The sequence below is a fragment of the Lates calcarifer genome, linkage group LG21, assembly GCF_001640805.2.
Source record: "Lates calcarifer isolate ASB-BC8 linkage group LG21, TLL_Latcal_v3, whole genome shotgun sequence".
NCBI lineage: Eukaryota > Metazoa > Chordata > Actinopteri > Centropomidae > Lates > Lates calcarifer.
Window position 1 is genome coordinate 20,202,438 of NC_066853.1, and position 60,948 is coordinate 20,263,385.

Sequence of the window (60,948 nt, forward strand, 5' to 3'; positions counted from 1 at the left end):
ATCCAATTAGTAAAGCAGCCAAAAATGCAAAAAGAGGATTAAGAAAAAGAGGGACTAGCTTTCTGAATAACATGTACTAAAAACATTAACTGCCAGCTAACAACTAACACACAACTAACACAAACACATGCAGGCATATGTCATTAAAGTACTGACTGCATACGTGGCCTGGCAGCAGAGACGCACCTTTTCACCATCTGGCTAATGCAACTGAACAGCAATCCATCTCTGATATCAAAAGCCAAACGTAACCAAGAAGCAACAGATAGTTATTCAGTCTGCCCAACATCCAATAAAAGGCTTGCTTTTAAAACTCACACATCAGTCTACTGACTGACAGGACTTGTTTATAGCTAATAAATGTTACTAATTTGCATTCACCCCAATAAAAGCAACGTTTGTGCAGGTTTTGCTTGACATTTTGCATGAGGTTCTTATATTATTGTGTCTACATCTTGTATTTAGGTACTGTCTCAGAAAGTTTTCTCTCTCTTTCTGACTCATGCTCTGGCTTAGCACTGATGAGCAAGTTCCAAAATCACACTAGTCATCTTCCTCAGAGACAGAGATTTACAGTCCTCAAGAAGCCACCTAACTTTTTAGTATCACCAGATTCTGAAAATTCTTCAGTGGACTAAAAAACAGAGCTCAATGATTTGACACTAGGCATAATCAAATTTTAACACATATATATATATATATATATATATATATATATATTTCCCACCTTGCAAAACATAGCTCATCTATTCTAGCATAATGGAAATGTAACTTGATACTTCAGAAGAAACAAAGGGATGACAACTATTGCACTTTGAAATCTCTTTCATATTAGTGTAATGATGCGATGTGAGAAATCCTCACCTTGGATTGGCAGTTTTCCCCAGTTATTGAAAATATTTACTATATTGACAGTTTTGCTTTTGCATGCAATCACTGATTCACCACTAGGATTGAAAAATCTCAGCAATGACAATCTTATTAAACAAGTTTAGATTTTGAGTTTATACTTCTCCTCTTTCACATTTACTCAAATCTGTCTGCCCCCTCTTATGAAACTGATTACTTTGTTGTTATTTTGTGACTGTCAGAAGACAAAAGGTGTTGCTTTTAACATCTATTTGAACAGCAGCAGAGCACTGAGCGAGACAGAGACTCCCTGACACTGTGTAAATTAGCAGAGTCTGTGATCAGCTCTTCCCTCTTGCCCTCGTTGGTAAATGCAGCAACGTGACCTGAGGAGCATGCGGCTGCTCATTGCCTGCCATTTTTTCCCCGGTTTCTCCCGCTGAGCTGTGTAGGCGTGACTCAACTGAACGTCCCCCTGCTAGGCAGAGAACAGCCATGAGGCCCCGCAGCTATACCCCTGCTGGAATATCAGAGCATCTGTCCCCCCTGCGGCTTGCCTTTCAAACAGCGCAAGGCCATCTTCTCACAGCACCAGCATTTTTCAAAGGCAGAGCTAACGCTTGGGGAATATATTATCATCACATCCCAAGCCCATCTGGTGGCACAAACACCTGGGAGGGCGTTTTAACTGATTTTCAAGCTCACACCAAGAGGGGAAATCTTGCCCAGCAACACTAATAAGAATCCCTCTGTCATCATAAGTTGTTAATTATTAAAATTCATTTTCATGCACCCCCTTTTCACTGTCTTCCACAGGTAAAGAGTAAAAGTGACATCTGATAAGAAAATGGCTTTTTTTTTTTTTTTTTTGTTCCTTTTATCTGAGTTTTGATATCAGATATTAAAGTGGATGAATGGAACCAAGAGCTATTTCCTTGTGGCCAATGCAAAAATCACAAAGGTGCAGCAATGAATAGCATGCGGGGTTATAATATGTCAGAAGATCCAGCAAATTTTCATTTAGAATAGATGACAATCAAAGGCAATGGAAGCTCTAATATTTCCTTAAAATGAAACCCCCCTTTCTTTCCTCCTGAAGGATATTTTGGCAGGATTTGCTGATTACATGGTTCACATAACGTTGACAAAAGAGGAAATTGGTTTTTTCATCATTCTATTCTAACAGGTCTCACGTGGACAAAGATGGTATTGACTTGACCTTCGTAAATATTCAGATGTTGTGCATTTCTAATGAGAGATGTGAAACAAAGAGGAAGAGTGACAGACATCACCTCAGCACATCCTTTCTTTCTGAAAAGATAATCAATTAGCTTCCTCATCAAGTACACCTTTTCCCATCCTGTTGAGTCTTTGTGTTCTCGTTAATCACTCTCTTCCAATCAGGTTTTGCCAAGTCTGTTGTCAACTAACACCACTCTCAGACTTTAAAAATGTTCCTTTTCTGCTGTTTCTAGGTGTCCGCTCCAGGCTACAGTTACGTGACTCACCTCCACCACCTCCTGTGTTCATCATGAGCCAAAGTGGAATAGAGCTTCGGGTGCTGTTCAGCATGCTTGTCAGGAAGTCCTGCTCCAGGTCTATGCAGCTTTTCAACTGAAGATCAACACTAGGAGGAGCGTCTTCGGTCACCACAGGTCCATCAATGTTTTCTCAAGGTTCTTTGTTCCCACAGCACACTCACCCAACAGAATGTTAATATTGGAATATTCTGCACACCCATGCTGCATTCTTTGACAATGTTTTGATAAAAAATAAGAAAATGAATTATCCCCACAATATACACTATTCAAGTACGTTTACAGGAAAATGCTTATTTTTATAACATTGCTCTCAGTTTAATTGCTGAGATCTCAAAGGCATCACTGCCAACACTACTGGCAATGGTTTTTGTTGTCTTTTGTTGTTACTGTTCAGAGACTGATTTGGTTCTTAGCTTTTTATTCTTTCAGTTATATTAGTTTGTTTTTCAAAGCAAATTAGCAAAAGTAGTGCAATTATTTCAGTGGCTTCCCATCATTTTCCACTGTTTTGAAAAATCTGGACAACAGAAATGGACTGGATCTACAGCTTAAGTGTCTAGCTTGCAAGAAATCTAGACACTTAAGTATCAAATAGTGTTGCTGGATTGTAGGATAGGTGGTGTTTGAAGTGTAGTCCTTTCGGTTTTGAGCAGTAGTAGGTCTGTGGATTTGTGCCAGTTGAAAGAGACTATGGAGGTGTCAAATTTTTCTCTTGTGAAAGAGTTTTGAGAGCATTGCAAATAAAGTAGCACATCATCTGCATAGAGACTTATTTTGTGATCTATATTTGTAGTCTGTGCTCCAGTTATGTGATTACCATAGCATTAAGCCAAAGCAAGGGGTTTCATTAAAATATTAAAGTGGGATGGAAAAAGTGGGAATCCCTATCTCATCTCCCAATGCAAAAGAGTCAGAGGTGTCAAACTGTGCACTGTGGTAACTGATGAGTTATACAGTAGCTTTAAACCATTAATAAATGACTTCCACATGTCTGCATTGTGGCAAACAGAAAGACAAAACAGTAAAATGCTTTTTTCTGCATCTAATAAGTAAATAGTTTGCAGGTGTTGTTATTGGTTATCATGTATCACAATGGTGTAATGGTGTCAACTCTATCAGCGAGAGCTGCAATAATTATTTCATTGTAATGTAACAGTAATGGACAATAGATGGAGGGGAGGATGGTATCTCTATCAGGTTTTCGTAGTGATTTAATACTGGTACCTTTCGGGTGTGATGGGGTCTTAGAACTGTGCATGATTTTTTGTTTTATTCTGGTCAAATGAGGTGAAATGTTTTGCCTAAATGTTTCATCATCACCTGTGCTATATTTGATATGACTTTTTCAGTAAATGCACAAACTACTAACAAAGATTTTCAGATACACTTGATCAATGAATGTTAAAGCATTGCTATTGTGCAACATAACTGTGTTTGGAAGCATCTTGTACATAAAATTCAAATATTATTTGCATAATACCTATTATGATCATTATGCATTTTTGAAATACTATATACCAGACATACAGTATGTACATTATTATCTTTTGTACCTGTTAAAAAAAGCAAAAAACAAAAAAACTTGCACTGAGGGAATACAGGGCCCTGCGAATCATAGAGTACGTACACCCCTAAAAGCCAAGTTTTTTCACCACCAGTGTGCAGCTTCCAGTGGGATGAGATCATTAATTCTCGATGGAGCCCACTCACTGAAGAGTATCTGTTTATGTCTCTGCATTATTGTCAAAAACACAGTCACACATCACTGTAAACCACAGCCAACAGCACTCCTCTTTCCTGTTTGAAATGTAATTCTGATCTGAATCTAACCTGCATCTGAATGTTAAAATAAAAAAAATAAAAAAAACTAGAACCATGTTGATAATAAACATGTTACTTAAATCTAAAGAGAGTACTATAAAGAGTACTATGAAGCTTCAGTGTAGGTTCAGGCTGCCCTTTTAAATACAAGAGAGAAATGTCTTCTTCTTATTACCTCTGCATTTATCACTGGTAGACAGACTGAATGAATATTGACTATGCCTGGAATAATAGCTTACAAAGCACAAACTCTGGGCTATTCAAATATTGCTCCCCTGCAAACGTAGACTCATGAGCTCCACTGAATCCTCCTCCCAATAATTTAATTTCCCTCCTCCTTTTCCTCTGCTCCTCCTTGTGCGTCCACACTACTCCGACCCTCTCTCGTCTGTGTTGTGAACCCGGCGTTCTTTCCCTGAGGATCTCCCACCATATGCCGCTCTATCCTTCCTACCTTTAGCATCCCACTTCTCTGCAATGGAATTAATATTTCACAGGCAGCTCCTCAGCCATTTTTCTTGCTGACGAATTGGAGGCGGAAAGAAAGTTTCCAACCAGCCACAGAACAATAAATATTAAAGTGTTTCCCTTGGAAGTTCTCCAATCCAGAGTTCCTTATGTACACTGTCAAACACGTGCTCTCATGCCATTTCTCTCTTTCCCTGTCTTACTCTCACTCCTTATCTATCCATCTATCCCTCCCATCTCATCTGCTGCACCATCTGTGCAGCTGTAATAAGCAGGACTCCTCATGTGCTCTCTTTCACTCCCTTGCTTTCTCTTCCCTCCTGATTCTGGCTCATCCACCTCTCCAGGCATGGCCTCCCCCGCCTGGCTGTTTGACTGACTTGTTTGCGTCCCACGATGGAAGCTACCATGCCGTCAGACTCGCTATGTGCAAAAAATGACTCAGATGCTTTTGTCACACACTATGTTCCTCCCATTGTGCAGCAAGTCCTGCCAGTTAACACAACGCTGCTTTCATCTTTCAGTGAAAGAATGCTGCAAGCGTAAATGCAATAACCTTACATGTGCTCTCTCTGTGGTATGTACAAGATGCCCAATCACTCTCAATTACTCCGACAAAACAAAACCATCTCCCTCTCATAGAGTATATAGCCCAATCTAACAATTCAAGTCTTCACCACCAACACATTATTGATCTGAGTCAGTCATCATACTGACATCCCACTCAGCCAGATAATGGAAAAATCAGTGTGACATATTGTGTGTGATTCTCTTGACTTATGGTTCAAGCACAACAAAACTGTCTTTGAAGACAAACTCAGAGTATATGATTAGTCTTTCCTTTAACAATGTTAAGTGTCTGGTAAAAGCCTGCCCCATAAGCAGGCAAACACACTGTGCCACACTGCAAATGCTGATAGGCTTTTGTGGTGTCCATACTGATTGTATGCCCACCAGAGTGAAATAGCATGACTGGGAAAACAAAGCATATTATCCAATACAACAAAGAGCTCTACTGCCTCACAGTGGCACATTTGGGCAACAGTGCTAAATAATTTGAATGAAAGGAAGGACATTTTAAGTGTTTATCCATTAGAGATGTCTGAGAAATGGGCTTGTCTAGCAGCTGTGCAATAAAAGTTTGTTGATGCCTTCCATTAATTTATTGAGACTTTCTATATTTTTCTGTAAAGCCCTGCCCAATTTAATTTTCTTATTTTAAGGTATATCCACTTGATTTCCAAATAAAATAGGATTCGAAGAAAATATGTTTTCAGGCGCTTTGGGGTATGTGAAAATGGCTTTTCTTTCTTATCAGCCTCTTACTTTGAGCGATATGATACAGCAAGTACACACTGCTTTCTGCCACAGTTAGAAAGTTTTGTTTATTTTTTGCTTTAATTGTGTTTTTGTCTGTCCTTCTCTCATTGGTTTGACGTGGCAGAGGCTCAGTCGGAAAAAAATGCAATACTACATACATCTGTTCACCAGTCAGGTTAGTTACATTTAGCGGTGGAGTTTTTGACTGATGAAGTCTTAATTAGTAAAGATATTCTTATGAATTTGTTGCATATTTTGTCATAAATACTAATAGAAAAATACTTAAGATTTAAACCCAAGTTTCCAGGGTCAACTATAACTTTAAATACAGACTGACGGACAGACTGACGTTTAGCCATTTATTCAAAACATGAAGACAGAACGTATCCAAAGCTGCACTTGGCAATACCATACAACAATAGGTAAGAGCCAACTTAAATCCTCACAAAAGGATATAAAACTTGTGAAGTGTATAAGCAAGGTGAACTGCCTTTCATGCAGTTTTTTCCCCTCTCAGTCTCAAGTTCAAAGGTGCAGATCAGCTGAGACAATATTATATTTTCTCTCACTGAGAACTCTTACTTCCATTAGATTGGATTTTAAAGTCTCCTCTTAAGCAGGAGAAATTCTATAGGAATGATTCCTCAGGAGTTATTGATTATAAAAAGCCTGATATCTCCGGACAGTGCAGAATCAATATTGCTAAGCTATCTCATATCTATCCATATAATGCCTCCAGTTAGCCAATCCTTCCAGTATAGAGGTTAAGGAGTTGGCCTAATCTCCAAACAATTTAACTGCTAGGCCAGGGACAAACCATTTTTTTTTTAGGAGGCCATGGTCATAATTAGTGAAATACATTACACAGGAAGGCAGGCGTGATCCCTCGTTATTGATCAGAGCATATTGAATGGGAGTCAGTGGTAGCTGAGGAACCATCTCTGGCTCTGTGATTCACCATCAGAGGACAGACAGAAAGACAGCCAGCCTCCCCTGCACGTCCCCACCGTGGTTCTTCACAGACTGCAGGGATGTGGGTGGGTGGGGAGGGGGATTATCCTGGCAGTGCGGAGCAGGGTTCCTGCAGCACCGCGCAGGACTCAGCGGCACCACGAGGACTCAGTGGATAATGAGCAGTCTTTGTGATGTGTGCTGCAGGGGCTAGTGAAGGCTGAGCCAGGGAACAGTAATGAAGCACAGGCCTCCATCTAAAGCCACACAGACATTCAGAGATATGAATTCTCCTCTATTATCCTCCATGCCTCCGTTTTTTTTCCTAATTTAACTGCTGTTTCACAACATCTCACATATTTCTGCTCATCATTCTGCATCTAATTCTCATTATGGAAATCAGGGAAAGCGTTGGACAGAATAGTATGTCTTTAACATGTGTAAGGCCAGAGGTGCATAAGGTAAAGACAACTTGTAGAGATACATCTAGAATCTTAAAGAGACAGATCAATTAAATAGTTTTTTTAAAAAATGAAAGAACTCCCCTGTCTTTAAAAACATTACTTCTAACATATTTTCTTGTCTATATAATAAATCTTGAGATTCTGGGTTTGATTAAAAATGTGAAGGACTCTAGACTAAAAAACAAGTTTGTATGTGCATGTTAGTTTGTATGCAGTGGCAGTTACTGGATGACTGGTGAGGACAAGACACCCTGACCTTTGCTTCCACAACAACATGTAATGCACTTGTCACTGCCGCTTTACAAGTCATGGGCCGCCCATGGAACGTGCTCCTCGAAATAACGTCCTCAGATTTACGTAATTAAATGCACACGCACGCCCACACACAAACACATCGCAGTTTCACCTCATCGCCACTTAAATGCTGGACAACTTCTTCCACACTTTCCGGCTCAATCTCATTAACTGAACACAATGCATTCCTGTTAGAACTGCATGGTAATGTGTGAGTTATCAAAAGGAGCAGGTTCTAGCTGAGTTACTGCTGTCAGCGAGGGATGAAAACATAATGATTGCTGCCTGCTGCCTAAACCTCTCCAAACACAGTACAACACACCCAGCTGCTACTGTATAGGTGTCACAGTTAAATGCGGGGAGTGAAAAAAAAATCAAAATGCCAGCGATATGACTTGTAGATGGAGGCTCACAATAGCACATTACTAGTGTGATCCGCAGGGTTGCATGGACTGCTGCACCTATTGGCCTTATGCCCATTTAAGTTGCACAGTCAATCTGTTGTGTGCACTCATGCTAAGGAGAGAGATGCAGTGAAATCCCTGCTTGTGTCTCGTATCTTCACCGCCAAGAGCCATCCAATTTCTTCTTTAAAGAATCAAATTTCTCATCACTGTTTTTTTTTTTTCTTCAACCATTTGAATATCTATATGGACTTAATTTCATGCTTGACCTGCATACCACCATAGATGTAAGCAGAAATGGCAGACAGAATGACCTCCTCGGGACAATCAGAAATGGCAAAAAATGTTGACTTGGCTTTGTTTCTTTTTAAATTAACAGTCCATTTGTTTGAGTTACAATGGTTTACAATACCTTCATAAAGCCCTGAGGATTTTTCCGCTCTGTGTGTTGTTAGAGTCTGAATTCAAATTGTAATAAATTCAAGTTATTGGTCATTTAAACACATGAACTTATCATCTCAAACATTTAATGTCAGAGGGGTTTAACTCTATAGCGCAACACTTCACAAAATTCAAAAAATTAGGTACAATAGTAAAATGTAACATTCACTAACTACCCCTCTGTATGGTATTTTTCATTGTCAGTGGCAGAGTCCCGCCAATCTCACACTGGATTCACATTTAGATTCACTAACAAATGCAAACAGGGATTCACACAAAACAATACATGCAATGCAATGCAGTGTCATTTCATCTCACTGATATCAGTCTCGCTGTTGTTCACTCTCTTTACACCATGTCAGAGGTGTATTAAGTTACCACTAATGCAAACCGAACATCCTACTGCTACTGCGTAAGATTAAAAGCTTACAACTGGAAGAAAATAGAATGGCTTTAAATTAGAAGCAGCTACAAGAAACACAATGTATTTTCCACCACAGAAATATTGTGCTTTCTGTTTTGTTGCTGTGTTTTGCAAATGGTCACCACTTAATAATATGTGTATTAATAAAAAGGAACAGAGATATTTTTAACATGCAATGTTTATTGAAAATGAGACTTTATGCCTGAAGAAGGACCATAACCAAAACATTGCATGTTAAATTAACGGTATGCAGGAACTCATTAATACACAGTATTTACCATGTGATGTTGTAGCACCAATGCCCTCTAAAATTCTTTGATTGACTTGTAAAAATTTGATAACAGTGTCTTGCAGACTTACATATAATAAAGACTGCTATATTTTTAACATCATTAATGCATTTCATTTCACATCTTATTTCTCACATGAGCTCATTGACAGTCCAACTCTACTTGCATGCAAATAGAGTGCATCACTGGGTATAGTACTGCTGTACAGTACAGTACAGAACAGCAATAAACTTTATAATTGAATTAGGTGAATAACTTTTTGTAATGTCGGTTCAATATCTGAGACAATTTAATGTTGTGATCCAAGCAGCAGCAGCGAGCACTAACAGCCTGCATGAATAGAGAGAGTCCAGAAGTGCCTAAATGATCTGCATCTTCTAATAACGCCAGAAATCACGTATCGCTAAGGATAAATACTAAATTATTAATCATAAGAATCAGTTATGCTCCTTCTGCAAATAAAAGCGATTCATATCATAAAGGATGTAGTAAAATATCAGATTTTTAGTATCATGTAGTGCTTGCCTGAAGTCTGTCAGTGGACAGGAGAGATGTAGTGCAGTGAAAGCACAAATAATAAAATCCAACCTCCCGTCAGGCTCTGTTGTCACCTCTGATTCACTGGAGCATGAGGGTGGCTGAGATGACCAGAGGCAGCAGGAGACCAGAAGACACACGTCCGCTTCTCGCTGTGAGGGTCTCCCCAAACTGATCCAGGAGCTGCAAGGCCACGCCATTGGTCCAACCAAAACCCAGCTACAGAAAGGGCGACACAGCAGAGCATAAGGGATGTTTTTAATTTTATTTAGAACATTAGAAAGGCAGCAAAACACAGCAATACTATCCAGCAATTAAAAATGTATATAAAAATAAAATTAGTGATTGATTAGTGCAGATGGAAACAGTAAGAAAGTGAAGAGCACATACCAAAAAAAAAAAAAGAAAAAAAAATGGCAACAAAGTGAGGAGGAGTGAGAATATGCGCATGAGCATGCAAATGTGTTCATGTTAAGAAGCAGAATTGAGGCAGGAAGAATTGACAGGGCTTTGCATGAAATTAGAGGGACTAGTGTGACTATAAGAACATTAGTTTTACACCATCAATGCATGAAAGGAAATACCTGAACTTCATATTCTCCTCCACCGCCAGGTTTGCCATCTCCGTTCACATCATACTGTCAGGAGGAAGAAAATTACAGATTCTGAGCCAGCTGTGTTATCACTGCGCAACACAAGCTCTGAAACGCTAAAACCCTGAAAGACTCACCTTTTCAAACATGGCATCATACTTCATGTACGCCAACCAGTTTGTCTTGATCCAACGCTGGGCCAAATCAAATGCTAGCTGTTTAGCATCCTCTGAAGGCAGTTTGGATAAACCTGGAAAAAAAAAAATAAGATTTCAATAATTAGACAATCCCAGGAAAGTCTTCTTAAATGTGAGGCTGCCCAAAGGGAAAGTATTAGAAGCAAGTCATTTTTGATTATGTTGGGTCTCTACTCCTGTAGATTGGATTCTGGATATTTGGTGAAGTCACGGCGCTGTGTGATTCCTGGTAATACACACATACAGTACACAATGATCACACAGGCCCAGAAAATAAGGAGTTTTCAGGGACAAAAATCACTGATCTCTCTGATCATGTGTCACACTTGCTAAAGACCAGACTAAAGGCAAAACGAGAGGCTGGCTACAATACAGACCTAGCAGAGCATCACGAGGGAGGATACTGAGTGTCTGTTGATGTCTGTGGGCAGTAGGATTTGAAGTCAAATACTAAATATGATGTCTTATGTAACTTGTCCTATTACCTTCTTTACTTTAGGGCACCCTGTGGAGCTTTTGACCACTTATTGCACTATGGAGCAATGTTTTTTATGGGTGGGCTTTGTGGGTGTTTGTACTGAGCACACACACAAGAAAAGGCAAGGGAGAAACAAAAAAGGATAACAATCCTGGTTTACAACACCAGGAAAGTTTTGCTTTTCATATGAGAAGGGAAATACATCTGTTAGACCTCAAAAATACACACAATGCATTTTGGTGAGAAATCACTGAATGTAAACATAGCTTTTGATTATTTAAAATGAAACTCAACTGGGCACCTTCAAGGATCTGGATGTAAACACCCTCAAACTAAACCTGAATGTCAATCATTTTTAAACTGTTTTGTTTCATTCAAATCCAATATGCTGGAGGACAAAAAAACAAAGCACTAACCTACACTACTGTGTTTTTCCAGTAAATATTATTCAAAGACAACCAAGGAATATGTTTAACAGTTGGTGAATCATCACTATGGGTTTCAGGAAATTCTCATGGTGGCATATAATTAATGGCTGCCTACCACTGATGAGCATGTGTTGTGAAGGAGGCCATGCGTTAGGATAGTCCCACTGCTGCCCAGACTCTCTCAGTGACGTCGGAACTCCGTTAGGGAACTGTAGAGCACCACTCCCCTGTACAGAGCAAGAGCAACCAGAGGAATATGCATGGATGAAACCTGTGTAGTCTGTGTGTGCCATCTGCTGGAGCAGATGAGCACTGTTCACAAAGCAAACTTGACATCCTGCTTAGAGTGGGCCAGGGAGGGTTCTTAGCTCAAAATACCGGTGGGGAAATAAAATGAGCAACAATCTCTCCTCCCTCAACAACTGTCAAGAAGCACTCCAGCGCAAAAATTTAAAGCCTAAACTGTTAGAGTGGAGCTGCAGTGGCCAGCAGAGGAGGTGACTCGTCATGTTGGGCAGCTGTGTGCAGGGGTGGATGTGTGCAGCTGTGTTGATATTTGTGGGGGGGAAATCATCCATCCTCACTCAACCATATCTGGATAAATGCAGGTTAAAGGGTTCTTTCATACAAATGGCATGAATACATAATTTCTGACTTAACCCTAATGATATCTAGCCCAACACTTCTTGGTAGTGAGGCATTTTGCTGCTGCCCTATTGCAAATTTTTTTTCACTGAAACCGCTTTCCACCGAAGACATAACCTGATGAAAACTATTCACATTCTGCTTTGTTATTCATCCAGAGACAGTAGAGCATTGTTTACGTAAAAAAACAAGGCACTGGTAAATTTTTTGACATGCAGTTTTCAGTGCGTGGATGTACCACAAAAAAATTCTATAAACTTCCAGTGTATTGGGGCGGAGGCAGAAATCTCAGACACAAATATCTCTCAAGATGTAGAAATGAAACTGAATCTGCTGTATGGTATCTGCATAGTTAGATACCATTAGAGGTAAGTGTGAAATAATTCCAATAACGTTCTTCCACATTTACCTAAGAATCAAGACCACAATGAAGCCTACACTGTCCACAAACCTTCAGATACTGCACTGCCTTCTCTGCCATCTCAGGCCGAGAATAGCACTGTGCCCAAACAGGTGCCAGGTTGGAGGGGTAAAACTCAGAGTGTTTCGAGTGCGTCATCATGTTGTAGTCAAACCAGGCTCCTCTCTCAGCATCCCACATCACAGACTCCATCGCCCCCTGTCTGCGGGCTGCAGCCTGGTCGTACGATGCAGCTGAGTCACCATCACCTGTCAGGGAACAGCACATCACAGTTACGTAACACCAGTTAGGAGCTAAATGCAGTGTGCAGACCAAAGTTATTTCCAAGGTCAAAGGCTGCTCGCTCACTCACCCAGTATCCTGTGAAACGAAGCAAGAGTCTTCTCGTTGAGGCACAGCAGAGCGTTGAGGTCAGTGGGCAGGATTTGACTGGTGCGGGTGTCTCTGAGGGTGCCGTTGTTGCGGCCGTCACCATCGATATACCAGCGGGATGTGAAGTCCCAGCCAGACTCTGCACCCGCTTTCAGATCCATCCACACTTGCTCTTTACGGTCTGAGGACAAGAGAAAACATGAAATCATTGGTAGAGACACACAAAAAAAACTGCATGTGACATTTTGTACATTCATTCATGTGTGTCTTGTTTCTTCAGTAGGTGTGGAAAAGTAAAATATGGAGCCTCTGAAGAACATGTTTATTTCAATTTTCTAACATCTTTCAAAATCTTTAGAGACAGAAAGTAAGTATCTCTTTGACAGTGGAGGAAATAACTTGATGACCTTGGCTATTTGTTATTAATAAAAAATGCATTCTCAAATAAAAGAGAACAACTATCAGAACTGAAAAAAAACATGTTTTAGTGTAAGAAAAATGTAACATTTTAGAGAACAAAAATAGAGCAAATCTGCTTTATACAGATGATCCTTGAATCCAGGAGAACATGTTCCACTTTCCTGCTGAGGAGCAATTATAAAATACAGCACATTCATTCCAGGACTGAGCACCCCATAGAGTTATCCTCTTTTTTTTTTCTTTTTTTTTTTTCCATGGAATGAAATAACCATAGCAGCATAATATTTCTTATGCTCATACACGGGGATTCTTTCAGCCAAGAATATGAGTACTAATAAGCCATTACCTTCAGTGAGTCCTTCAACTAATTCCAGATCATCTGTGTAGGATTCAGGTCTAAAAAGAACCAGAGATGTTAGTGTTAGTGCAGGTGGAGGCTTACCTGTGTTCTTCAGTCTGTTTTTATTATTCAGTAAATTTCTTTGAGACATACCTGGGCAAGCCCACCTGCACATGATACCGATTCAGTACATGCTTCGTCCCATTAATCGTCACAGCCATAGAGCGGTTCTGCATCCAAAAGCGGTACTCCTTCTCCAGAGCTGGTAAAGCTGCTCTAAACCATGAGAGTTTGCACAGACAGCAGGAAGCGATGTTTCAGTTCAGACTGGTTTTCACTCTTTAATATCATTATGCACAAAAGTCGGGGTAAAACAAAACACTAGAAGCACAAAGAGACATGGGCACTGTGGTTTTGATCTTCAATATGCCTTTTTTTCTAATCTGGGAGAGATATGAGGCAGCTGAAGAATGATAATGTGTCTGGCAGGACATCAGCTCAGGCCTAAATATCACCTGAGGAAATCTTTATCCTTGGTTACTTGATAGTAGCTCTCCACCATTTGAGTGAGGAATGGAGGCTGACTGCGCCTCTCATAGTAAATCCGCCCACCATTTGGAATGAAGCCATATCTGCAGGAGAGTGATAGAAAAAGATCATTTATTCGCAAAATCTTGAAATCCCCCCAAGTGCTCCATTTCCAGAGTGTACAGCTTGGGTTGCTAAATGACTTATTATTCAAAATGAGTGTGCTGAACTACCTGCAGCAAACTGGATGTTTTAATTTTTCTTTTTTTTTTTGGTACTATAAAAGATGAAAGGTGCTTTAAGTCTCACCTGTTGACAAGGTAGAGGAAGTTTTGAATCATCCCGTAGGCCGTGTCTGTCATCTCTGACAGCAGGAGCCCGTTGATGACCCAGTAGGAGTCCCTGTTGGGCACAGAGCAGTTCGCTGTCACTGTCTGCAGATGGCACCTAGGTGGGCTCTGAGCAGAGACCCCTTGCTGGGACTGGCTGTGATCTCTCCTCACTCTGACCTGGTGAGACTCTCTGACTGTCAGACAGCTCAGTCTGAGCGACAGGTTTCATCTCTCTACTCACCAGTAGTAGAGTTCCCTGAAGCGCCCCCCTGGCACAACAAAAGGATGCGGAGTGTATATCTGCGAGTAGAGCTCTGGGTGATCTTTAACACTGGCACGGATCTGGAAGAGAGAAGGTATTTAATTTAAACCCCTTGGACTCACTATGCATTTAAATGGGAAGATGCTGCAACAGGGACATGAATTTGAAAGTTCTGCAAAAAACAATTACATTTACTAAAGCCCAGGATGACATATTCAAATTGCTTGTCATGTCTAACCAACAGCCCCAAACTCAAAGATATTCAGTTTGCTGTACTTTTGTTTTAAAGTGACTTGGTGAGCTCTACTCATTATCACCACCTTTCTGCCGAGAGGCTTCCACAGGTTATGTATCTTTCCAGCCCAGTCACGTAGCTTTTGGTCTGCTATTCGTCCCAGGAACTTTGGCCTGCATGTAGGAGTCAACTCATGTCAGCCATGCAAAATTTAAAAATACACCATGATCTGAGTGCAAGTCCTCAAAATAACTGGATCTCACTTGTCATGCCAATCTGGTGGTGTCCATGTGTCAAACTCTGTCCCTGGCTTCTCAAAGTACGCATCGAGAAACTCCCGCAGCTTGGCAGGTGGGACGATGAAGTGTGGACTTTTACTTGAAAGGTTGTGAAAAGCCAACAAAACATCATCTGTGAGGACAAGACACAGAAGAGTTACAGAGGCAACATAATGATGGACTTATAAAATAAATAAATAAATCATTGGCTTACCTGGCTTTGCCTTCAGCTTCATGTCAACAAAGTACTTATCATCATCAAACAGTTTAGCTGTCTGTACCTGATGCAAGATGGATCCATTACAGTATATTTCACTGAAAGTAAGAGTTGTGAATTATTAAACAAGTATCATAAATGCCATATTCCTATTAGTGCACTGCATCTGCAGGGAAGCAATAAAACCATATCAACTGTCTAAAAATATGCAGGTGAGGGCAAAGGTCTGCTGACAACTTAATATCTGCTAAGGGAGAGAATCATACAAGTATTATGAAAAACTTCTGTTCTCTGGCTACAGTGGGTGGTGGATTCAATATAAAAAAAAAAAAAATCCCCTTTTATGGGTTCCGCAGCAGTATAAGCCTGATGTTATCCCACAAACGTTTTGCTAAACGAGAGCAGAGCAACAGAAAGCTACCAAGACAACAGTCTTGCATTTCAGTACAACTTCCTGTTTTTTAGCACTTTCAAACACACTACGTATGTAGGAAACTCATGAGTCATATGGCAAACAGTGAACATTCACTATTGCAGCAGTTAAAAACTAAACAAAGCAAAGTTAACACTAAACAGATGGTGCTATATTGAAAAATACAGACAAAAAGAGAGAGACAAAGAGATGTGTTTTTGATGAGCTGGTCAGTTTTACAGCTATAAATTAACAGGGAACATTCTCATGGAATCCACAGAGGATCAAAATCAGGAAGCTGTCTCAGTTCAGGTTGTCCTCAACAGAGAAACCTTTTATGGAAAAAAACACTTTAAATTGTTTATCTTACCTGTCACATGGTGGTGGAAACACACTCTTTACACTGGCCAAAAGTGCAAATGAAAAGCAAAATACGATCAATCTATGCATTTTCAGCTATAAACTGAAGTGACACAAGAGCACAAGTAAAACCACAATCTTAGAACGTGGTCCGAGAACTGCCTCCAGGTCATGGTTTATATTAAGACATGAGTGAAACAGCAGGGACATACTGACACCTAGCTTTGAAGGAACTAACAAGACACTGCAGTGGAAGGCAAAGAAAACATAACAGTTGAGACAGAATAAATTTCAGTGAGCTTTATTTTCAACAAAACGTCCCCAATAATATTCATGACATTCTTAAACTTAAGTCAGTTGTAAAATTAGCTTCACTGAAAAATCTGCCAATTAGGTAATGTCCAAATTTCCAACAAATAATAAAAAAAATGAACTCAGACTTTAAATTCTTCACTTAAATTTGGATACTTATTAAATAAGGTGTACTCCACTTGAACATTTCATTTGAAAAAAAAAAAAAGAAAAAGAATCCAAATCTAAGGGCAACTTTTTCAAACTTTTTTATACCCATCATCATAACTTTGGATCGTTACATCATGTCATCCTGTTTTTATATTAATGCCCAAAGGCTCCTCCCCATTTTACTGATGCATCTGTTTTGAGAGAAATTCCTTGAGGACTATCCTATCCTCCTCGACAGATTAGTGATGGCATGGCCAATTTGTACACAAATCTGTGTCATCGTAAATGTATCACAACTATCAAGAGAGGATGAACACATGCATCAGGGCAGCAAGTGCACTAATTTAACCACCCCACAATTTTAAAAAGACCTTGAAGAATGAGACAATTTGGTTACACAAACTATCCAATTAGTCACCCAATCTAGGGCAAGATGCTCTTGTCTCAGTCTTTAAGGTTCTCAATGACAGCCACTGGCAGTAAAGCAGCATCCAATCAAAGGCAGCTATGCACCGCATCTTGAAGGGCTGTTGATTTTAGCCTTGAAAGCATTTGCTGTGGTGCTTAGTGCCAGTGGGCTGACAAAAACAGACAGCTGCCAAGTGCCTGTACAATTAGATCCCTGTTCACTCAACTAATGCGTAATTAATTTGGATATTTTTAACAAACAGAGCCCTCCCACCCCAAAAAAATAACAATCATTCAAAACAGCCAAATTAGATGTGCAAGTATTTCGAGGGACTACGACAGAATTAAGAGAACAGGGATCACAGTCCTAACCAATGAGAAATAAAAGGGTAATCTTTAACTAATCAACACTGTCACACTGTTTTCTTTTTAAAAGAGCTTAAAGTAAATGTGCAATTACATTCTCATTGATTAGAAAAGTCAAGAGAGCATCTCACCATGATAAAGGGAACCTCATTTGCAAAAAGGTTCTGGCTGAACACACAAATGATCAGAGTACCTTGATGCAAATTGAGGCTGTCATGTCACATAAAAATGCAAAAACAAAACCCAAAATATGTAACCCAAGCCCAAAATATCAAAGCAATACAGGGCAGGAAAAAAAAGCCAGAAACTCAGTCTGAGGTGCCCAGGTTTTTTTTCTTTTTTAAACAAGCAGTCCGACTAACAGTAATTTTGTAATCCTTCATGCCCATTCCCCCTCTGTGCCAATTTTTTTTTCCAAATGTTCTGCACCAATATACACTTCTCTCCCCTTTGGGCATCATGAGTGTACAAAAAGCAGTGCAGTCAGTGTTATTGCCTGAACCCATCTCTGTGCATTAAGTGCAGCCCAACCTGCTCAGGTTGTTTCTAAGCGAAGCGTCTTTTGTTAGCTGGTTTTAGGAAAGCCAGCTAACTTGCAAAGCACAGAGAATGAATTCCTGCTACATTTTAGGTCAGATGGTTCGTTTTGATGCATTTGGCCAACATTCTTCAAAAAGGGGGGGAAATAAAACCACTGCATCCTACCCAACATTTGTGAAGTGATGTAGCTGTGCTTAAAGAGCACAAATCAACGTAACAGCTAATACCTCCCCCAGAAAACTAATTCTCTGCCAATTCAGCTGCACTGCAGCGAGTAGTACTACTACTTGATAGGATAATATTTTCTCTTCCAATAACAACACTCACTATAACTGGAGATCTTACGAGTGTGTCTCAAGAGTCAGTTTCACAAGTTAAGGCTGGTGACAACAAAGAATTCATTACTCAAATGCACAAGCTTAACAAAGCCATCTGTCTAGACTGAACACTTGTTAACACTGGTAGCAGGAGAATGAGGGCAAAAGTTTAAACAATCTTTGTCTAAGTGCAGCCTTGAAGAATTGCACTAGCCATCAAATTTGGAGGGGCTAAAAGATTATCAGTGATGAACTCTGCCTCCAAAAACATTTCATGCACAAGGTCATTTAAATGTTTTAGGTTCTAATAAATTCTGCAATTTAAAATTATAAATAATGTCACAGGCCAATATTGCAGATCAAACAAACTGACAGTTAAGGAAACAGTCTCCAGTGCTAACAAGAGAAGGAGGGGGAAAAAGCTTTGCAGTTTGTCAGCCAGCCTTTTGAACTTGTTTAAAACAATCTTAAAATGAAGGTATATACACAAGGTGTGTGGTGCGCCCCACGTCTGCTGCGCATCTCGCAGAATTAAGTATGGCCATCCATAGGAAGGTGAAACACAGGTCAAAAAAGAAAAAAGCGTTCCCTCCAATTAAACTCCACCAAAACAGGAATCCTCATGACTCATGGTGTTGAGAGGCTGCTTATTCATTTTTAGTGTTCTGATGCTGAAGACAGAGGAAAGGGCCTGGGTCTTTTAGAAGCACAAGCTTCTTCACAAGCAACTAGACAGTCTGGCTGTCTCTTGGAAAAAATCCAGCATCTCTGTCCATGGAAAATCCAAGTTTGTCCTCATTTATCAGCCAGACTTAAGTGCAGCTAAGCCAGCAAAAAGACAATTCAGACAAGCCTCCCTCCTAATCATCTCCATTCCTTGCAAACGGATGACCCAAACAAAAACAGTTATGCATCCACCTGTGTGGTCAGACATTAAATTAGTGTAACAACTTTTCAATTAGGTGAATGTAAGTGTGTGGTATGAAGTGAGCAAGATGGAGGATAATGAAGGGTTATTACTTTAGAACGAGTTGAACTGCTTGTTAAGGCACTTTGATACAAATCGGTTAAAACTTCCAAAATAAAACATGGAGAATGGAGGGTGTCATACAGGGGTCTGTCGGTGCTGGCTTTGTGTCATTGGTGGATATGAATCGTCACAATGTGCATTAATATTCTCAACTTGGTCCCATGCTTTCCTCCCGGTGCTTATGTCTTCAGATGTGGTGGTGCAGCACAGAGCCCTATAAAAAGGCAAATGAGTTCTTCCGAAACGCGTCCGATCAAAATACACATTCCTTATGGTGGCATCCAAAAAAGGAAGACAGACAGAAACTGTACATAAAAAAAAAAATCCAAGATGGGGCAGGGGGGCAGGTGGGGGATGAAAAAAAAGGTACCTAGGGGAATGGAGGATGGACTGATCTGGGGAGAGAGAGAGAGAAGAGTAACATTAAGTTAGACCCAACTATTTAAGTAAGTTACTCAAGCCCCATTTTCATTACAATGCCTTATTTTTGTATCACAGATCAGTTTGAACGCAAGAAAAACTGAAGCCTTGTCACAGCACAGTGACAGTTTTAGAACAGATGGAGTTATTTTCTCAATTTCCTCATCTTTCCTGCCATCACTGTAGAGTGCCTTTGTCATTTTTAAAAAGGTAACACACCTTTCTCTAAGGGAATGTTTTTATTTGGCACAGGAGGAAAATGACTACCTACACTAATAATGACTTAATTACATTAAGTTGTGCCAATAAAGCGGGGGGGCATTACCAAAAGATAATCAGGCCGATTATCGAAATTCGAAATTCCCCCTCCCGATTAAAAGTCCGCAAAGGCCCGATTATTGGTTGGTTCTAATGATTATCTTGCCAGTGTGAGGTGTGTTAAGACGGATTTTACCCTCCCCAATCTGCTCCGTTTAATAAATATTTAACATGTTCCATATTTACGACCAAAAATCCTGTTGTGTGGAGTACACAGAGGAGAGCCGAACACACACTCAGTAGATTGTCACGTGGAACAGGGTATTAGCCAATCAGGAAGCAAGCCGTTTGAACGGAAGCACAAAAAAAAAAAGGGGGGGGGGGCATCATCGTCCGCCATGTTTATTTACTCTAAAGTCGCATTTGATCGTGCAAGATTTTGAGTTTTGAGAGTCCAGATTCTGGTTGTCTGTGAACAGAATCTGTTTGTGTGTGTGGTGTGCCATGTTGGTCTTCTCGTTGCACACCACACACACAATAAGCTATATATAACTATGAAATCTGACAATATTTGTCATCAAGTGTGTGGTCTCTCACATTTTCTAAATCGGGTAAGATTTTAAAAGTCTTTTAGTGTGTGCCGGGCTTAAGTTATACCAGTGACCCAGCATGCCCAGTAATGGAGCATTGGCACAGCAAAATGTAATGCTAACTATTTAGCAGTCTAATGACAAAAGCTTTTATTCTGGCCTGTGTGTCAAAATGGTTACACTGACATCAAAAGACAGGCGTGGGAAACAGAAAAGCACTTAAATCATCCTGGATTTATCCTGAAAAAGTAAGTACTTGTGTGTATTGCTACTCTGTGTGTCTATACTCACTGGCTCATGGCTTGACTTCTTCACCACTCTCACTGTGGTACTCCGCCACATATAGGCTCTTGTCAATGATACCAGGGATGGGCTTGATCTCTGTTCCAAGCTGCTCCTCAATCCCTTTCAGGTTGAAGCGGTCATCGTAGGTGATGAGGTTGATGGCTAGACCCAAGTGTCCAAAGCGGCCTGGATTTTAAAAAAGTAAGTTATTCTATCATTATTATTATTATTTTCTAATGAATAACCATTAATAAGAGCGAACAGCAACAAAACCGGTATGGGCTCTTACCAGATCTACCAATGCGATGAAGGTATGTTTCTCCCAGCTTGGGAAAGTCAAAATTGATCACAACATTCACAGCTTGAATGTCAATTCCTCTTGTGAAGAGGTCTAGGGAAAACAAAACAAGAACTCAAAACCTATGCCAACATATCATACAATTTGACCAAAATGTTAATTATCTGCAGAATAATAATTGTCAGAAGAAATGCAGTAGCTTATTACAACCCACATAAGTCACTACAAACAGAAATTAAAAAAAAAACAAACAATAAAACAGAGTTGTGTTGCCACAACAGCAAAGAACGTGGACACACTGGTGGAGCGAGTAAGTCTTTGTGTACATGTATTGTCACAATTATGCAGAGTATGAGTCTCACTTTCGTTTCACTTTCTTATAACTCTCATAATCCTGTAATGATACTAAAACCCTCCATTTACAAAAACCAAGGCCAATAGGACTCTAAACATACGGTGTGGTGTGCTCCCACAGGCAACACTGGCCTACTGTGAACATACTGGATTTGTGGCAACTAGATCTTGTTTAGATCTCTGTGCCATCTTCAGCCTCACATTTCATCATCTTTCTCCATGTCCTCCTTGAGTCTTGTTAATTTGTCTTTCGTCTCTGCCATTAAGTTTCAACAAGTATTTCTATTTTCTGCAGGCAATGAGCTGAGGAGGAGTCAATTCAGTGTCGTGTTTTATACTAAACAAATGCTACATTTGATAGTTCATACACATTGTGTTAAAGAATCTGAGTGAGCTGTAGTCTGATTGAAACAGGCTTGATATTCAAATCACTCTAAGCTCAAACTGTTAGTGAAGTTTCAAAATATGAGCAGTGAGAAACACCACTTTCTCCACATGAAAATAAAGGGTTTTGGTGGTGCAGCACAAATCTGGTGGTGATAATGAACAGACACTAACAATAACTGCCTGTTGTCCAGAATATTTCAGAATTCTTCTTGTAAAAGCAGATGTACATGTACATGACTACCACTTACCAGTGCAGACAAGATTCCGACACAGGCCATTTCTGAAGTCATGGAACACTCTGTTGCGATGTTCCTGAAGAGCAAAAAAGAGCAAGGTGCATTTAGCAGCCACTACATCTACTTCACATAAAGACATACAGCAGCATGTAATGTTATTGTAAAAGCTGCAAAACTAGGCCGTAAGGTGAATACATTTGTCTAAGATGCAATATGTAAGAGTAGATGAGAAATAACACAGGACAGTCCAAAAGCTCTTGTTTGTTCATGTTCAGTTACCCCAGAGTCAACACAGCTTTCTCATCAGGAAAAAAAAAAAAAAACCTGTTGGAATGGCACCAGTATTCCAAAAATAGAGCACTGGTGTGAACTGTAGCTGCAAATCAAATAAAGGCACACGTATGTCTACTCCATGCACCTCTTTACTGCACACTGAAAGTAATAGTAGCAGGTGCTCTGGCATGCATCCATTGCCACCTGTGTATTTTGGTCTTAAGCTGGTAAACAAGTATTTCTGAGGAAGTGCTTTGAGCTGACCTGTCTCATCTTGGCATGAATGTAGAAACATGAATAACCAAGCTGGGAGATCTTCTTGGCAAGGAGCTCCACTCTCTGAGAGGAGTTGCAGAAGATTATAGACTGGTTGATCTGGAGCTGAAAAAGAGAATATCAACAGTTGCAAATCACTGAAATCACTGCTTCACATGTGAGGGTTCCAGCTATTTGTTCCAAGTATCCTAATAATAAGCATTAATAATGCCAAATCTAATGTTACAGCTCAAAAATACTGTTCAGACCGCAGTATTGATGACATCATTCCTGCAGAGACTTTGCATTAAAAGCCTGCAATATGCTTGGCCTTTTACAGTGCTCTTTTCATGACACAGCTGACCTTAGTTAATTAAAACGGCATCACAAAGTGCACAATGGCAACACTTACCCTGGAAAACAAGGTGTTAAGGCAATGGACTTTTTGCCTTTCAGTTACATAAGCGTAATACTGAGTCACACCCTTCAGTGTAAGCTCCTCCATTAGGTTGATCTCGTAGGGTTTCTGCAAGTGGGCATTCTACAACGTAGGTAAAAAACAAGAGCTGTCATATTCTGGTTGTGTCACACATTATAAGAAGGTAATTTTGTTTATAGGCTAATGGAAAATAGTGACAAAAGTGATAAAATTAAAATAAGAGAAAAATGTACCATAAACTTCTGCACACTGAGAGGGAAGGTTGCAGAATAAAGCAGAATCTGCCTCTGTTTGGGCAGAAAGCCCAGTATCTCCTCCATCATGACCACAAAGTCCTGAGACAGGAGTTTGTCAGCCTGTTGACCAAAGGGACGGGGGGGGGCATATTAAGAGTTGTCTTAAGTGACTCCTTAAATTTTAATCACACTGGTTGATTTAGAGAAAGCAATACAAGTCAAACAGAACAAAAAAACTGAACAATTTAACTCACTTCATCCAGAACAATCATCTGCACTTGATTGACCTTGGCCACTCCTTTCTTGATGAGGTCTAAAATCCTCCCAGGAGTGGCAATGACCACATGTACTTTAAAAAAATAAAAACAGTGGTGAAAAAATAAACACACACAAGATTTGCATTAAAGAATAGCAGCGTTATTATCTTCAGTACAGCATTATGAATGTAAAGAACCATATCTATCATATTAGCAGTATTCAACCACTAAAAAAACAGTACAGTATAGAAAGCTTATTATTTACTTTACTTATTATTTGACAAATGTCACTCTACCAGAGAACATTGTGTTTTGATTGGCTGCCATATTCCAGTCATCAGCACCTCTTGCATGCCAAAAATTTAGCTGTGCAACCAGAGATATTAGAATAAAATAAAACTGTAGCATATGATAGACAGATATAAGGACACATCTCACCATGGCGTTTCCTGATACTCAAGAACAACAGTGTAGTCAGTTAGGCACTTATAAGAGCCTAGAACAAGAGGAAACTAACAGCTGCCTCATTGTGGTTTTTTTTAATATGACCATTAAGTTATAGTCAAGTCAAGTCAAATTTTATTTATATAGCGCCAATTCACAACAGAAGTTATCTAGAGGCACTGTACATATAGAGCAGGTCTAGACCATACTCTTTATCTTATAAAATATACAGAGAGAAACCCAACAGATCCCACCATGAGCAAGCACTAGGCGACTGTGGCAAGGAAAAACTTCCTTTTAAGAGGCAGAAACCTCGAGCAGAACCGGACTCAGGGTGGGCGGCCATCTGCCTCGACCAGTTGGGTTTAGACAGACAGAGGGGGGTGGGGGATGGGGTAATAATAATAATAGAATAAGCAATTGCTTCTTGAAAAATTGAGCCAGCAACTATCCAACCAAAAGGGAGCCCCTTCATTATCTGTGTTAGACACTGACAAGATCAGACACAGACTTTCCAGACTCTAGAGCTAATACAAGAGCCACACGAACACCTGGCCTCAAAATATATCTACTGTATGTGTATAACTGTAGTCTTCTGCACAGACCTCAGTGCAGGGCACAGATATGAAACAGAGAATTCTACTTCTGCCTTCATTTCACAGGAAGCACTAGGAATGTTTTTATTGAACAGAGCAGATGGGGATTTCCGTTTGTTTGCGCTGAATATTAATTAACAATCACGCAATGCAGACATGCATTTAGTCTGCCAAACAGGATGGTTTAGACTGAGCTTAAATACCAACATTAATATTTTGGTCTTTCAAGTCATTCAAGATAAATATCAACACAGTATTTAGTGTGAAGACAAACACAGCAATCATGTATTTCAACATAAGGGGGACAAAATTTCAGGAAAATGTGAGACTTACCCGTTTCATCAAGTCTCATGATGTCATCACGTAGGTTGGTTCCACCTGTGGTTGCCATCACCTTCACTCCACCCATGTGTTTGCTAACCTGGATACATATTTGGCTTACTTGTAGAGCCAGTTCTCTGGTGGGCACTATGACCACAGCTGGAAAGACAAACACACATCCTTGTCAGCATTCACACATTTATTAAACATGAGCCAGCTTAGTCTTAATCTTGACACATGAACAAAGCTTTTCCAAACCACTGGAAACAACAAAGCAGAAACTACACCTGATGCATCACACACAATTCTACAAAAGACACCCTGATCAGTGTTGTGCTTTTACTTAGATATTACATACAGTGCCAACTGTTTTACACAATAGATGATCATTCAATTGATGTTCAGATACTCTCTTTAGCCCTATTTGAATATAATCCTACAAACAGGGCTACAACCAACAGTTAACTTTCATTATGGATTGATCATAAAGCCATTCAGTCTATTATCACAGAAGGTTAAGAAATCTAGGTGAGTGTCATTTCTCAGACAATTGCTGTGAGTAAACTGTGGCAGAAAACTAGCTCTCTCACCTTGTATGCAGTCCTTCTTCAGGTCAATGCGTTCAAGTAAGGGAATGAGGTAGGCTCCACTCTTTCCCGTGCCATTCTTGGCTCTAGCCAAAATATCCCTTCCAGACAGTGCAATGGGAATGCTTTCCTCCTGTGCAAAAAGCAATAATAGATTAATACACAAGATGACTTTGTATGACTGGATGCACATTTTTGGCACCTACAAATTTATCTACTCTTACAATATATATTGAAAGATTTTATGAAAAGGTGTGGTCACTTAAATAACACGCAGATTGACTGCATGAAAACCATGTTATTTTAAAGTCACAGCTCTTTGGTTTGGGAATCGAGAGCAAGCGGATGTGGACAGACAGTATTTATTCTATGTAATTCAGAGTGACTCTCAGATTTATCAGAGAAGTGTGGGGAATTGAAGCTGTACTTAAGCACATGCTTACAATGATAAAGCTTGGATGTTGATCTTGTGCAGGTATAATGTTGACCATGCTCACCAACATTGTTTAACATTTGAACAGATACAGCTGTGGCTGATGGGAAATTCATTAGTTTTGCAGGCATTTGGTTATTATGGGGCAAAATATAATTTTACCTGATGATCGCTCTGCAGGCAAAGTTAGGTATCACCACAGTGACTACAATTATAATTTGTGCTGATCCAACTAGACACCGATTTATTTCACAGAAAAAGCAAACCTTAAACTAGACACAGGATCATCAATTCTATTTCATGAAATATTTCCGTAACACATCATATGCCATTTAATGTAGTGTTACAAATTGAGACAACCAAAAAGTGGTAGACTGCACTTATTTTGAGTGTTTTATTAATCTAAGTATTCATATGGTTTTAATTTAGCACCAAAAGACCAATTTGATTAAGTGTCAAAGTTTAGGCACTGGAATGGCTGCCAGGATGTTTCAAATACACCCAACCAATCATCAAACTATGCACTTCCTTAAGATCAAAGACAACTTTATGTTCAGCTTTCAAAGAGGATAAAATCTGAGCTGTATCTGAAACTACCTGAATTGGAGATGGCTTTTCCCAGCCCATCTCAAAGATTCCCATTAGCAGCTCCCTCTTTAGGCAATAATCTTCAAACTCATTGCCTTTTGTTGCAGTCACATCCTATAATGATCATAAAAATGACAGTAAATTAATCAACATTTAGTTCATAAGATGTAAACAGATCATGAGCTTATAAATTAATGACTGACTGATTGATAAATTATTCCTGCTATAAATGAAAAGGAAGGAACCTTTAAAAAAAAAAAGGTCCAAAGCTCCAATTTCATAAGTTTTAGTAGCTCAAGTCTCATATTTTGTGAGTCTCGGCCTAACAAAAAATATAGAAATAAAATGCTAAAAGCTAAAATCTGTATATTGCTCAGTAGATTAGCAAGTTTCTCTACAGCTTGAGCAGAGACAATGTTAACACTTGCCTGACCACTGCAACGATTCCAATATAGATAGAAACTTCTATTATAAAGTTTCTATTACCATGACTATGAGTATGTCAGTACTGGTATGACTATGCTTCAAAAATATGCCTTATAAAAAAGAACTCTGGAGCACAATAGCAAATATTTGGTTACCACATAATAGTTAACAGTGCAAGACATTCTTTAAAAACAAAAAAAGGCAAAGGTATTGTCATTCAACTTAAATGCTTAAAGAAATGCTTAAAGAACACTTAGTGTGAAAAAAGAATAACGGTAACATAACCAGCAGAAGAACCACTCAAAAGCACAAGTAAGAGAGGTATCTGCAGATGTATGAATTTCACACCAATAACAGGAGGACTGTTTTGTACAAACCGAAGTTTTCATCCTCATGTCCTTTGGGGGTAATTTCAAATTTTTCTTCCAGTCATCTCCAGGTCTGTGGAAAACAAAAATCTTGTAAGCAAAAGCATGAAGAGCAGACAATATTAATTGTGACAATGTGCAGAAATTAGCATGTCCAAATTCTTGGATTTCTAGTACCAGATAACTTACTTGATGACAGCGTTAGTTGTAGGGGCTGGCTGGGAATTACCATTGTTGATTGTGCCTTTCATCTGGTTAAGTTGCTGTTGCTGAGGGCCTCCTCCACCTCCACCTGGTGCTCCAGCAGGCTTCACCGAGCCTCTGAGCTGTCCATTCTGATTAGACAAGCCCAAAATCACTGGGTTCTCTGTCCTGGCGGTACTCATGTTTACGTAGCTTAACCTCTCTGTTCCAATAGCAATGAAACCTCTTTACAGTCTCTGAATGAAGTGAGTCCACTCTGCTAGGAGCCTTCAAACCTTAAGATTCTCCTTCCCTCTTTAGACTTTTACTTTTAAGACAATTATCTAAACGTTAAGTGTCCAAATCTTCTGCCTCAGCAGGTTCTTCAACGGTATGGTTTCTCAGACATCAAGTGTCAAGAAACAAATTCCTCTTTTCAATTTTTAGAAGACTGCTAAGCATAGATTCCTTTAGCAAATTAGGGCTTCGCATAGGTGTAATCTGCCAATGTTATCTGGAATAGAAGACACCAGGAGTGCTTCAGAAGCTTTCAAGAAGTGGCTGACTGTTCAGCTAGCCATCTTATTTAGCTTAACTGAGCCGCCGCGTCCTTACTCAGGTTTTCTCCAACCCTGAAACATGAAAGACAAAACATTAGAAACCCCATATCCGACGAAAAAATAACAACTGAATGAAGCTGTCAGGCACAAGGCATTATGCTGTATTTGGAGGGTAGGGAGACGTATTAAGTCAACACTTAGCTGATCAATAGCTGTAACAGTAGATAGCTGGCCTACGTCAAAAGTTAGCCGACACAGCGGTGGGTGTTAGTGTTATTTCGTTAACCTTTGCTAACAATGTGGGAACAGCGTCGATACACAAACATTCAAACATATCCGTCAATAACTATCCTATTACCCCATATCGTGCCATATGAGAAGTCTAGCACATAAATACCCAAATACCTGACTGACCAGGAGCTCATTATGTTCATTTAATCCAAACTAACTAGAAGGCAACTAAAGCTACCATTCCGCTAACGACCGACATCTGGCTAACTAGCACATGAAGCTTTAGCTTCATGCTAATGTTGTGCTGTGTCGGTAATCGACGCTACAATACCGGATTCCGACTATCTGAATTAGGTCGGTACGTTATGACGACAGTGCCAACAATACTTGACGCATTCTCCAAGGTTAATTTACAATCAAATTTAAATATTCTCCGCCAACTAATACCAGCTATCCCAGCCGCTTCGGCTGCCGTGTCAGGTCTGCTAGCAAGCTATGATGAACTGGCTAACGACGGCGAAATAACATTAACAGTTAACGCTAACTGAAAAAGTCACCATAAAATAATGGAATATTTGGTTAAGAACTAACTACAAGTAGAAATAGTTCACATGTGCATGCATTTACCTCGGATAACTGAGATAACCGGTTCCCTATGTGGTGTTTAAAAGGTGTAATCAATTTTAGCTGACTACGAGAGACTCTTGTCAACCAGCCGTTCAAGATGGCTTCCACTCGTATTTGAACCCGCCCCCCATCCAGCTAATCAGCTGATTTCATTTCAAATCAAGGTTTTACCTCAAATTATACTTTGAAGCTGTCTTAATTTACATTATCCACTACACTACATTTATCCAGCCCGAGTCTTTGTTAGCATTATGTACCATTAGTATTCTCGTTGACTCAAATCTATTCAGTTTTAAGTTGCTTGAATAGTTCAATTAGTAAGTGAATATAATATGGTAACCCGGAATAACTCCCTAAAATGTTGTGCTCTGTGGAAATGATGGCACACAAACTTTTTTTTTTTATTTATATTGCTACAAGCTTCAACAGAACCCTCTGCCCCCACCCCGTTATCTGTTGTTGAGTACACGGGATTTTAAATGCTCATGCTGTATTTGTCTGGATACAATCAGATACGTAAAATAGGAATAACTCTTATTTTGATATTAACGGAAGACCCACCCACACGGAAAAATCAAACAGTATTTTTTTTTTTTTTTAATTTCCTGACGGAAAATTTTATAGAAACGCTCTCATTTCCGTGGAAAATAGAATTTGACATAAAAATCAAATAGTAATAATAACAATAACAATAATAATAATAATAATAATAATAATAATAATAATAAGAGTATAATATAATATAACCATTATTATTATTATCACTATTATTCATATTATTATTGTTGTTGTTATTATTATACCACAACCACACCATAACCATAGTAAAACATTTAGTGCCTAGTACAGCCACAGTCTGACCTGCTGGCCATAGAGCAACTCTACTGGAGCAGTTGCAGGTTGAAGGCCTTGCTTAAGAGCATCTAAGTGGGTTTCTCCACCTATAGCTTTCTGGTGAACTAGCAACTGTTGCAAATTATTTTTTTTCTGGTGATAAGCCCACCTTTCTAACCAGCACCCCCCTCCCCATCCCAATTATCTACAAGATACTCATGTTAAATTATTATTAACCATAGGCTAAGTTTTACCTCCATTATGTTTTTGTGATAAGTTAATCAAAGATGATGAAGGCTGATGTTTAAGGTAATCTCCTACACATTCTTACCGTTAGAGCATGACTGGATGTTGTATTCAGATACGATTTGTAAGGGTGTGTGGGTGTTGCCTGAAATCCCCAAATAAATCAGAGTAGTTCAGTATAATTGCCTATTGTCTGTCAAAAGCTAGACTATACTGTAGGGTGCAGTCATTTGGACTTGCATTACTGTTCTTGCTCACTATCCAGAGCCTGCTATGAGGCTTTTGTCTGTTTTGACTTGTTTCTACACCCCCAGCAGCAGCAAACCCCTTGCAAAGCAAATACGTAAGAAACAGCGCTTACAGGAAGTAAAACACATTTCACTTTGGAAGTGTGAGATATACATTCAAGTGACCAAGATTTACCCACATGGCTCTAACACTCACTTTTACAACTACTCAGGTAAGACATAATGAAGAAATGTTTAAGAGAATGGTAAAATGTCTGTAGAACTATAGTCTCTTAAAGGGTTTTATTATATTAGTATATATAGCAAGTGACATTGTACTATAGATTTCATTTTATATATTTTGAAATATTGCGTGTGTGTATATTCAGTTTTCTAATTCCAATAATAATAAAAGGTGAGAAATAAAGAACAGGTTAAGTTGTACTGTGATTTAGTCAGTATCAAATGTTCTTTAACTGCTAGTAGTTATAATCTATAATTTTATTAAAAAATTTTAGTTATAAAATTTTAAGACAGTATGGTATAATGCTAACATTTCTAAGCCTCAGTGGAAACATCTGGAATTTTAAAGCAAGAAATTTAAGGTAATGAGGAATACGTAGCTGCATCCTATGATTAAGATTCAGCTGCAGGATTTTGAAAATGTTATATGTGCAAAAGATAATAATAACCCACAAACTACAGCAGCTTGAATTACTGAACCATGAAAAAAAAAAAAAAAAGAAACCACAGATGTGGGTTAGTTACATTATGTGTATACTGTTTCTTTCCCGTTGACTCATCAGGGAAATAAATGAGGAAAAATTTTTACTGTAATCGAGTCGTTTATTGCAGGAGGAATTAATATTATGTAATGTTATTAAAGCATTCTAATATAGGGATACATTACAATATAGCAGTCAAGAACTTTAGGCCCAGTAAAAACATTGGCGCTGACTGCAGCGGCAATATACTTTTAAAGTTTTAAATTTTGTTTATTGGAACAGAATATTTCTATTTTCCACTTTTAAGAAACTGGAAGAAACTGATTTCTAAGAAAAGCGTAATTAATATATATAAATATCAGAAAAATATTTACTCCTCCGTCTTATTGAAAGACATTTTTAGTTACATGGAAATGCTGTTTTAAATATGGCACAGAGTACGTGCTGCTGCTAATTTTACACTGGAATGCAATAAAATTCAAAAGGATGCATTCAGTGTTGTGTTGTGTAAATGGAGAAATGACAACAAAATTAGGAGCTTTTCAGTTACTAAAACTGTTATTTTTGTATCAGTTAGCTCTCATTTTTAGTGACATTTCAGGTTTTAATAGCTGTGATTTCTCCTCCAGATATAATATTACCTCCCCAGAAACCAGTTGACTGTATATATATATATATATATATATATACATATACATATATATAGTAGTTTTATTTGTAGTAGTAAGTAGGATGTTTTGTCACATTTGCCATTTTCTCTCTGTGACACTTTGAAGGGGAAGTGAAAAAAATCTGGCCTGTTCAGAGTTTCCTGAACTCTGAACAGTTTGACTATGAAAACTGCACAGATCAAAGAACACGATCAGGGTAGTGATTTTAAAGCTGTTCAGACACAATGACTCATTTTTCATTTCGTTATCAAAAACATGCTACTGGCATTTAGCCAAACTCAACCACATGCACAATTGTGCATCATTCCACAGCATACAAAGTGATTCTGAAAGTATGATGAGGTAATTACAACTAACACCCCCCCCCCACCCTCTTTATATTTTAAAGTGGTCATCTGAAGGGGAGAATGCCACAGCCTATGAAGACTACTACCAGAACGTGACAGATGGAATGGTCTTCATTTGTGAAGAAGATGGCCTAGGCCTGCAGACCTTTGACGCTGTGCTTTACAGTTTCATCTTTCTGCTGGGAGTGGTTGGGAACACGCTGATGATAACAGTCCTCCTGAGACGTCGGCGCCTCCTCCGCATCACAGAGATCTACCTGCTGCACCTTGCCTTGGCCGACCTCATGCTCCTGTTAACATTTCCTTTCAGTGTGGTTAACAGTGTCTCTGGCTGGCTGTTTGGGGAGTTTCTCTGCAAGCTGATGGGCCTGATGAAAAATCTTAACTTCCTCTGTGGGAGTTTCCTTCTAGCTTGCATTGGGTTTGATCGGTATTTGGCTATTGTTCATGCTATTCCTAGTATGCGAAGTCGACGTCCGAGAGCAGTGCATCTTACATGTATTTCACTATGGCTGGTCTGTTTGGGTTTATCAGTACCCAATGTTGTGTTTCTTACCGTGATGCAAGACTCATCTAGGCTGTCCTGTTACTATTATCTCCATTCTATCCATGGGCACAACTGGGTTTTGGCCAGAAGAGTCTTAGATCATGTTTGCTTTTTCCTACCTCTGGCTATCATGAGCTACTGCTACACAGCAGTGGTAGTTACTTTATGCAACAGTCAGAAAAGCCAAGCAAAACAAGGAGCCATTCGACTGGCTTTAGTTGTCACTCTCGTCTTTTGCTTCTGCTGGCTTCCATATAATATCACCTTATTGATAAAAACTATGGTAGACCTGGACGTTATCTCAATTGAAAGCTGTGAATCAGAAGACCTGCTGAAAGCAGCCCTTGATGTGACAGAGAGCCTGGGTTTCTCACACTGTTGCCTCAACCCTTTCCTGTATGCATTTGTTGGGGTGCAGTTTCGCAATGAGTTGTATCAGTTACTTTGTGAACTGGGCTGCAGCCCTGTTTGTCTACGTTTCATCAGAGCTCAGGGTCACAGTCGACCATCCATTTCTGAAGGAGCAACAACCATCAGCACAACAATGTAATACAATGAACGCTTACTCAATGTCAGCTGTAACTAAAATGCTTCTTTTCTACAGTATTTGTATTTCACTTGTAATGACGAAAAAATGTTGAGATTTTATCAGATGTTCTGACAATATAGTACCCATTGCTACTTTGATTGCATTTTAAAGATGTTTTATTTACCCAGTCAAGAAAAAAATGTTATTGTTGGTTGAAATCTGTTTTTGCTTGTATTTTAGCAACTGCTGAGTGAATTTAATAAAGATTCATATATTATACAACAACCATGTCCCCTTGTCAGTGTTATCAAACAACAGTAATTGACAACACAATAATCAAAACTAAAACCACCTTAGAGATCGGTATTATTCTATTTTTAGACTTCTATTAAAACACAGTTATACATAACAACTGCAAACAATCACAAATTGCATCTTATATACAGCAAGTATATATTATATATTATAACTCCTTTGCACAACAGTTTGGTAGTTGGAGAAAATAAATCAATGATATTAAAACAAATAGAAATTTGAGGCACTCCTCTCCTGTCTGCCACTCTGTTCCCACAACAAATACACACATCTTTGAAATATACATATTTTACAGTATTTTAGAAAATGGCTTCAGATTTGTTATTGAACCATGTTACAGTGCTTTTAAATGTTTAATTTTTTAATCAGTTGTAATCCAAAATTTGAAGATTATCACTGATACATTGTTCTTACATTCTTCTTTTCAAACAACCGCAAGAATAACATAAATTAAAAAATTTGGACACAATGGGAAGGTAACCTAGTGGACACTTTTTTGTACAGTTCATGTGGGTTGAATCAGAATGGCATATTGGCCATACCTCCAGGGCCATAGCCAATGGGACTGTCCAGAGACATTCCCCGCTGTCTGAGAGACTGGGGGCCCATCATACCAGACTGAGGGTGGGGAGGGGCCATCATGGGACCCTGAGGGGACATTAGAGGTCCCTGGGGGCCAAAGGGATCCCCTGGAATTGACATGCTTCGCTGTTTAGCCTGCATCATCATAATGTTCTGCTGTGCCATCAGATTGTGTGGGTGCTGCTGAGATGACATCATGCCAGGGTATGGATTGGAAGGATGGTGAAGAAGGCTGTTGGCCATCATGGCTTGCTGTTGCTGGAGTTGCTGTTGGGGAACCATGCCTGTCCTTCCCATTATATGTCCAGGGGGGCACATGGGGCCCATGCCCCCACCTGAAACCATACCCCTAGAGCCCCCCTGAGGAATACCCATGCTTTGGCGTATCCCACTGTGTGACGGGTGTGGTGGCAGCTGCTGTTCAGCCATCATATTCTGTAGGTTTGCTAAGTGGGGGTTGGATGAAGGACCACTGCTGTGAGGAGGGGCAGAAGGAAGATAGCTGTTTGAGGAGCTGCTGTGGAGTAGGTTGCTGGGATGGTGGCCCCTGATGTGGATTCTGATGTGGCTCACTCTTGGGGAAATACTGAAGAGTGCTACTGGGCTTATCAGAAGGAATGATACGGGAGAGATCAAATTCAGGGATCCCTGTGTGAGTGGGTCGTATGACTTCACTTAGATCCGGGCCTTCCCCCATGGGCAGAGAGGCAAATGAGTCTGATGGGTGAGAGGGGCGTTGGTGAGGATGACCTTTGTTAAGCAGGTGTAACTGCTGGGGTGGAAGAATATCCTCATTAGACTGAGAGAAATTCTGTGACATTCCCCCAATAGGTGAGTGCATGGGCCCATGAGATGGTGGCTGCATACGAGGAAAACCTGCCATCTGGTTCTGAGATATGGGTGATACATTGCAGGGCCCCATTCCGTCAGGTGCACCTCCCCCCATCATGGCAGAATTCATGGCAGATATGCCCATTTGGTTTGGGGAGGAGAGCACAGGTCCTGAGGCATCATGGGACAGGTGCTGCTGACCTTGGCTTACAATACCCATGGGGCTTTGTGGATCGCTGTGAGGACCAATGGAGCCTTGAGAGACAAGTATCTGGGAGGTCTGGGGGTTCCCCATGTTTCCTAGTGATAAGACAAAAAAACAAAAAATCACACTAACATCACATTAACATTTGAAAATAGACTGCTCCTTTTCTCAACCTATTTGACTCATGAAATATTAATTGAATGTTTACAGCACTACTACCATAATAGGGTTTAGACTGAGAGAAGGTTTTTACAGGCAAAACAACACAGATCTCAGAGTCAGAGTCATTCAGTCATGCAGTCTCTCTCTGATGGCATTAAAGTATCCTCAAATGACACACTAAAACCAGGGCCATTCTACTGCTTCCTCTCTGCATACTGCCAAACTGTATAAGGAATCAGAATCAGAATCAGCTTTATTGTCATTATACAGAAGTACAATGAAACTGTGTGTGGCTACCCTCCAAGACAAAAATATAAGATCAACAGAATAAATATAAAAAATAAAAGATATAGTAAAAATATATATACACAAAATGTGAAATAAGCACCGTATAAAGGGAGTAGTGCAAATAAAATGTAATATATATACAAAATGTAAAAGAACAGTGTATAGAGTGAGTAGAGTGAGTAGTGCAAAAGAGCAGTCACACACTGCTTACAGTCTGTGTATACGTATGTGTGTGATTTCACAGTATAAGGAGTTTTTTGTCTGAGTATATGTTCCTGTTTTCATACCTCCAATGCTAACACCAGATAGAAGAGGTCGATCAGGCAGCATCTCATCATCGGAAGTGGCAATTGTTTTGATTGCATCATGGTAGAGAGGAGTAGAACTGGGCATGGCATACTTGGACATCTGTGACATGATAAGGGATAAAGGATTCTGAGATGGAGGGGCATCGGGAGAGGAAGTAAATGGCATACTAGGATTCATAGAGCCTGGCTGGCTAATAGGGGTAGAGTTGGAACTCCTGGGGGGAAGTGATTGGCCTGCAAAGAACATAAAAAATTATTAATGTCACAGCAATATGAGGAACAACAACAGCATTGTTGATGATCAGATATCAGAGATACTAATGCTGGGATCTCTGAAGTGTGTTTTGGCTATCTTGGATTCTGAGTGTACCTGTCTCAGTAGAACTACTTCCTCCATTGCCCACTACTTTTCCACTGGTTGGACCACCTGGACTTGGAAGAGCGGTTTTAGGAGATGTCCACCCAGGAGAACCCACAGCCATGGCTGGGGATTTCAGCCGTCCAGGAGAGGCAGACGGAGAGTGCAACCCAAGGTTGGAAGACCCCATTACCTGGGGAGACTTCATGGAAGAAGAGGAAGGAGTACCAGCACCAGATGCAGGTGGAAGAGGGGGGTGATGCCCTGCAGAGGAGATCTGTGAGGGTGACTTCAGTCCTGGAGCAGAGGGTGAGGGTAGAAGAGGAGATGGCTCTTGGTTGAGGGATGGTGACTTGAGCGGATGAGGAGGAGGCACTGAAGGAGAGGTCAGGGGATTAACATTGATTGATAGGTCAGAGGGATGCCTAGGACCAAGGTCTGCTCCCCTGAGGCCTCCAGTCATCGGGATATGACTGAGCCGCGATGTACCTGCCATTTGATTAGGACCTTGCTGATCAGGCCCAAACATTGCAGGGCCTGGTTGCTGAAGATATGGCCCTTCCACCTGTCCTCCAGAGAAGGGCCCTTGATTGGGAAACTGGAAGGGGCCATCAGGTCCGGGGATCATTCCTTTATTTCCGCCCCTTCCATTCTGTGAAGCCCTGATTCGCGAAATCTCACCGGGGGTAAACATTTCACCTAAAGGCCCCCCTCCAGCAGGACCTGCTCTGAGCTTCTGAGATAGCATCATCTGCTGTTGTTGCTGAACATTCATCTGTGGGTTCATGTTCATTGCGAGGTTGCTCCCCAGAGGAGAATCTACCAAGTCTCTCATCTGAGGACCCCCTCCAGGGGAGCCCATGATCTCCCGTGAGCCAGGAAAGTCCATAGGATCACCTCGAGTGGAGGGTGGGCCCCGGCCCATTCCCAAATTTCCAAAGTCTGGACCCCCAGGATTATCCATAATTCTTGTGCCCATGTTGTCCTGTTGCTGCTGTTTCGCCAATCTGTCAAGCTCAAACCTTGGAAGCCCCTGCATCTGCCGTTTCTCCATCATGCGAAACATTTCCTCACGTATTAACAGATGCTCTGGGTCACCCTGTAAGGGCTGAGGTCCACCAGGGTAACAGCCATGAAAGGGACCACCACCACCTATGTCATCTAGCCAAATCATCCCAGGCCTGGTGGGCCTTTGGGGTCCTAGACCCTCCACTGATAAAACTCCTCCTGGGCTACAAGGAAACCCCCCTCCCCCAGGTGGCCCTCTTTGCATGTGTCCCAGAAACCTTGGGCCTCGGGGTCCCTCTTGGTGCATGTCTATCATTCGTGCATTTCCACCCATTCCTCCTCCCATCATATTACCAGGACCCCACTGCTGGTCTCCAGGCTTGCTGTGATAGGGAGGAGGTGGTCCTCTCATCATCATGGGACCTCCATGTATGCTCATCTCAGTTGCCATTCTAAAGTGCTGGGTATGTGAAGGGGGTTGCATTTCCTGTTGTCGTCTCTTCTCTTGGTAGTATTCTTCTTGAAGTTTCCTCCATGCCATTTGCTCTGGGGTCAGCCCTTCTGGTCCAAGTAAGGGACCCATGTCGACCCCAGGTGAAGACAGCTGGTGATGGGGGTGTTGCGGTAGGTTATGGTGAGAGTCCATTTGAGGGCTGTCAAGGGCAGGGCCACCAAGGGACTGTGTTTGTGAAATGATTGACTGAAGGGGTTCTTCATATTTCTTCATCCCTCCCATCGGTGCCAAGGCTGACGATAGCATATTACTGCTACTGCAATTTCCAGAATTATTAGTACCATTGTCATTCTCTTCAAGAATACCACTCCTATCAGTATTGTTGTTGTTATTCAGGTTGGAGGAGTTATTAGTAGCACTGTTGTTGGAGACTCCTGTTTCTCCAGGGCCTCCACTTGCCCCACTGCGGAGAAGCAGTCTCTCTATGTCTCTCAGCGTCTGCAAAGAGCGCTCCCTATGTTCCAGTTGCTCTTTGGAAAGACCATCTGTGTTTCCTGGGCCACTCCTCTGACCTATATCACCCTGTAGGTGTGCAGACAGGATGGAGGGACTCTCTGAGGGAGAAACAGTAGCAACAGGTAGAGGCATACCCCCTGCACCCTCTCCATCTCCAGTTCCTAGGACTGGGCCCGCAGATGTGGCCGTACTCCCTCCTTCTGATCTATGGGCAACAATGCTATTATTGCTGGAGGCTCCACCTGATCTGGTCTGAGAGGATTCATTATCGGAGTGTCCTGCTGATGATGGCGTCCCTGCAGGATGCAATGGGCCTCCAACTCCTGCAGAGGCTGGCCGTGGAGTTCCACTTTGGGATTTAGGGGTGCCTGTGGGTGGAGAGCTGCTGGAGTTTACCTTCTCAGATATGTTAGGAAGCTTCCCTGATGGGTGGCCCTGTGGCAGACAAATGAAGGAAAAGAAACAAGTTCAGGCTATCAAAATGCTGTTACTACTCTACAATTACATAATTGTTTTTTATTAATAGTAGTAATTGTTATTATTACATGATATTATTGTCTATAACTTTCCTAAAACAACACATAGTACCCTTCAATACTACAATTTCTCTGTGCTGCAGTCACAACAGCTACTAATGGAAACAGGAACAAAGAGGTATCTGAGACCAAAATAGCTAAGCAAATGAACTTTCCCACAGACTTTGCACCTGTGGTCTTTACTGTGGAAAGAAAAAACTCCCCAGTGATTAAACAGGTTTAACACAAACTTGACATTTCATTTAATTTGCCATTGAGCTGTGGATGTCTGACCTGCTCCAACTTCGTGCGTGGAACATTTTGCTGGTGAAACAGAAGAATGGAATCGGTCTGTCCTTTCATTACTGCCTCTGCAGCACTGTCAAACACATAGAGGAATAATACAAACTGAATGAATGAATCACTGCAGTTGCATAATTCTATGTTCAAGTAGACAATCTAATCTAAATCAATCTAGAAAAACAAATTAAATCAAGTCTGTTGAAAAGAAAGAAAATCTAGAAATCTCTACTTCTGATATGAATTATCATCTGCATTTCAGGCCAACAAATAGTTCTCACCTGTTGGCTAGGCTGGTTGTGAAGACATACACCACTTGCTGTGAAGACTGAGGTGGCTCTGCCTTTAGCCCTGGTCCCATTCCACATCCCATTACAGGACCCCCAGCTTCAGACATGGGCCCTGCAGATAGGCGATCAGGGAGCCCCTGGATAGGACCTGCCAGCCCATGCTCCCCTACAAAAAAAAGGACAAAAAAAAAACAGCAGCACACTGGTTAAATGTGTCTGAAGTGGTCTTTAGGTTTCTAATTGTTAAACCAGTACATCCTTTTGGTTAAATCTTAACACTAGATGGAGCTAAAACACATGTAAAGTCAGATCAGTGGAAAGGGACAGTACAGCATTCCAGGCTGACATCTTCTTCCTTGTGTAGTATCTGAAAACAGCAATGGATAATTTATGGCTTTAAACTGTTGTTTCCATAGAGAATAAAACTGAGACATGGTAGGGAATTTCTACGTGTGAATTCCTGCACTTGGAACTCCTTCACAGTTGTGGGCATAATGACACTAATGTTAGTGAGGACTGTGTTACATTCAGACAACAGAAAATGGCAATGCGTCTCCTGCACCGTGGAGGTAGACAGACTCACGATGGGTCGTAGCGTGTGGCTTGTCTTCATCTTCCTCCGTGTCAGGTCCAGAACACCATTCATCTCCACTATATGGCTGTTTCTTCTCCAGAACACAGCGCCGCTTACTGCGCATAACTCCCTCTAGAGAATAATACACACACATCAACACTTGGATAACAACTGTCATAGTACTGTCCCTTTAAAGGGCTTCACAAGTGTTTTTTTCACCACTATTGGTCTAGACCCACCAATGTATTTTCCAGAGCCAGAAGCTAATGTATTACCATCTGCTCTAATGCAGATTGCCTTATCTGCTGGAATTTATAGAATAAGAGAATCACAACATCAAAAAGTAATCTTAGCAAAAGGTACCATGATCATGTCCAAAGAAATTATGGATTATGTTAACTAGAGTTACAATATGTCTCAGTGAGACAATTTTTGAAAACACTGGAAGCCTATATGGTGAAACACAGGTTTATGCACCCATGTTTCTGCTGTTAGTAAATACTAAAAAACACAAACTGAGCTGACTTATAAATGTATTTTATTAAAAAGTATAAGAAAACACACTCCTGAATTGTCCAAACTAACAGGTAAACTGGTAAATTAAATGCAGCAATAATTTTTTTGTTCTCTTCATCTTTGTATTGGTTTTATTTTACAGTATGCCAATCACATCTGCAGATGCAATGCTTTGAGAAGCATGTGCCTTTTCACTTAATAATAATTTTGTGGATGCACAGGCTGCTGTGTGCCAGTGGATGCAAACAGCTGCAACAAATATGCTGCAGCCCCTAACATTTCCACAAGGAAGTCTGCAATATAAGGAGACAGAATCAACTTATGACTGCAAATACAACAGTGGTAAACTCCAAATGGTGGTATGAAAATAAGCACAATGGCACTACCCCGATTAGTGTCACATATTTGGCGAAACTCTACAAACAAATCAGCAGTTTTTTTTCAGGTTCATTACTCAACACGTTACTGAGTTTGTGGCAGAAACCTACCTCCAAATAAACTCATGGGTACACTTGGGTAACCACAGACTTAAAAGACTGAATGTACAGTAAAGAAGGAAGTAAGTTTGCAGCAGCAGTACAGAGAACATGACAGCAGAGGGAGGACTGCTGCCTCTACACAGAGGCAATACAAAAGAGCTGACCTATTGCCATCTGTGAATGTTTTTGTTACCACCAGTTACTGGTTTATCTTAACAAGAAAGTCAACTATTGGGCCATGTTTGCTACCTTGATCTGACTATATGTCAATACAGGTTTCCAGGTTTAGTGGCAGAGCGATCTGAAATGAAGAGGAGGGAGGCTTATATTTCATTTGAATGCACTTTTGTTTTTCGACACACAGAAATTAGATCACAGGGAACGATACAGAAACAGAGACAGACAGAAAGAGTGTGTGCGTGTGTGTGTGTGTATAGAGGGGAGGTCAAATGGAGCCAGAAGAGATTTACCTTAAAATGATCCACCCTATCTTTCATTCTCTCCCTCTTTCAGCCTCTGCCACTCTTTGTGTTGGAACCACACCTCTCCTTCTGAGTGTGTCAAGGTGCGAGTGTGCACGCGAGTATGTGTGTGTTTTGGTGAAGGTGTGTGTTTAAAGAGGAGGTCATGCACAGGAAGCCCAGATGAGTTTCACCAGATCACATTAATGTCATCTGCAGTTAAAACCTCACATGAGCATGCATCTAAATAAGCAACAGCAAACAAATGCAAATCAAATACTTTGTGCTGAACCACATGAACGCAAATATTTAGCGAGACACTCACAAAAATGAACTTTATGCCTTTCCACCCCCTCATCATCTCTTGCTTTAATAACAACCTCTCTAGGCTTACTAAGTTTTCACAACCTCATGGCCTGTCTCTCCCTCTGAGCACCACAGAAAGCCCAGATGCTTTTTCATCTGAGACACGTCACTGCAGCACAGGCATGGCACAAACTATCAAAAGCCAGGGGGAAATTCTGACGCTTCACTGAAAGGTCAGGGCATTTCAGCGAGAGAGAAAACAACTTCTTCTGTCCTCTCAGTCCTTACATTCACTTCCTGCTGTGGAGGCGGTGAATGCGCGTAATCTGGTATTTCGGGTAAAGATTTAGCTGATAGGAAGGTAAAGGAAGTGAACTTCTGCATACTTAGAACAGAAACACACTGTCTATGCGACCCAGATGCTGACACAGTTTTCTTCTGAGCACGCATGCCTTACCTCCTTTGGCATCTGTCTCCAGGACTGGAGGAATGGCATTTCTTGATTCACCAGAGTCAATAGAGACGCTTCGCTCCCGCTTGGATTTGGTTTTCAGCATCCCTCCGACACTGCTCACTGATTGGCTGACAGCCTTTAGCCCAGGGTTGCCAGGGGAAATCTGGTTGGTTTTGACTCCATGACTCCCGGCACCGACGCCCTTTGAACCCAGGTGGCCAGCAGCTCCCTGCTGCTGCTGAGCCTGCTGGTTTACACTTGGTATCTGGGATCGGCTGTCACTGGTGACCTGCTTGCCATGATTGGCCAGTTTATTGTCTTGGTGCATTTGATTAGCTGGTGATTGGGGTGGAGGTCCGGTAAGGAAAATAGCTGTGCCCGTTTGTCAGTGGAGCTTACATTGCTTACAGGTAACACTGGTGGAGAAAAGAAAAATCACAATCATCAGTATTTCAGACTAAAATTCTGCATTGGAGCCTTAAGCTGAAAGACAAATTCAGGTAATTCCTCTTTAAAGTCTGATCTGAGAGTAATACAAATCTGACCACTGCACAAGCAGCAATTTGGAAATGTAAAGTAATCAGAAAAGTTTGAAGTCTGTAAAGTTTGGAAATAATCAGAAAATTGTTACTGGACAAAATGTATAGATACATAGTTTCACTAAATCTATTTCTGCTCATTTCTCTTTAAAAATAAATCTTAACTCTTGAGCCTGTACAGAGTGGATTATTGGCAACACACACGGGTCCCAGCTCCAGGCTAGGGCTTTAAAACAAACTTTTTGGCCTGTACACTCACCTCATCTCACCCAGATGTTCAGCTGACACACTGCCATGCTGCTCTCCAGGACACTTCACTGACCACACATGAACCTAGGGGACAACAAGAGAGTCATATCGTCAGCTGGGGCAGATAGCAACCTTTATAGTCAGTGCTATCTGTCAGCATGTGTGTCCTCAACATCAACCTCATGAGCAAAGACAGAAAAGAGAGAGAAGAAGCCAAAAGATTGACAAGACAGCAAGGCCAAAGACACAGTGAGGTAACTGTCCCTTTAAGGGAAAGAGAGCAAAGACTGAGTTCAAGCTGTGGGAGGGACCTGCAACTCAGAAGCAGCTCAACAGTGTTTTAGGTCCCTCCCCCTACCAAACACTTTACAAACCACAAAAACACCACACATTCCACAATACTGTCTGTAGCAATACCTGTCTCTCACTCAGACACATTTTCTCAGTTTCAAGTTTAAACATAAACATGCAAAAACTCATTACCTGCTTATTACAGATTTCAGTTTTTACAGATTTAGTTACACAACAAACCAAAGAGTTCATTAGTATTGCTCACATTTGTTTTTAATCTATTTTTGTGTGACCTGAAAGCACAGATGACAAGGCATTGACCACAGTTCTCAGCCATCTGTCTCAGTATCTACCAGTAAAGGGGGTACAAACAGCTTTCAACTGAGCAGGGTTAAAGCTCAGCATTAAGAATGAAGGACACTTCTCAGCACATGAGGCTTCAGTCTGGGTTCAAGTCCATAGCTGCAAGCTGACGCCCTCTTGACACTGCCACCTGCCTGTGTCCATAACCTCGAGCTTCTGATTTTAACCTTTGCAACTACAGTGTGCTTCTCTCTGCATTGAAGAATTTGTGTGCAGTCTACAATCCAGTTGTATACAAGTTTTCTTTCTGACTATCCCTCAAAAGCTGCCTGTGCACAGATCATTAAACAGTTCTCCAGTATTTGCAGGTCTCAACAGGACCCTTCCACACCTGTTGCTGCCAAACAATAGTTGGTCAAAACAGTCATAACAGCCTGCTCAAAAACATCTAGCCCAGATATTCAGCCGGCATAATGCAGATCTTGTGTAAATATTTCCACTGGGTTCCATTTTTGGCTGATGACACAATCCCACCACTGCACACGGCATAGTCAGTCAGGTCAGCTGTCCCGCGCTAAGAACCATCTGTACCACTCACTCACCTTGACAGGTAATGGTAAACACAATGCTGCAATTAGTCATTAACTAACACCGGCTCAAGTCAGCACAGAGAGGTGCCTTGTTCGCTTGCTGAGGACTTCATCACTCATTAACTCAAACAGGGACAGTCAGACATCACTCCTGTTGACAAAGTGTGACTCACTTGCTTTGTGCAACACAAAGAGGAGGCAGATTAATCGTGTGGTGAGACGCTGACCTTCGAGTGGAAGAATAGATAGGTCTATCTGAGGTGAATAGCAGTCTTGTAGATATGAAGGAGACTCCCAGTCATGTCTGCTGTATTTGACATGATCAACAAGGTAACAGGTAGGAAGGCATGGAAGTGTCTAGCAAATGTTGTGTCTCCCTAGAACATTATGTAAACCTACCATTATCCCCACTCCTTGTCATGTGTACAGAGCCTATATTTAAGCAATCAGCCACAAGGAACATTACAGTGTCTTTAGAACAGCAAACAGCTATAGCCTCTTTCAGACTGAGTGAATTTTAGGTTTCTGTAAATAAATGTAAGGTGGTAATACACTTATTACAGCTATTCAAATCAATCCACCCTTAATGAGCATTACAAGACGAAATAAATGTTGCTTCTTGACCTTCTGCAGTAGTTGCTAGACAAGATGCTGGCGTGACTAGCCATTTTTAGTTGGCATATTAATGTTTAACTGAACTGTTATGTGGTCACAGTTCTCAAACAAAGCAGGTTTCCCTATTCACGCCAAGAAACTATATTTGTGCAGAGCTGTTTACAGGCTTCAAAAATTATTTTATTTGGAAGAATGTCAAGACCCAATTTGTGTTACAAAATCTGGAGAAAAATGTCTCAGCGCATTGCAGACAGGAGAGACAGGAGAACACAAACTATAAAACATAATGAGTTTATTTTAGATTAGACCTGTGACATGGTCTGGTTTAAGATGAAAAAATTTGAGAATACAAACAATTAACTTGAGTAAACAATTTAAATATTTTGAGGGTAAACATTATTCATTTGAGTCCTAAAATCACTTGTCACACCTTGATTACACACAGTTGATCTCCATTCTATTCTTATTATGCAACTTCTTAAAATAACTGGTTGCACCAGTGATGACTGAGGTGTGTTCTAGTAAGGAGTGCAAACTCCTGTAGATCAATTTGTTTTCACTTTTAAACTGAGAATAACCATTAAATACTTTTATAGGTAGGGAACTAGAAATTTAACAGCAGCACAGGATAAATCTGACCTGTATGTAGTACCATCAGTTCTCAATTTCGTTTACAAAAAGGCGTTGATTCATCAGACACACCTGGAGTACCACGACTTAACTTAATAGATGTGATCTGCATTCATTATATCCTGACCTCAACACACGAACATAACAAGACATTTAACAGCTTGAGAAATGATTAGTACTTAATTATGATGACATTTGAATGATGAATTAAATCAAATCAACCTAGGTGCTGTGCAATTAGTTTGCAATAAAAATCAAGGTTGTAAAATCAAAGTTAATGTCCCTTAAGGGAAGTGCTCTCAATCTCCCTCCCCCCTTATCCATTCAAACTGTTTCTGCCAAAGCAGGTTTGAACATTCATTTTCAGTCTGGCTTTTGTGTTCATGTTGACAAGGTTGCAGCTCTCCATCTGGCCTCACAGGCTGTAGCTTTTCTTATCAAACAAAGTCTCCTGTAGTTCTCTTCTAATAGTTTCACAAATTGTCAAGGGCAAAAAATGCTGCTCTTGTGCATTTGTTTTTGCAGGTCCAAAATGCTAATTGCACTTTTTCACCAGAAAGGAATAAAGTCAACCGACCAACATTAGATGGGACATTAAAATTCTTTGAGCATTTCAGGGATTCATAGCCGAATGGTTAGGGTGCATACCATGTGGGCCCTAGTGGTCTGAGCAGGCGGACCCCGGTTCGACTCCCGATCTGGCTGGACCTTTACTGCATGTCATTCCCCACTCTCTCCCTGTTTCCTGTCTCTCTCACTATTCTATAAATAGTTTTGGTATTTATTCTATAAATACAAGCAAAAAAAAAAATATAAATAAAAAAATACATGTTGAAAAGGAAGTGGGAAGACATAATGGATGGAAGGACGGATAGATGAAACCTAATTAAGACCTAAGTCTTACTGTGCAAGAGAGCATGTGGACACTGTTTGGAAACGTCCAAACACCAGCTTAGCTTGTTATGTGAAGGGCACTGGCTCTTGTGAGTAATCACACATACCTGATGTGTACAGAGACTGACTAATCAAGACCATGGCGTCACCCATACTGACTAACAGCTGACCAATTACTGAGAAAACACATTAAAAAAGAAACCATGTTAATCATTTATCACTCTGCTAAAAGCTTAAAAAATAATTACAGCAAAAGCAGGATGACATTTGACTCTTGGATTTACTCAAATGTACATTGCTCAGTAAATAACAACATCCTGACCTGCAAGCTGCCAGTAGCTAAATAAAAACAAGCATGTAATGATAAGGTGAGAATAGATGAGTACAGGACTGGAAAGTATCTTGTTGGTTCTTGGTAACTGGTGTAACAAGGAGAGGACTCTGGACAGGAACAGACCTGAGCCCGCTGTCAGTCCACTGTAGTGATAGTTTGCAAATGCTGACAAACAGGCATTACAGAAGAGATCTATCACTGCGATGTGAAAGGCTACCTAAAAAGTGATGATGCTGTGTTTAAAGAGAGATCAGGGGCCTGTCATTAATAGCCATTTGGCTAACTGAGTAAAACCTAGACCTCCTTAAAACTGACACATAACCTGAAGAAAAGAGAATTGCTCTGGGTTTTTATGCAACATGAAGCCCAGTGTTTTCTACCAACAGTGTACTACTGCTGTGAAAACTGTGCTCTTAGCTAAAACTAAAGTAGTCTAATGCAACAGTGTGGCAATAAATCCTACCATCAAGAAGGTTACAATGTTCAGTCTCTGTTGAACCTGTTTTAAAAAGGTGTTGATTAAATTTTATGTTAACAGTGCATCATAGTGTAATATTTAATCTACCCTCAGTGAAATACTACAAACACCTCCCAGGTTTGATCCCTACAGCAGCAAATATTTGAACTGGCAGCCGAGAGACACAGACACTGATGGCCTGCTTACTTCTTCTAACTAACCCTGACAAGGAACAGCTTCGTGCCTTAATGTAATGCCTGTATGTTCCACAGCTGCCTGGACTGTACAGCAGGTGCACAACAAAAGATATGGAAAGAAAAACAGTTGCCAACTCACTTAAATTTCCCAGCATGCCTCACACCACTACTGAACTGAACATTTTTCACCACCAAAGGCGTAATGTCAAGGTGGAGCCAATTCTAAAAATAAGATGTCTCCAACTGAGGCGGGAGAGATAATGGCTGTTTGCTAGGATCAAATGGTATCAAAGAAGCTGGTGCCTTTGGTTGCAACAAAAAAGTTATTGTCCTACACCAAGCACGGCAAGGTGTGTACAGCTAAGAGACATGCAAGCCATACAAATCTTATTCATGATAACTTATTACTGTTACTGTTCACGGTGTACACAATGTGTATCAAAATTCAGCCTAACTGACACCTGTGGGGAACTTTTTCTATATGTCCAAATGTGCATTCACATTTTGATACTGAGTGAAACATAATGATCCATAGTCTTCAGTGTCTCAGTCATAGCTCCATTAACTCTAAATCTCTGCTGGTATGGTTTTGCAATATTGGCATATCCACCACCAGTCACTGTTAGCTTTCTCAGTTCTCTGTTGACTTATAGCAGCAGTAGAAACAGCAGCTCATTTTTGCCTTATGTGCAATCTGCTCAGCAGTGTGTTGTGGTCCATAAAAAGTGTATGTGTATTGTGGACAAATTAACATGTTGCTGTCCATTACTAACCTTCCTCTTAAGGACACACAAACAGGGGAGCCAGTGTAAAACTAAAAACAAAAATACAGTATGTGGGCTGGAATTATTATTTTCATGCCCTGGTGTACATTATTTTTTCATACTTACTTCTTTCAAGGTCCAATAAGTATGAGAGACTCTTATTAAGTCCTTAATGAAACATGCTGCTGAAGGTGCTCCTGTGAAAGCAGATAGGTATAATATTTATGCAAAGGTTAGCTATTATCCAATCAACAAATGTGTTTGGGCATAAAATGTTCTCCATCTCCCTTTTCTCATTTGACATTTTCACAAGTTGTTTGGGAAACAAATTCAATTTGACAGCTGGAGCTTGTCCAGCTACGCCCAATCACTGCTCCAAACAAATTAAGGAAATAATTCAATGAGTTTTAAAATCCATAGCACATGGACTTAAAGTATAAAGAAGATTCATTTAGGGCCACGATAAGTACATATACACACAAAGCAGGCCAACACACATAAACACACGCCCTTGCATTCCTACAACATTGATGGAAACAAATGTTGGTATTCTGAGTCAGGTGTAGAGCTATGATGAATGATGATGATTTAAATTAATCTACCAAAGGCTATTTGCCTTTGATTGTGGGAAATACTGGTGTTCTGGTCATTTTTTTCAGCAGACCATCCAGGGATGTTGTAATCTAAAACTCAAGGGGGATTTGATTTCCAAATTTCGGAACAATAGCAGTACAACAACTGTAATACAGGTCAGAATTTATAACTGCTGTGTGTGTGCACATGCATGTGTGTGTCAGTTTGCCTACGGTAAGAGGTTGAGCTCCTATTTAGTCCCAGTGGGTCACACAGTACTCTGTATTTTTAGAGCGAGCTGGTATTAATAGACCCAGAGAGCCCTGAGAAGTCAGGGCCAACAGTGAGAACAAAATACGAAGCCAAGTCCAAAACACAGATGCCACAGTGCTGCTCTGTGGATCAACACCAGTAAACACTGAGGCCAAAGTGTTTAACAGTACTGATGAATGAATAATGTGTATGACGCAGGAGTTCGCACAGTTACACAGAGACGCACAGTTGAGACTTTTTTTTGACATTAGCTGGTTAACAAACTACATTTGTACATGGCGCCAGTCGAAAAGCAACCTCAGAGAAGGAAAATTAGTTAAATGTGCTTGGCCACTCTGGGCTCTGACTTAGGACAAGGCCATTGCTAACACAACATGTATGACTGTTAACAAAATAAATCCTCTGTGAAGGACTAATGGAAGTTAAAACTTGTCCTTGAAGGGTCCAAGTTTTTATTTAGAAAAATGGAGATCTAATGGCACAGCCACTTCAAATATGCATGTCGGGTTTATCAAAGGACATTTGTTATTTGGGAGTTCAGGTTGTGCAATGATTTGTCTCAAGTCTGACACTGCTGGGAGCACTGTAGGAATGTTAAATGATTTCTCAAAAGAGGCAGTGGACAAATAACTGATGAGAGACAATCATCACCATAAGACATGTTTTTAAAGGTCTAGTCCAACCCAATCAAAATATTTCCGAGTAAGGATGCAAATTTGCTCATTTAAGCCCTTTCTGATGTCTGGCACTGTTTTCCTGAAATGTCTTTTGTCCTCACTGCAAATGAGCTCTCACTACCTAAGGCATAGTTTCCACTCAACCTCATCGTCAATATGCTCAAAATATTTCCACACTTCATCTGAATGTCTAACCGACATCCTCCTGAATGACTGCGCACATACATTGTAATTCCAAGAAAACTAAATAAATAAACAAAACAGTGATGGGGCATGCTCTGCAAAAAAATGCTGTTGAAACCAGTGGTTTTTAAAGTGATGACAAAGTCCCTGGTTCTGTGTTGCATTTTCAAGAAGAACTCACTCAGGGCTTACAGAAAGCAATCATAAGCTGCAAAAACACTTCTCTAAAACTAATTTTGCAGTCGAAACGATGTTGTATTTTAAGACTTTAGGTGGCTGACAATTTTCCACTTGCCACAAATTCAATTAGATTAATGTAACACATATCAAGCATTACAGTAAACATGTTTTTCACTGTGAATTTTTGTTTGTGCTTTGAACTACCTAAAAAAAAGTCAACATACAGCTCTACTATATCACAACCTGCTAAAAACAAATAATACAAAACACCTATGATGGGCTTTTGCTCGCCTGCTGTTATGTCACACTCTGTAATGTGGGTTATGTGGCTGGTGTAATGACTCCCTTTATGTCCACACACAAAGGTTTCAAACAAGCCCAAAATTGTCACCCTTATCACCACTGACCACTTTCAACTGAGTTAGAAGTAACTGCATATTTCACAGAGTTTCTGGCTAGTGACTGCACCTGTGGTCCTTCTTTAATAAATTAATCAACTCTAAAGTGGACTGTGGCAAATTTTAGGAAATGTGATGTGACACAAGCAGCTTTCAACTCTTTTATGTAGAACACAGAAATAACCTTCCTACCCCATGATCACACTGAAGCTGCTGTTAGGTAACAGTTCGATTGGGATGCACTGTGATAATGTGGGATAAAGTGGAATAAAATTGGGGAGGGAAAAGCTACGCATTGGGTCCTTCTCCAAATTGTCTCGGCCTCGCTAACATAAAAATGTGTTTTTAGTCTCTGGTTGGACCGCTTGGTATCTTACTTTTGAAATTTCCAAAGCTACTATTTGCAGCAGTGCAGATGAACACATACCAACAGCTGAACCTACAACCCTTCATCGTACAAAGCTAACAAATATGTCAGAGGACTAGCAACTTAAGGACACAACTGACACTGAAGAAAGGATTCTCAGTTTCTCGGTAGCAACACAGAAAACAAAGCTAAGACTAGTCAATTGTTGGTATAAGGAATTTAATTTAGATTAGATCCAGTGGACAGAAAATACAGCAGAGTACTGTTACTGTCTCACGTGGTTCAAATTCCACTGCAGCATATTTAAGAAGTGCGCTCGAGTGCGACGTAAAACTATAAAACTCTGATTTGAAATCTATAGAGAGTTGCTCTTGACTGAATTAAAATCACTGCACTACATGTCTGAGAGGAAAAAAAACACAAAGTTTGAAATTTAAGGCAAACACAGAATGGTTCTGTCAGCTACCCTTCTGTTGTTGGAACGGAATTGATTTGCAAGCCATGCAACTTTAGAAAAATCAACAAGGATGATGACAGGCGAGCACTGCAAGGTTTAAAGATGTTGAATCAGCCATCAAGCCCCTGCCAACTTTCACTCAAGGAAAACCAACTGGGACCAATAGTGTGAAACTGCTTCCAAGTGACAACCATCAGGACATTCTGAGTGATTATTGGTGCCAGCACCCAATAAATTACAGCCTTTAAACTCTCTTTGATGAATGAAGTTTCTGATTTTTCATGCCTCTGTTGGAATCAAAACCAATGTTAAGGAAGAATATTTCACTCATGAGTCTCTCACAATGTGACCACTGAAAGGTCACTTAATTGGAAAGCACCAACGATCCATGTCTGATAATATAGCAACCGACTCCAGGTTAGGAACTCAGAAACTATGACCCATCTTGGAGAAATGGTTTGATATTGATGCAGCCAGTGTGAAAGCTTTCTGCACAGAGGCAAAGGATTCAAAACTCATAACTTTTAAGTAGGAGAAGACTATATTTGTAAGCTGTCAGAGGCTGTAGGCAAGAAAGGACATAACTGGAACTTGTTCAAAAGTCTTGCTGGAGGAAAAAAATAGAAAGTGCACTGCATGTTTGGCATTTTTTGGTCAGAGCACTCCAGTGGGTCTACTAAGAGTATAACAGGCAGGGAAACCCTGTTTATGGATTATTGACCACATTCATCCCTGTAGCCGTATCTTTTTCTTGCTCTTTATAGTTCTTGCCATAACACTTTTCCTCTGTCCTTCCTTCAATCATTTGCTTGTTCTTCTCTCCCAACATCCAGTTTGTTTTTCTGCAGCACTGGTGTTGTGGGAATGTATTAGTCTACAAGCATAACAAGAGGTTACTGCAGGTCACCATCCATTTGAACAAACATCTAAAAATGAGAGGGTTTTGAGTTAGTCCAAAAATCTATCATGTTTAACCTTTGACCACAAAAAAAAGGAGTATTTTTACTTTTGGGAGTTAATCCAGACACTGTTTACAAGTCTGTGATCTACATAGCTGCCTTCTCTGTACTCACAATTCTCAGTCTGCTCATAGAACTTGTTGGGGGTAAACCGCAGTGCATTGTGGGACAGTACACAGGTGACAGCCAAAAAATGAAATCTGCACACTAGGGGGGTTGTGGCAGGTTGCTGTGGCAACAAAACATGTCACGGGGCTGAGTAAATATAGGCTAACCAGTAAGCAATGTGCAGAGAGAAGGGCCTGCAACAGAGGAAAGGCCACAGAGAGAGGAAAAAAAAGAAAACTCAGACATTTGTGAGGATCTCAAAGCATCTTTTGATATAGCAGGCCTCTCTGAACAGTAGCAACAAAAGAGATGTCCTGAGATGCACCTTAGTTTTTTACACCACGGGAAAACATTATGAACCACACAAAAAGTAGTGAGTTAAGCAGAGGAGGGAAAAATATATTTCAGGTAAAAATTAAGTTATTCACTGAAGCCATGAACAATTGTGATTTATATGTGCTTTAAAATGGATTCTGCACATATTTGTGACATATGTGTTCTGGACAAGACAGACTGGAGGAATTTCGCTGAAGGCATGGAAATATGGGTAATTTACACAGGATATGTTGACTACTCCAGACAAAGAACAGATGAAGACCTCTGCAACAGGCTGGAAATTAAGTGGTGAGATGCCTGTGGGCACCTAGTTCATGGTTTTGCCTCAGCTCAGGGACAGAGAAGTACTGGGCTCATTTTGTACAGAGGGTCAAGGGTTGTATCCTCTCCAACACATTCTGGGATGAAAGCCAACTAGAGCAAGGAAAAAGATCAAACTGCAGCTTTATTACAGGCAGAAGGCAGGCATTACGGCACTGAAGCATGTTGGGAGGAAAAAAAAAAGTCTGATGGACAGAAGCTATTCATACACACCTCCCAGTCTGCTAAGGGGAGGATTACCAGTCTGTCCATTCAGATACAGTGTCTTAGTTTTTGCTGTAGGTTAGAGATCATAGTCATTAAAAATTATCGCAAGAATGGAACCCAAGCATAGTTTATCATACAACATATTTTTACATCTGACCGTTTTTTTCAGATTAGGTGAATTAACAAAGCAGAACTAAAAGTGTAACTGTTGTTCCCCTGGATAGCATTAGGGGTTGTACACAGCAACTTATTCCCAAAACAACACTGAACTAACCATAAACAGTGGCCAACAATGTAGGTCTAAAAATAATCTGACCTTAACTTACATAACTTTTGCCATTTTTGGAACAGAGGAACTACAGTGAGAGAAATGTCAAAACTGACATCACAATGAGTTTTAGCTTATCTTAACTAAATAACAAGTGGTGAAGGTATAGTAGAAGTAGAGAGGTCAGTGTCGTAGGCTGAGTCAGTGATGCAACACAAGAGAAACCTGTGATGAAAAAGAGACGAAAGAAAGCCAAGAGGAAAATTCACCTGGATTACAGGCAAACTGGTAATTACTGGGATGGATATAAACAAGGTGGGGAAATTACCTCCAGATCATCAGAGTGTTTGCACATGTTTAGCCTGTGCTGGCTAATTCACAGCATCTACTCTGGCAGACCCTTTGTAATGTAACTGCCCTTAAACTGCAAGTGATGTCTTTTCTTAAAACACATTACTTACGTAAAATAGTACATAGTACAATAATGCATACCCACTGTAAATAACAGTATTATTACAAAAGCATAGGACAAGAAAGCCAAAGAGGACACAAGTGCTGATAAATGCAGCATCTGGAAAAAGAATCCCACAGCCTGTTTGTGCATTCATATGTAATACAATTTGCAATGCACAGCTTAGAGGGAACAATGGTATACACTGTTACAGCCATGCTGAGCTCCATGAGACCCTCACAAAATAAAATACTATTGTGCATTCATATAGCAGGCAGCAGGAGTCAAACAAGCATCCACCAAGTTTTGCATCCACATACCAGCAAGTCACTTGGCAATTTTCCGCACTCAATGCATAAATTAAAAATATTATTTAGTGGTTCTCCAACAACACTCAACTCCCACAGTGCTTTGGTGATGAGAGGCAGAGTATTTCAAATTAAACTGGTGTCAAACACAAATTCTACAAAACCTGAACAAAGCCCACCCCTTCATCTAAAGTGAATGTGGCAGTTTCTTCGTTAAAAGCATTTTGGCCCTGCTAAGGGTTATATGAATGGAACTGTGAGATGCTCAATTCAAAACCCTAAGAAATAGCATTGAATCTGGGGCCTTAACATTATTTGTAAAATATAAATATCTGCATCTGAAGAAGTTTCGTAATTGATGATACTACTAGCCAAAGACAACATACTGTACCATTATCAAATGCTGCTTGATAAATCTGTAGCAGCTTTAAGCTTATCAGTCTGATCAGTTTGAGCATGTGCAATAAATACATAAAATTTTGTTTTTAATATAAAGTGGTGATAATCCAGCTGACATCTTGCCATTTCAAATACTCGAATTTTGAAACAAATATTATTGAGATGTTAAAGTAAAAATGTCAATTTATCAGTTGGTCATTTGACAGAAAATTATTTTTAAAACTATTTTAATGATCAGGTCCAGCTCTTGATTATGCAGATTTGGTGCTTTTCTCTCTTTTATATCACTGTAAACTGAATATCACACAGACCCAGGAGGCAGGATGATGGAGTCAAAACATAGCAAGACTCCTCTCCTTGTAACTGTAATTATGTGTGATACACTTAACTGTATTCTTTACTAAATCAGACATTTTCGAGTATTTACATCAGTTTGGAATACATGAAGAAATATCCTAATAAAATTCACTGAGAATTAATTTGTTACATGAGGCATTCCAAGCATAAGCACTGACAAACAGAGGAGAACATCTGCACCCATGGAACTGTGTACAGTATCTGAGGGTTAAATCCTGTTACTAGCTCAGATTACATCCTCGCTTCTACCAAGCAGCACCACAGTTTGGACCAAGACCAGGACTTGCATGTTCACAAGGTCTGAGTGGGATTCAGATGGCATTGTTCTCACCTGACTGTACAAACTAAAGTTAAAGAGTCTGAATACACTGCTCTGAGTATACCTGGTGTGACTAAATGTATTAATGCAATTTAAAAGGTTGAGGACCAGTATCAGTGACGACAGAAACTCTATGCAAAACTATGCAAAAGACAAGCACATAGAAAGGCACAGAACCACAACAGACACTGTGACATTAGTGTGAACCAGAGTGCAAGTGTCATACAAAATGCTTAGCTCAAACTCCTTCTATTTAGGGATAAGAATGAGGCCTCGTGTTTTTCACTTGTCCAGTACCTAAGTGTCGTAGTGTATTCTGTCCTGTGGAAACGTTCTCAATATCACATTATTCTTTCATAGCGCACCTTAGCAGTCGTCCCTGTAACTCACCCCAAAGTTCTCAGATCACCTAACCAGATAAGAAACACTTTGTCAGCAGCTCACCAAATCTGTCTCTGCTTGCACAGTCTGTGTGGACATGCAGTGGCTGCCACATGCTCATTCATTCAAATCCACTCTAGACAAAATAAGAGAGGCAAGAAATAGACTTTTAGATACATAAGCCATCTCACTGTTACAATAGGGCTGCTTCATCATCACCTACTCTGTCATTTATTTTATTCAAACCACGCATATACAAGTGTGGTCAATTACTTACTAAAATATCCAGTTTGTCAAATGCTTAGATGGACTAAAAACTAAATAATATTTGGTCTATTAAGCCTTGACACACTAGATTAATTGATTCACACAAAGTTTCCATCATTAGCCACTACAACCTCATTTAAAGGGGCCCATGAGGACAAAATACACACAAAAACAAAGACGCAAAATAAGACATGCTTGCACAAAGGCCTACAGGGTAGGCAGTGTACTGTCCTAAAAAAAAGGCAGATAAGAAAAAGATACTCTTAACTAAAAGATGAGGGGGATATTTCACTTCCAGTGGAAAGCAACGCACAGTGTACTGTAGCCCTGAAAGACAATTCAGATCAAGTTGCAAACTCTGTTAGGCGCTATATATAGCTCACCAGGATATTGTAGATACACACACAGCATGAAGCGCCTGTGCACACACACGGAAAGGCAGTGTACCAAAAGAGAAAAGCTGTAGTATCTCTTCCTGTGAGCAGGTTTAAGTGCAGCATTATCACACCATATTCAACAGGCTGAACTAGCAGGGTCATTGGTTGTCTTGAGTTTACTGACAGAGAGATCACAGACACAAAGAAAGGGGGGTAGGGGGGACTTTGCCTTAAACATTCAAACCACACCACTTTTTAAAGGCTGTATGACAGCATTAGGCTATAAAATTATTAACTACTAAGTCTAATAGTGGTACTAAAATATTTAATGAGAATGAACATTTTAGTTGTAGCTTTGACGCCCATCTACATGGTCCGCTTGTCTGTGTAACTGAATCACATCGGGACAGGAAATGCCCACTAAAATATTTTGAAGTAACATGGATACAATTTTTATCTACATTAAGGCAACGCTGACCATGGTAACTGTGGCAGACAGTGTTAAGCAGCGGCAGTATTAACAGCATGTTGGTCTCCACATGCCCACGCTGAGTCTGTGTTGAAGTGACAGGTATCGTTACGCAGCCTGTCACCTACTGAACACGGTTTAGCTGTTTAGCTCAAAACCTTTCAAATGCTGCTTTGGCTGAGTCTGTCAGATTAGCTAGCTGATAAGCTAATATTAGTAATATGCACATCTGGATTGAAATGTTCTTATCGGCAAACTGGGAAGGTTAAAACGTGAAGTTGAGCAAGCACCGCATTGTTGTTAGGAGAATTTGAGGACACATGCCCCTGATGTGAACCCCAGCGCTCATGAGTGGAGACTTGCTGCGCCAGCCAGGTCCAGGGGCTAACTTAGCATGCTAATTCATGTCTCCGCTAGGCTACTCGCTTGTAAGCGACGCTGCCGTAGCACACATCTGCAAGCGAACCAATGCTAGCTAACGGGATTTGAACTTTGTTATTGGCTTGCTAGCGACCCGAAGACTTCATAAAAAAGCAGAGAAAGTTATCCGAGTCCATACATAAAGAAGACAGCTCCGAAATACGTGAACAGCTAGCATGCTTCGATAGTGACAATGTTTTGAAATGCTGTGTACTCTACCCCATTTGGCTGGTGTCTGAGATCAGAAGAGGCCGATGTCAGGACTGACGGCCAGTCGACATTCCCCGGAGTGGCCGCCGCCACCGCTTGCTCCGCTCGCCGTACCACTGCGCAAGATGGTCCCGATCCCGATGTTTGATAAGAAAGGAGCTGGTGCAGTTTTGACGGAGATGAAGATGGTGATAAATAACACGGCGTGTCTAGGTTGAAGTTTCGGTTGAAATCAGAGGACGTGTCACCTTGCAGCGGTTCATGACTCCCACTATTCAAGATGTAGAAGGGCAGGACGTTGCATTTCTCTGCGAGTCCATATCACTCCCAGCCGCTGACAATAATTAGTGTGGCCACACGGGCATCCGTATGTCACTCTACTGATATGTCATACTGGACTTCTGTGCTGGCTGAGAGTCGGATTTTTTCCCTCTCTTCAGAATTCTTATATAAATATTTAGAATATTTTCAGATGATGTCAACACTCTGAAATGATATTTAGTCTTGCAGGCTCAAAACGCACCTTAGCTGCCTTTCCCTAAACTTAGGAGAATCAATCGATCACATTATCAAATAGCAGATAGTACGTATTTTATTTTATTTTATTCTGATTATCTGATCCAGCAAATAGCCCATTCCATCTCAGACTCTCAGATCACATTTCTGATGAATAGGCTACCATCCTGCAGAGGAGGGCTGTAGGTGTGACTTCAAATTCAAAGCAGAAGTAAATCAGAAACATGTAAACTGAGCTCACACGCTTCATGTTCGGGGGAACCATTATGAAGTTAAGTCAGAGTGAGCATACAGTTGTTGCACTGTTAAACCTGTCCTGTTTTTTCAGATGAATACTCCCTCTGGTGGTATGGGTAGCAGAAGTAGGCTTGAAAACATACCCTCAAGTGAACTTGGGATAAAGCCATTTCTTGCAACTAGAGATGAGAGTTTTAAGTGATGTTTTATGCAATCTTATCTGGGAAAGGCTGACAGAACAATGTGTGTTTTAGTCCTGCAATTCCATTGATACAGTCACTAATGCTTACAGTAGACCATACCTTGAAGCAGCTAAAGACATCTATACCTTTCTGGGGCAGGCTACTGCTTAGCCCTACTGAAGTTATTTCCATAATCAAGTGAACGCTGTTCAGGAGGAGTGCACATCTTATAAACTTGTCCAGATGTTTCCACTGCTGCAAGCATTTTAAAGTGCGACAGTTGCTTCTTCAACCTAGGATGTAGGTTTCTAGGCCACCTACAAATTTTTTTTGTGCTGAAAGAATGAATAAGAAATTCTACTCTTTTTTTTTCACTCTCTCTCTTTTTTTTCATGAGACAACCAGTTGAATGGTAGGGAAGAAGACACTGCAGCACTGGTAGCAAATCCTTGAGGAGGGAACAACAGTGATTTACACTAGTGAGGAGAGGAATAAAACATAAATCTGCAGTGGACAAGGGCCAGAATGGAGCAGTGAAAATAATCACAATCCGCAGAGGTGACCTGCTGCGACTCTCTGACCTGCAGACGTGGAGCGAGAGCTGACAGATGTGGTCAAAGTCGTGCGGGAGCCCAACCGCCTTCTGCGTGACCTTCTCCTTCCAGACAAGGCAGAAAAGACTGGCATTAATCAGTCGAAGAAGCGCCATCACACCTGTTGGCATCAGACATTTTTAATTATTGAGTAATGAAATAGCTTGAGATTTTAATTATGCCATTTGGTATACATGTGCACTGCACATTATTCTGTCATTATATGCCAAATCATAAGGGGAATAAGGTCAGACTGGATTAAGGATGAAATCATTTTTTTTATTTAAATAACTAACTTGAAAGATAAGCAAACACATAAGATCATTTCATAGAGACATCTTGTCTTTCTCATTGCTCTTTCTTCATTTTGAGTCCTCTATGCTATTGCGTAGGCACACTAATTGCCAAGCAAGTGTATTTGTTTAATCAAAGGAAAGGATACTCTGATGCACATTGTTTTGATTCAATAATTTTAGGCTCTGGGCATCACTCCTGCCAAACAGACAGGCCTGGGGATATTTAAGAGTGAATAAAATAGCCCACAGACAGAGTACGGTGCATGTGTATATTATGATAAAAATGCAAAAAGATGCTGTGAATTCTTTCTCGCCATACCCCCCTGAGATATGTTTTATCTGAGTCCATTATTCTCTGCTGGTATATGGCAAGCGGAGGAATGAGCTCAGTTAGGTGAGGAAATGAGAGAGAGAGAGAAGAGGAATTTGGACCCTGGTATTTGGAGAGAAAGAAAATGAAACATTGGAGGAAGGTCAAGAGAACATAAGAAAGGAGCGGTGGGAAATGAGAGAACAGGAGAGAGAGAGAGTAGGGAGATAGAGAGAGTGAGACAGAGAGGATGAGAAAGTGAAACTATGTTGTCATGGAAACTGGCATGGATCTGAAGAGCAAAACAAGAATGTAAATTGGTTTACCCTTAGGGAATGTGATGGCGCTACAGGGAAGAAATAAGCAGGGAGATGTATTTAAGGGAAGACCTTCCATAATATCATATCGGAATAAAGAGAGTTGAAAAAAAACTACATTTATAGTATATAGTATATAGATATATTTAAATATAGAGGCTTAATGTATTGACTGCCAGCTTCCACTAGATAAAGATATTTGTAACCACCCCTCATCTCTTTTCAGTTACTTACAAATGACTTAATTAAAAAAATGCACCCGTTTGAGAGTCGCTGAGGTCAGCCTGAGTGGGTGAATTACTTATGTGGAGAAACAACTAGTGGCTCAGCTACTGCTGTGTGCCAGGAATGTTGTTTTATTTTAACAGGTTGACATTTAGTGATGGAGACGCATGGTCGCCCTCTCACGCTCATCACTCAAGAATATTACAGATGCTGGGACTCAAGCCTAAATGTCTGGATTTCGTCTTAACAAAGCCACCTGTCAGCGGCTGCGATAAGTCCGTGCAGACCCATTAGCTGGGGACTGAAGAAAGAGGAAAAAAAAGTTTTGCGTACCCTGTGTCTTCATTTCCCTCCTCTCACCTGTGTGCTTTTTCACACTTCCAAAGCCTTTGTCATTAGTTTTCTCGCTAGCATGCTTCTTTCAAGTCGACTGCTGGAATCTCGTCATTAGATTCAAATTTAGAGTCAGCTAGAGATGATATGAATGTTGCCAAGAAACTAATGGTTTCCGTGGTGACAAACGCTACCCCTGTCATTGTGTGGAGCAATGTAGGAGGTCAAGTCTCTCACCTACAATCTCTACCAGCGCTTTCAGAGTAGAGACAGAGTACATCTGAGTACACAGTGTGCTCAGCTGACAATAGCATGTCCTCTAATCTCTCTCTCTCTTTGTGTGTGTGTGTGTGTGTGTGTGTGTGTGTGTGTGTGATCCTCATGTTGTTTTCTCATATTACATTCACATAAGTGAAACTCTTCTTTGTGCAGCACGTGTGTTTGTCCACGCTAAAATGTTGAAACTGTTGTAAAAAATATGTTTTCATGCTAAATTTCACCCATAATTTAATGATATTAGCAGTTACAGACAGGTTCATGCACCAATTTATGTAATGCAGTACATCTATTAACATATGAAATAGTAACACAGAAAAGACTTGACACAGTAGGTGCATGTCAAAAACAGGAATTGACAGACAGTGCTGACAAAATTAAACTACAATT

General features: G+C 40.4%; 4 protein-coding genes across 4 annotated transcripts; 1 reads left to right on the forward strand and 3 right to left on the reverse strand.

Moving 5' to 3' along the window:
* Positions 1-9,137: 9,137 nt before the first annotated feature.
* Positions 9,138-16,500, reverse strand: treh (trehalase (brush-border membrane glycoprotein)). Its single transcript, XM_018665488.2, has 15 exons — positions 16,333-16,500; positions 15,548-15,648; positions 15,319-15,466; positions 15,141-15,228; positions 14,800-14,900; positions 14,536-14,628; positions 14,214-14,330; positions 13,852-13,974; positions 13,705-13,754; positions 12,919-13,119; positions 12,597-12,814; positions 11,616-11,727; positions 10,535-10,647; positions 10,389-10,442; positions 9,138-10,023 (listed from the first exon to the last, which is right to left on the reverse strand). Exons 1-15 carry the CDS (start codon positions 16,410-16,412, stop codon positions 9,886-9,888), a joined length of 1,737 nt encoding a protein of 578 aa, XP_018521004.1. The 5' UTR covers positions 16,413-16,500; the 3' UTR covers positions 9,138-9,885.
* A 107-nt stretch (positions 16,501-16,607) lies between these two features.
* On the reverse strand, positions 16,608-29,239 carry ddx6 (DEAD (Asp-Glu-Ala-Asp) box helicase 6). The gene is made up of 14 exons (XM_018665489.2): positions 29,098-29,239; positions 27,686-28,311; positions 27,506-27,569; positions 26,712-26,816; positions 25,685-25,814; positions 25,107-25,253; positions 23,731-23,825; positions 23,474-23,596; positions 23,214-23,342; positions 22,811-22,927; positions 22,286-22,349; positions 21,288-21,389; positions 21,005-21,184; positions 16,608-19,840 (listed from the first exon to the last, which is right to left on the reverse strand). Exons 2-13 carry the CDS (start codon positions 27,880-27,882, stop codon positions 21,009-21,011), a joined length of 1,449 nt encoding a protein of 482 aa, XP_018521005.1. The 5' UTR covers positions 27,883-28,311; positions 29,098-29,239; the 3' UTR covers positions 16,608-19,840; positions 21,005-21,008.
* Positions 29,240-30,393: 1,154 nt separating this feature from the next.
* Positions 30,394-33,508, forward strand: LOC108876151 (C-X-C chemokine receptor type 5). The gene is made up of 2 exons (XM_018665492.2): positions 30,394-30,637; positions 32,189-33,508. Exons 1-2 carry the CDS (start codon positions 30,605-30,607, stop codon positions 33,242-33,244), a joined length of 1,089 nt encoding a protein of 362 aa, XP_018521008.1. The 5' UTR covers positions 30,394-30,604; the 3' UTR covers positions 33,245-33,508.
* On the reverse strand, positions 33,377-59,975 carry bcl9l (bcl9 like). Its single transcript, XM_051065502.1, is given in 10 exon segments — positions 33,377-34,612; positions 34,614-35,251; positions 35,894-36,148; positions 36,285-38,685; positions 39,060-39,144; positions 39,347-39,521; positions 39,939-40,061; positions 42,149-42,561; positions 42,944-43,017; positions 57,283-59,975. Coding segments are annotated over 8 exon segments (4,557 nt in total). The 5' UTR covers positions 42,474-42,561; positions 42,944-43,017; positions 57,283-59,975; the 3' UTR covers positions 33,377-34,057.
* Between the last annotated feature and the right edge of the window lie 973 nt (positions 59,976-60,948).

Bases quoted from the DNA above. Each gene is read 5' to 3' on its own strand.
- treh (XM_018665488.2), bottom strand. From the start codon at position 16,412: ATGCATAGATTGATCGTATTTTGCTTTTCATTTGCACTTTTGGCCAGT. The intron at 13,975-14,213 runs GTGATATTTAGG...CTCATGGTTTAG, and splicing joins AAGGATAAAGATTTCCTCAG to AGCAGCTTTACCAGCTCTGG. The intron at 13,120-13,704 runs GTAATGGCTTAT...TCTTGTCCTCAG, and splicing joins AGTTGAAGGACTCACTGAAG to ACCGTAAAGAGCAAGTGTGG.
- ddx6 (XM_018665489.2), bottom strand. From the start codon at position 27,882: ATGAGTACCGCCAGGACAGAGAACCCAGTGATTTTGGGCTTGTCTAAT. The intron at 25,815-26,711 runs GTAGTTTCAGAT...CTTTTTGCACAG, and splicing joins AAAAGCCATCTCCAATTCAG to GAGGAAAGCATTCCCATTGC. The intron at 21,185-21,287 runs GTAAGAGCCCAT...TTTAAAATCCAG, and splicing joins TCATCGCATTGGTAGATCTG to GCCGCTTTGGACACTTGGGT.
- LOC108876151 (XM_018665492.2), top strand. From the start codon at position 30,605: ATGGCTCTAACACTCACTTTTACAACTACTCAG. The intron at 30,638-32,188 runs GTAAGACATAAT...TATATTTTAAAG, and splicing joins TCACTTTTACAACTACTCAG to TGGTCATCTGAAGGGGAGAA.